The following is a 72,089-nucleotide window of genomic DNA, read 5'->3' on the forward strand; positions in this document are numbered from 1 at the left end:
TCTACTTACCAAATAGACTGTACTTGAAAAATATTTGGATTGGTTCCTATATTATGTGGGTGGTTTAGAAATATATAACCTATAAGTTCTTTTTTTTTTTTTCAAACAAATTTGGAATAAAGCACTTTTAAATAATTTCAGAAATTAATTTTTTATTGCCATCCACAGGTGTGGAAATATCACATATAGAAAATATATGCAAACATACAGACAGATTCAAGGAGAAATTTTATAGAATTCATTCTAAAATTGTAGCCACAAATTAGGCATAAATATTGTATGAGTAATTTTAGGTGTTCACTTGACAGGGTTAAGGGATACTCACATTGCTGGCAAAGGACCATATCTGGGTATATTTCTGAAGGTGTTTCTGGAAATTTCTTAAGAACCTCTAATAATTTAGTCATCATTCTTTCATTAGTATTGAGATGGAGTCTTTACTAAATTAAAATATTCTTATTTCATATATATAATTTTTAAATAAAAGTGTATCTTCTACTCTGTTTTCAGGAGTTCTATTATGTTTATATTTTCTGAAAATAATGAGTTCAAAATAGTCCTCCATGAAAGAAGTATATTTTGTGTTAATGTATTCTGATTTTCTACTGTCATATCTGGGGGTGGCATATTCTGGTCTTCTACACTGTCTTCCATAATTGTTTTACTACCATGCACTCCACCCACAATGAATACACCTTAGTATATCCTCCAGATAATTGTCATGTTTTCTTAATAGTTTATCAGTTCTAGCAAATATAGTTCAGCCATGCTATCTTCTTTACTGTAATTTTTAGTTTCTTATGATATATGTGTTTGAATATCTTTCTGTTTATTAGCCATCTTTGTAGCTTCATTGGTGAGTTATCTGCTTAGCTCTTTACTCGTTTTTAATTGAGTAATCTATTTTATTTATATTTCAAGATTTCTTTGTGTATTTTGAGTGCAAGTTGTTGCTTAGATCAGCATTTTTTAGGTATTCCTTCTCAGTCTACATCTTGTCTTCCTATTTACTGAACAACAATTTCACAGAGTGTAAATTTTTAGTATGAGAATGTCTATATTGTTAATTATTTTTCTGTTATAAATCGGCTTCGATGTCATATGTTATAACTCAGTGCCAAATCCAGGTCACATTTCACATAGCTTTCTTTCTAGTCTTTCTTGTAGAATTTTTATAATTCTGCATTTTAAGCTTCAAGATATGTTGAGGACATGTTTTTTATAAGTTGTAAAGTTTTACTCTATTCATTTTTCATTATTCCCTGTTAATGGTTTCATAATTAAAAACAAACAAAGAGATAGCAGAATAATAGGCTCCAATTCAGTTTGAATTTTCAAAATCATAATGTTGAGCCAGCTGAACTCTGGATTCTTTGGTGCTGCAGGCAAGCCAAGAAAGGGTGCCTGGCTGCAACACTGTGACTACAGGGGTCCTGCAGTTATGCCAGTCATGAGCAGAAAGATGCCAGAGACTGCCATTTCAGACCTTAGAAGTGCTTCAGTGTTAAGAGTCTGACACTTGATAGGATCAGAGCTGTTTCCCTCAGCTCAGTCAGGAGAAACCCCACCTCACTCTGGAATAGCTGGGGGTAGAGGTAAGTAAAATCCTTCCTCTGACCTTTAAGGATCAAAGGCCTAATAGAAGAGCTTGGTGTACAAAATTAAAGATAAAAAATGCTATGGTTTCCAGTGCTCCATAAGGCCTTTCTTTACACCCAATGCATGGTGGCCACAATTTAAGGTCAACACCAGGTACTCATGACACAAATACAACATTCTTCAAAAATTATGACATCTATAATACAAATATAACATTGATAAACTAATGTAACATTGTAATACAGTTTTAACATCAGTAATGTAAAATGTAACACTGATAGTACTGATCTAACATTCCCTAATAGAGCTGTAACACTGATAGTAGCAATAAAACACTCATAATATCAATGTAGCATTTGCAACAAAAATGCAACAATTATACTACTTACGTAACACCCATAATAAAACTGTAATACTCACAATACCAATATAGAATCTGCAATACTAATAAAACATCTGTAACACTGATGTAGCATCTGCAATGCTGTCCTTATACCTGTAATTCAACTGTAACACTCATAATATCAATATACCATTCATAATGCTGACATACCATCCAAAATACAACTGTAACATAATACCATAATAACAACATATCATAATAACAATATATCATCCACAATACCAATGTAACAACTATAATACTGATGGAACAACAGTAATACTGAAGTAGCACTTGAAATACTAATATAACACTCATAATATTAACACAATATTTATAATACAAATAAATCATAACACTGATATAACACTCATAATTACTAATGTAACACCTGTTTTACATATGTAATACTTGTAATAATGACTTAACATTTCTACTCTTACCAAAGCATTTGGTTTCATAGCTCCCACTGAGTTGGATTTGAGTTGGATTTGCCCTCTATAATGAAATTTTTTGCTGTTGCCTCTGCTTTAGTGACATGATATAAACATAATTATTTTATTTAAAAAAAAACTTTACTTCTCAGTAATTTCATACTTCTAGGAAACTTGCAATAGCATTTAGTATGGTTTTTCCTTTTTTCCAAATTTTCCAGTAATTATTGCTGTGCCAGATTTTCAGCTTCATGCAAAATTGCCCAGTGTGTTTTATCAAAATGGAAACAATGCCTCAGGTTATCATCATATAACTACCAAAGCGGGAAAATACACGGTTTCTACATGAAAGTCCAATCCACATACCCATTTTACTTCAACACCTGCCTCAACTGGGAGAAAAAGTCTCCTTTCATGTAGGCGCATGTTTCTTTTTCTGGAACTGTTGCTGAGACACCCTCAGTTTTCACAACCCTGATGTTTGTAAAGGGCAGTGGTAACTCCAATCTGTGTCTACTCAGAATTTTTTTCTGAAGAGATGGGGACTTTAGATTCCTGGATAGAACACCCTCGTGTGCTACTGTACTCTCCTTAGTGCAGCCCACGAGAAGGATTGCAATCCATCCTGCCACCACTAGCAAACTCACTTGGTAATAGCAAAATATTCATTTACACATGCAAATTTTATCCTGTCACTCTCCTGATTTTATTTTTAAAACTTACAAAATGGCTGGAGACCCCAAGTACTCCTGCCTGTTTTACTCTTCCATTTAGTTAACTCAACTGCCTGCAGTCGCCTCTGCTCTCACTTGTGGGGTCACGGGTTCTTGGGTGTCATAGCGATTTTAGTGTGCATTTTCTCAACTCAGTGACACAGTGCCCACTGTTAGCTGATTTTCTAAGGCCTAAAAGACACAACAGTTCTAATACTTAACTGTAGAAAACTTCATGTGTTGTGTCTAAAAATAAAAAAAATTATTGATCATTTGTTAGATCATTGAAGAGATAACAAAAATTATTAAACACAATTTCTAAATCTGGAAAATAATAGTGAATAAAATAAAAATCATCATTTGGGATAATTATTAAATAAAAAATCTTGCTTCCAAAGAAAAATGACACTGTTAATTATAGATATTACATATGAATATATTGGACAGACTATTGTCTTGCTATATTCTCTGTATGAAATTAGTTGCAAGGTATTTTAGGTTTAAAACTTTTATTTTATGTCCCGACCTGCAGGACAACAACAGGAGCTCGAAGGGAGGGAGTGGGGATGGATGGGCAGGAGATGCGAAGAATGGAGACAAGACAGGAGTCTGATCAAGTCTCGTTTATTGTTGCTGAGCTCACAGCTTAAATAGGCCAGGCAGGGAGGTGGGGCAAAGGAAGCTTGCAGTTGGGAAATTCCGGCCTTCCTAAGTTTCAAAAACTGAAACTTACCAGCAGGAAACAGAAACTGAAACATTCAGCGGAGAAACTGAAACATTCAGTGGAGAAACAGGAACTGAAACTGAAACTGAAACATTCAGCGGAGAAACAGAAACATTACTGAAACTTATCAGCGAGGAAACAAAGACTGAAACTTGTCAACAGGAAAACAGGAACTGAAACTTAACTTGTGCAAACCTCAACAGATCACAAAATGGCGGCTATTTCTGCCCACACGTCCCCCTTTTTTATTTTATTTAGAAATTAGGTTGAGTGGTAGTTATGCCCGCGGGAACCATGCCTGTCTTAGGTCAGAGGACCCCACATGAGAGAACATTGACTCCTTATCCGTCATGGGGAGGGGAAAAACGTTTTCCTCCCTATCTTAGGTGGAGTGTCCTTACTCATGCTCCTCAGTTGCCCGTCATTGGCTAACCGGTTCAGCTTGCCGGGTGACCTGAGAGAAAAGGTATCAAGCTCCATCTCTAGGTCTGCCATCTCCAGCCTGTGGTAATGGACCTGAATGGGCTGCATCTTTATGGCCTCCATTTGTGATCTTGAGAAGCTCCTGAGTTTGCTGAGTATAACAGGACCGATAGACAGTAAGACAAGGAGGGAAAGCAATCAGGATATATAATACCATGTTGTTGACTCCTAAAAAGGAAAAGATAGAAGATTCTCAGGGCTCGATGTCGTCCCTGGGTGGAGTTGGTTTTTCGGATTTTTTGGTATCTACTTGCTTTACAAGTCTCTCGGGAAGCCACCTGGCCGAATCGGCTTCCATGCCATGCGCCTGTCATGGGATCTTTCCACATTACCGATGCATAATGGCTTTTGGATTCAAAGTGCCAGTTTCGATCGGCAGCGGAGTGTCCTTCTTGATCCAGTGTTAAAAAATTTAAAATAAATAAGGAGTGTGATAAAAGGTTTTTTGGTGATCCCTTATGGGGGTACCATTCCCCCTTTTTTATTTTATTTAGAGTGGTTTTTATGGTGAGATGAGCTCTTTCTACTATGCCTTGTCCCGGGGGGTTGTACGGGATGCCTGTAACATGTTGAATGTTTAGCTGAGTACAGAATTGAGTGAAGGCTGTACTGACATAACCAGGCCCGTTGTCAGTTTTGATTTTACGTGGACACCCCAGGGATGCAAAGGCAGTTAAAAGATGAGCAATAACATGTTTTGAGGCTTCTCCAGTTTGTAAAGTGGCAAAGATATATCCACTACAAGTATCAATGCGGACATGAACGTATTTAAGATTTCCAAATTCTGGGATGTGGGTGACATCCATTTGCCAAAGGGCGTTAGGTAGGAGGCCTCGAGGGCCAACTCCAAGATGTGGCACCGGTAAGTGAGGTGCACATTGTGTGCAGGACTTTACTATTTGTCGGGCTTGTTCTCTAGTTATGTGATGGAGTAGTCTTAAGGAGTGAGCATTAAGATGATGCAAGTTGTGCGAATGTTGTGCTTGAGCTAGAGGGGTGTTAGGGAGTTGAACTAACAGAACACGGGTGGCTAGGTCTGCCTTGGCATTTCCAGAGGCCAATGGACCAGGTAAGCCTGAATGAGCATGTAAATGTCCAATGTAGAAAGGTTGTGTTCTGGAAATTAATAGCTTTTGTAGTTGAGAAAATAGTTTTGCAGCAGTTGAGGTGTGTTTTATGAATGGGGCTGTTTCTAACATTGGGACAGAGGTAGCAATGTACGCACTATCTGTATAAACATTGAGAGGATCATTGGGAAACATGGAAAATGCAGCTATAACTGCATGTAGCTCTGCTAATTGGGCAAATGAAGATTGGGATTGAAAGCTGATAGTTTAGTTTGGGGTAACAAAGGCTGCAAGCCCTGTGGATGACCCATCAGTGAAAATGGTAATTCCATTTGGAAGGGGATGAAGTCTGGTATTTTTAGGAAAAACGAAATCATGTCTGTTGGCAAAATCTAGAAGCTTATTGGGAGGATAATGATTATCCAGGTTGCCAGTATATGAGTCAAGTGCAATGGGCCATGCTTCAGTATTTTGCATGAGCCAATGGATCTGCTGTTTGGTATAAGGTTGGACAATGTTGTTAGGTTCCTGTCTGAAATAATCCTTGCCTAGGGTTCTTCCTTTGGTAATTAGACTGGCTACCATAAGGTAGTAAGGTTCAATGACTTTAGTGGTCATATTAGGAAGATGGATCCACATAAGTGAAGCAGTTTGCCAGAACACAGCTGTGGGAGATAATGAGGTATGACATATAATAAATTGGAGTGGTTTGTCAATATCGAAAAAGGTGATGGTTTGGTTATTGATAGCTTGGTTAACTAAATCGATAGCTGATTTTGCTTCAGGGGTGAGTTGTCTTAAAGAAGTAGGACTGGGATCCCCTACCAATGTATCATATAGGGGCTTGAGATCAGCTTTGTATAATTTTAGATAAGGTAACAGCCAGTTTATGTCTCCTAATAATTTTTGAAAATCATTGAGGGTTTTTAAACAGTCTAGCCTGAGTTGCACCTTTTGAGTCGATAGGTGAGTTCCACTTAACTGAAATCCTAGGTAAGTGTAGGGATCAGTAAGTTGCACCTTCTCTGGGACTATGACTAATCCACTAGCATTAAGGGCAGTTTGTAGACTTTTGAAACAAGACAAGATCACTTCCTCTTTTGCTGCTGCTAAAAGTATGTCATCCATATAATGGATGATGTATACATCCTTCCAATCTTTTCTAACTTCAGCAATGGCGATGGCCACATATGACTGACATAAGGTGGGACTGTTGGCCATGCCCTGAGGCAAAACCTTCCATTGATATCTCTTCATAGGCTCTTTAAAGTTAATTGCAGGAAGGCTGAAAGCGAAACGCTTACAATCCTCTGGATGGAGAGGAATACTAAAGAAACAGTCTTTTAGGTCTACAATAACTTTGTAGAATCCCAGAGGTATGGCTACAGGGGAAGGGAGGCCGGGTTGCACACAATTATACACCACCCTGTTCCAGGGTGCCCAGGGATATTAATTCCAGCCAAACTTGGTTATACTCTTTTTTTTATACCACAAACATATTTATAAATGAAAATGTAGCATCACCATAAACAGCTGAAGCTAGACTACCTACAGACAAAATTAGCGACAAATCTGATGCACTGTAAATTCAAGTTCTCAGGACAACAAAAATGATTAAGCAAGACCTCAAGTAACAATGTTAATGCCATTTACAAAGGAAAAAACTGATACAAAAACATTCAAAACCTGAACATCACTTGGCATGTGAGGGGAAAAAAAAAAAAAAAGCAAACTAGCTGAAAAGTTCATAAACACAAGGTCTTATATACATTACCCAAAGTTCAGGTGTTAGCCTTGAATGTAACTTTCAAAATACCTTCAAATATATCCAACTCAGATCACAGAATTCTGGTATCGAGCCGCTTCATCCTCAAGATCATCCCAATCAATCCTTCGTCCTCTGAATTATTGGCTCGACTGGCTAGCCATACAATACTCTTTCAATATTTTGAATTAGCTAATTTTTGTTTAAGGCCTGCAGCTACACGTTAAGCAAATTTCTCTAAGGAACACACAGACCCACCGCTCTCCGCGGGTTTCTGTTCCTCTTTACCAGAGTTGCTATTAAATGACATTAAGTCAGCTTCCCCTGACTTTTTCTCCTTGCCCTCTTTGGGTTCTGGTTTTTCCAAAACTAACGAATTTTCTTTAAAGCGGGGGCTTTTATTGGACAAATTTTTGCATGGGTCTCTCAGGCAAGTTTCCCCCTGGGTTATGAGATTAGCAATGACTGGATCGTCATGTTTTCGGGTAATGACCTCATTTATTAGATTTCAGTATGAGAAAGCAATTACAGGAACCTTTTGAAGCCCAAAAGCATCATAATAATCTTTTAGGGCATCCCCTACTCTTTTCCAACATCTTTGATCTATGGTTCCTTCTTGAGGGAACCAGGGACAAACGTCCTTAATATAATCAAAATATTTAATTAACCGGTTTACTTTCACCTTTACTCCTCGCGCCTTTAATGCTATGCTGAGTTCTTCTACAAACAACTCATGCTTACTAATTTCCTGACCCATAATATCGTCGTCCACTTACCAGAGAGCAAGGCCGCAGCAGGTTCCTGCTGTGACTCCTCCTCTGGATTTCTTCCTTCAATCCGGCCGGCTTCGACGACGTCCCTCACTGTGTCCCTCTTACTTCGAGCCCCATGTTGGGCGCCAGACTGTCCCGACCTGCAGGACAACAACAGGAGCTCGAAGGGAGGGAGTGGGGATGGATGGGCAGGAGACGTGAAGAATGGAGACAAGACAGGAGTCTGATCAAGTCTCATTTATTGTTGCTGAGCTCACAGCTTAAATAGGCCAGGCAGGGAGGCGGGGCAAAGGAAGCTTGCAGTTGGGAAATTCTGGCCTTCCTAAGTTTCAAAAACTGAAACTTACCAGCAGGAAACAGAAACTGAAACATTCAGCAGAGAAACAGAAACTGAAACATTCAGCGGAGAAACTGAAACATTCAGCGGAGAAACAGGAACTGAAACTGAAACATTCAGGGGAGAAACAGAAACATTACTGAAACTTATCAGCGAGGAACCAAAGACTGAAACTTGTCAACAGGAAAACAGGAACTGAAACTTAACTTGTGCAAACCTCAACAGATCACAAAATGGCGGCTATTGCTGCCCACAATTTTAAATAGTCTACCAGTACAGTTAACTGACAAAATGTTCTAGTCCACATCATGACTATATATATATATATATATATATATATATATATAATTTGTAAAATTTCCTATCTGTAGAATGAATCAATATATTTGTAAAGCTCCCTATATGTACAATAAAACAATTAAAGTTAGATATTTAAACATTTGAATTATTAGTATTTAAATGTAATGAGAAAATGTAATTATGTCACAGCTTTGTAGGGGACTTGGGGCAGGTGTATATCCATATACCTCATGAACCCAATGGCTCCCTGTGTTACTTCCTGCTGGATGGAAATTTGTAACCCATGAAGACTGAGTGGTAATGTATTACTTTTATTGGAAACTCTAGTCCGTCAGGAAACTCTTCATTTCAAATTTATTTTTTTGTCAGTTATTTTCTTTTTTATCCAAGGAAGGTGGGGCTCAACAAGACTAATTTGACCACACAGAATCATATGACTATGGGAAAAAGTATTATATAAAACACTTAGTGCAGCAAAACTTACATGTTTGTACATATTTTTAGTTGCTTGTTTTCCATTTGCATGTCTCTTTGGTGAAGTATGTGTTCAACTATTTCTACATTTTGTAATTGAATTGTTTGTCTTTTTTTTTTTTTTTTGCATGTAGTTGAGTAATGCAAGTTCTTTACATATTGTGAATAACAGACAGTTGTCACATAAAAAACATGCAAATCTGCTTTTCTCTGGCATGTCTTTTCACTTGCTTGGTAGTGTCTTTTGTTGCAGCAAAGTCTTTAATTTTGCAGAAATTATTTCTTTATTTGCCTTTGATTTTGGCATTAGATCTCAGAAACTACTGCTGAATCTAGGTTGTAAAATTTTATTCCTAAAATTTATATTGTCTTCCAGAGTTTATTATTTTCAATATGGAGGTTTTTGAACTATTTTAGTTAAATTTTTTACACGTTGTAAGGAAAGGGTACAATTTATTTGTCTGAATGTGGATAATCAGATATCTAACAGCGTTTGTTGAATTTAATGGTCTTGGCTGTATGTCAAAAATCAATGAACCAAAGAGGTGTAAATGAATCCAACGTTTAGTTTCCTTTATCTATCTATGTTTGTCCTTATGCTCATATTATGCTGTTTTGCTTACTGCTGCTTTTTAGTAATATTTGAGAAACGTTAAGTCTTTAAGTTGGTTTTATTCACAAGAATATTTTGGCTATTCAGCATCTCTTGAAATTCATATGAATCTTTTGACTGTCTTGCCTATTTCTGCAAAAGAGTTTGGTATTTCATAGGAATCACAATAAATTTACAGAATGCATTGTGTATTATTGCCACCTTACAAAATATCATCTTATAATCCAGAAACATGTAGTGTCTTTAAATATACTTAGAATTTTTTGAATTTATTTAAATAGTATTTTGTAATTTTCCATATATAAGTCTTGCACCTTGGATCAATTTATTTTTGAAAACTTTATTATTGTTATTATTATTATCATTACTACTACTACTACTAATACTGCTGCTACTACTACTACTACTACTATTACTACTACTGCTACTACTACTATTACTACTACTGCTACTACTGAGGTAGGTTCTTATTTTCTTAACCAGGTGGAAGTGTCGGGGCATATTTACAGTTCATTGCAACTTCAAACTCTGGCTTAAGCAATCCTCTCACCTGGCCTCCCAAAGTACTAAAAATTACAGACATAAGCCACCATATTTACCTACTATTTTCTTCTTACTCGTTTGAAAGTTGCCGCAAATGCTTCACTTGACAGTCAATAAAATTATACTACTTTGAATTGCCTGAAAGGTATGATGCACAAGACCTCTATGTTATATAATTTAGTCAGGGACCTCCTGGGTAGTTTAAAAATCACCTATACATTAGCATACTTGTTTATTTCTCAGTCTGTCAACATGTCCTTAGTTTGTTATATTGTGAGCAAATTATAACTCTGCTATGCAAAAAAAAAAAAAACAAACAAAAAACAAACCTTTCTCATCATTAATTTTATAGTTACATTGCATACGAGAAATGCACTATCTATGAAGAACAAAAAACAACTCAACTGCAGGACTTAAACACTGAAGAGTTAACAGTTTATTATAATTTATTTCATTATATCCATTTTTTATTTTTCTATACAATCAGTTATATTTATATACATGAGATTAAAGGCATGAACCTTCAGGCTTGGCTAATATTTTTTGTATTTTTTGTAGGGATGGGGTTTCTCCATGTGGGTCTGACTGGTCTGGAATTCCTGACCTCAGGTGATTCACCTGACTCAGCCTCCCAAATTGCTGGGATTAGTCATGAGCAACCTCACCTAGGCATATTATGTTTTCAAATAATTCCACTTTAATTCCTCAGAAACATGGTTAGTTTCTGGTTAGTCCCATTGCCACTACAGCTCAGATCCCAGTGTAGCAGCACAGTCTTTGCCACCATAGCTCAGATCCCAGTGTAGCAGCACAGTCTCCACATCAGCAATTCCCTCCACTGCCAGCTGTCTGCACCTATGGATTTCAGAGTAGTTGAAGATTAGCAGTCTGTTTTTTAATTTTTATTTTTATACACAAAATTGTTGTCTTGATTTTATTTTTAGTTTATTGCTAGTGTATGAAAATAAATTTTTGTGTTTTGATATTTTGTCCTATACATTTGCTTAATTTGTTTACTAGATTTTATAATTTTTTGTTAGTTCCATATGATTTTCTGTATATGAGATTATGAGATCTGTGTGTATATAGTTTTACTTTTTCCTTTTACATATGAATGGCTTTGTGTATATTTTTCTCTAATTGTTCTGGATAGAACTTCAAGTGCAGTGTGGAATACAGTTGTGAAAGTGCATATAATTGCTGTTTTTCTCAACTTAAAGCTTTGTTTCCCAACAGTTCAGATTATTATTATTAGGTGTTTTATAAAAAGATGTTTTATCATGTGAAAGATATTCAAACCCCAGTTTGTTGAATGTTTTATTATTAAATATGTTGGTATGTGTCTTTTGAAAGAGATAATGTTAGCATGTTTAAAAAATTCATTGACTTACTGAAAAAATAACATGTAGCAAATCCCCTGTACTATTATTCAGTTAAACATTATGTCTATAATTATTGGATGTGTTAACATTTGTTTTTTTGTTCCAGTGAATTCATATGTTTAATTCAATACTCATTTGGAATTACACAGAGATGTGGCTTGATGTTCTATTATGGGCATAAGTGGTGATAAGTTGGAATCATAGAGAATATATTTAATTTTTCTTTTCAGTAATGACGGAGTAACATTAGGAATAGGATAGAAGGCAGGGGTTAGGAATAGGAGCTTACAATTGCAGAACTAAAATTAATGTGAGATTGATGGTTAGTGCTTGAGTTGTCTTAGGGGTTATTGTTGTGATAGGATTAGGGTTAAGGTTAAAATTCGGATTAGGGTCAGGGGATAAAGTTAGGAGTAAACTTAGGATCAAAATTAGAAGTTATGTTTGGGGATGGGTTATGCTTCGATTTGGGGTAAAATAACTGTAGTTCTCTACAGTTAGAGATTAGGGGTTAGGGTAGGATTAGGTTCTGGTTTAGGGACATTGTAAGGGTTGGGGTAAGTGTTCATAGAGATAAGGCAAAAGTGAGTGTTAGGGTTAGAAAGTTACTGTGTTACTGTTAAGGTGGGCGTTTAGGGTTAGGGTTAAAATAAGGATAACAATTCAGTTTAGTGTTGAGCTCGGTTTCTGGTTAGTGTTTCCAGTGTTTAGGATTAGAGTTAGGTTTGGGTCAGATTAGGATTGGAGAAGAGATTAGGAGTAGGTTTAGTGTAAAGGTTAGGTTAGGTTTAGGGTTGAAGTTTGGGGTTAATATTAGGGTTGTGTTTATTGTGTAAGGCTTATGGTTAGGGATAATATTAGGGTTTGATTACTCTTAGGGTTTACAGTTAGGCTTAGGGTCAGAGTTTAGTGTTAGGTTTTTTATTAGGTTTTAGAGAATGGGTTAGGTTTCATGTTAGGGATTATATGGGTAATTGTTAATCTGAAGGGTTGCATTTAGCCTTAGGTTTTTGGTTAATACTATGATTAGGATTAATGTTTATGTTTATGGCAGGGTATAGCATTTATGGTTAAGTTTAGGCTTAGTTTTAGTGTTAGAAGGTTCTTGTTATTAGTTAACATTATCTTTAGTGTTTAGTGTGTATGATTATTGTTAATATTAGGCTTTAGTGTCTCCTGTTAACTTAGGGTTTACTTTTAGTTTTAGTGTTATGTGTATGATTACAACAAGATTATAATTAGGTTTAAGATATTTTTGGTTGGGGTTATGATTTTGATTAGAGAGTGTTATGTTTAGGGTTGGAGTTGGGATAGTGTTGGAAATACTATTACAGATATAATTAGCAATTAGTGTTAGGGTTAGTGTTAAGATTATATGGTTAAGGTTTAGAGTATAGTGTTAGCAATTAGGGTTGGAGTCCATGCTTATATTTTGTTGTAAGTATTAGAGTTAGGCCTAGGGTTCAGCTTTGATTACTGTTTGGGTGCAGGTCTTGCTTTGATATTAGCAGTTAGAATTTGGTATTAGAGTTCATTGTTCTGTGTTGTTCAAGCCTGTTTTAGGATTAGGGTTTTATGATTAGTTTTTATATTGGGTCTGTGATTCGTATGTTGGGGTTACATTTAGGGCCAGGATTAGGTTTAGAGCTTCGGGTGCTGTTTAGTCTTACATTTGGTTTAAGAGTTAGAATTATATTTAGGGTTAGAAATTTGTGATTATGATATGCAACTGTTGGGTGTTAGGCTTCGTTTTCAGCATTTAGTGTTATGACTGGATTTTCTCTTGAGTTTTGCTTAGAATTTTATGGTTAGGGTTAAGATTACTTTTATTGTTAAGGTTATGGAAAAGGGATAGCTTTGTGTTTGGGATTGTGTTAGGATTAGGGTAGGTTAATGGTTAGGGTAGTTTTAGGATTAGGATTTTTCTTTATGGCTAGAGTTCATATTAGGGTTTGTGGATTTGGGTTTGGTTTAGTTTTAGGGATAGTGTTATAGGGCTAGGGTTAGTGTTAGATTTAGTGTTTGTGTTAGGGGTAGAGATAGTGGTAGAGTTCATTGTTAGTATTAATGTTTTAATATTAGTGTTTAGGTTCATTTTTGGGTTTGGGTTAAGATTTGCTTAGCATCAGTGTTAGCCTCAGTTTCAGGGTCATGGGTTAGGTTTAGGTTACAATTTATGGTCTGGGTTAGTCTAGAATTATGAGTTAGGGTTGGGGTGGCAAGTCAGGACTTTGGTTGGAGTTAGGGCTATTAGTTAGTGTCAGAGGTTTAAGATTAGTGTAGGGTTAGGGTATGGTTAAATTTAGGGTTATTGGTAGAAGCTGAAGTTAACGGTATTTGTTAGGTTTACAGCATTAGGTTGATGTTTTTAGTTTTAGTCTTAGGTTTAGTGTTAGAGTTGTGTTTAGGGTTAGGTTTTAGAGTTAGGGCTAGGGTGTAGGATGAATATTTAAGATTAATATTAGGGTTAGGGCTATGTTTGGTGTTAGTGTTAGTGTTTGGGTTAAAATGATGGTTTGGGGTAGGTTTCAGATTAGGGTTAGGGGTAGGTTTAGCATTAGGTTTTGGGCTAAAGGTATGTTTCAATTTATGAGTATCATTCAGTTTTGTTTGTGTTCATGTTTAAGATTAAGGATTTAGGGTCATTGTTAGGGTTTTGGTGGTAGTTATAAAGGTTAGCTTTAGGGTTAGATGTCTTTTTCTGTACCACCTATGTTCATCAGTGGATCAGTCAGAATACTCTTTTTGCCCTTTGAAACCCATTTGCACTCCAGACATACTCAGATTTTGAAATAACCTGTCTTCAAAGTGTAGCTACCAACTGTGGCCTTCTCTTCAACGATAGTTTGACACTAATTGAAATTACATGCCTGCAGATAGATGGGCCTCCTCTCAACTAAGGAGGGTGTAAGGCACCGGGAGTTTGAACATACCCATCTCCCTCCCTGCTTGAATATTACATTATCAGAATATGCTCATCATCTAGCTCTGCCTTGGAAATCCCCTCTGCACCGGCACCTAGCCCACCTTGGAAATCCCCTCTGCACTCAGCACTTAGCCTGCTCACCAAAAATCCCACCTACCTACTAATAGCAGCTTGCCCCATCCACATCCTCTTTCTCCAAATCCAATTGAATGCATTCATTCCTGATAAAAACCCCACTCCCGAGAGGAGTCAGGCATGACTTCCCTGGCCCTTCTGTCAGGAACCACAGAACCTCACCTGGGAGCTGAATAAACTGGCATGTAATTTTCTTGAGTTGGCCTCAATTTTCTCATTTTTAACTCGACAATAAAACTACAAAGAATAAACTTTACAAGTAGTGCCACAACTCTGGAGGGAGTTGTACAACCTCTCCTGGGGGAAACTGACTCCTCCAAATGAAGCCAGACCAGGGAAGCACTTCATCACAAGGTAACAGGGAACTGCTACATTGCAAGGTAAGACTCCTGTTACCCGCAACCTCTCTTGCTGCCTGCCTCATGAACTTCCTGCTCACTATTGTGGCTGCATCAGCAACCACTTCTTGTTTCTAGTCATGGGCCTGGGGCCCCAGTCTCGTCTCACCATGTGCCCGGGGCCTCGGCCTCATCTCAAGGACCTGAGTGTAGAGGAGATGTCTCTACTCTTTTGTCTTCTCCCCATGAGGGCATTCTGGGGGTCAGAAATTTGAGGGAGATGCCTCCACCTTCTGGAACCCTCTCGTATTCTCATGGACTCCCTGCTCATATCCACGGTCATGTCAGGGACTTCTCGCTTCTCACCATGGGCCCAGGGCCCCAGTCTCATTTCACCATGGGCCTGGGGCCCCGGCCTCATCTCGAGGAATTGAATGTAGAGGAGACATCACTACTCTCTTGTCTTCTCCCTGTGAGGGGATTCTGGAGGTCAGGAATTTGAGGGAGACATCCCCATTTTTCTGAACCCTCTCCAGTGTTCGGTAGGGCAGTTTGAGATGGCTTTCGAACATCTCTGCAACAGCAGCCAAGGTTTAGCTCAGGCTTCCCAAAACTTTTTACACAGGGGGCCAGTTCACTGTCCCTCAGACCATTGGAAGGCCGACACATACTGTGCTCCTCTCACTGACCACCACTGAAAGAGGTACCGCTTCCTGAAATGTGGCATGTGGGCAGATATATGGCCTCAGAGGGCTGCATGCGGCCCACAGGCCATAGTTTGGGGATGCCTGGTTTAGGTATTCAGAAGCCCGTTTGTAAACCCAAATCCTGCCTAACAGCAGGACCAAATCTCTGACTTATGGTACTAAAACATCTATCTCAAATTCTCAGATCAGCCCTTTTGGCATATAAGGTCTCGTTAAGTAAGTAACTCTGTTTTATTTCTTTCTCTTCTTCTACTGAGGTCTCACTACTCTCTCTTTTTCTTTCTTGTTATAATTGTTACACTGTTACAGCCTGTAAGCTCTCTCAGCCACCCTCCGGGAACGGAGTACTTCTGCCTGTGTTGGGTATAAGACATTCCCATATTCCATTCTAACCCATAACTGCCCCACAAGAGTGAACCATGGGCAATCAAAAGTCCCCGCACCCAGACCCTAAATCGCCGTTAGGATGTCTAGTCCAAAATCCACCCAAACTAGGTATTTCCATTAAAAAGAAAAGACTGTTGTTTCTCTCCACCTTGGCCTGGCCATGATATCCCCTAGACAACCAATCTAAGTGGCCTCCAGAGGGCATGCTCAACTTTAATGTCCTGAAAGACCTAGACAACTTTTTCCAAAAGAACAGTAAATGGTCTGAGATCCCCTAGGTGCAGGCTTTCTGATACCTTTGCTCCCAGACAGCCCCCTGCTTCTCTTGTTCCTCCTCCCAGGTTCTGTTAGCCAAAACCCCACCCTTGCCCTCAGCCATGCCCGGCTCTGCACTCTCTGAAGACCCTTAAGACCTGTCCTGTCCTGCCCACTTTGCCAACCCCCCCCTTATACGAGGCCTCAACTCCCTCCTCTTCTCTTTCTCCTTTCCAAAGCCCTAATATAACTTCCCCTGTCAGTGCTTGTACCTGCTCTCATAACCCCCTAATCCTCTGCCCTTTGTGTGAGGTAGCCAGAGCAGAAGGCATTGTCCGAGTGAACGTTCCCTTCTCTCTCTCTGATCTGTCAGCTATTGAAAAATGCCTGGGGTCATTCTCTACCAATCCTACCACTTATGCCAAACAATTTTGTTACCTCACCCAGCATATGACCTAACCTGGCATGACACCTATGTGATCCTGTCTTCCACTCTCACTCCTGATGAGCGTGACCACATTCTTACAGCGGCCCGAGCTCACGCTGATCAGGTACATCTCAAAAACAGTCAAATGCCAGTAGGTGCAGTGGCGATCCCCGAGGCCAACCCTAATTGGGACTATCAAACCAGTCAAGATGGCCGCCACCATCAAGACCAAATGTTACAGTGCCTCCTAGCAGGCATGCAAAGCACAGCTCAAAAGGTAGTTAATTATGGCAAGTTAAGGGAAATAACTCAGGGTCCTGATGAAAACCCAGCTGCCTTCCTAGACTGATTAAGTAATGCTATGACCCTCCATACCCAGCTAGATGTGGCCTCCTTAGCAGGGGCTACAGTCCTAGCCACCCACTTCATCTCCCAGTAAGCAGCTGACAAAAGGAGGAAACTTAAAAAAGCCAAGGTAAGCCCCCAAACTCCCATACAGGACCTGGTGAACATGGCACTTAAAGTTTTCAATGGCTGAGAGGAACAGGCTTAGGCCACCCACCAGGCTGGTTTACAGCAAAAGGTGGACCTCGGCCCTGTTTTAGATGTGGCCATGAGGGACACTGGGCAGGGCAGTGTCCCTGCTCTCGTCCACCTCCTGGGCCCTGCCTATGCTGCAAACAGACTGGACACTGGAAGGTTGAGTGCCTATCCCAGGCTGCAGGCTCAACCCCTACATCTCTATGTGGAGGGCAGGCTGGTCCACAAAAGCAGTCCATTCGCTTGAAGTTCTTGACCTTCTGGATGACGAATGCAGCCCAGACTCGAGGACACCCATCACCTTCACTGAGCCCAGCATAATGCCACAGGTAATGGGTAAGTCCATTTCCTTTTCAGTGGATACAGGGGCTGCTTATTCTGTACTGCCTTCCTACTCAGGACAGCATACCTTCCCAGGTTTCAGTCTTGGGTATTGATGGAAAGCCATTCTCTCCTAAACAAACTCGTCCCTTAGCCTGTGTCCTTGAGGGACACCCCTTCTCCTTCTTCTTTCTAATCATACCCTCATGCCCAGTCCCCCTTTTAGGATGAGATATTCTCCAGACTGTAGGGACCACGCTCCAATTCACTGGCTCTCCACATGCAAGCTCATCCTCTGTCCACCTCCTACTGCTACTCCTAACCAGTATCACACCCTGCCTTAACCCCTCGCCTAAACCCCCTATCCCTCCTAATGAAATTAATCCCTCGGTATAGGACACCTCCAAACCTGTGGTGGCCAGACACCACACACCAGTTAAAATACTCCTGAAGAACTCTACCCACTTTTCCTCACTTCCTCAGTTTCCCATCTCAAAAACCTACCACCATGGCCTAAAGCCTATCATCACCCGAATTCTGTCCCAGGGACTCCTAATCCTCATCAGTTCCCTTGTAATACTCCTATCTTACCAGTCTAAAAGCCAACTGGCGACTACCACGTAGTTCAGAACCTGCAACTCATCAACGAGGCAGTGGTACCCATCCACCTGGTGGTCCCCAACACATACACTCTATTATCCAACATTCCCTCGACTACCTCTCATTTTACAGTTCTTGACCTTAAGGACGCCTTCTTTACTATTCCCCTTCACCCAGAGTCTTACTTCCTTTTGCCTTCATTTGGACCAATCCTGACAACAACCTGTCACAGCAGCTCATCTGGACAGTCCTGCCCCAAGGATTTAGGGACAGCCACCATATTTTTGGACAAAGCTTAGCAGCTGAACTTAACTCCTGCTCCCTCCAACCCAGTCTCCTTCTCCAGTATGTGGATGATCTGTTACTTCATAGACCCTCCTTCTCTCTGTCTCAACAACATACTGCCACTGTCCTTAACTTTCTTGGATCCAAGAGGTACCGGATATCTCCCTCTAAAGCACAGTTATCAGTCACCTCAGTAGTCTTACTTAGGCATTCACCTCACCCCCAAAACTAAAAGCCTAACAACCGACTGCCAGCAGACACTTCTTTCATTGCAGCACCTGAAGACTGCAGACCAGATTTTCTCCTTCTTAGGATTTGTAGAATACTTCCATCACTGGGTGCCTAATTTTGCTGCTCTAGCTAAACCTCTGTATGTGGCAGCTAAGGACATACTCACGAGACCCCTCTCTCATCCTTGAGTTGTAAAACAAGCTTTCAGAACCTCACAAACTGCTCTGTCCATGGCACCTCCACTTCATCTGCCAGACCTTAACCATCCCTTCCATTTGTTTACTGAAGAAAAACAAGGGATTGCAGTTGGAGTCCCAACCCAACCCCTAGGTCCCATGTATTGTCCTGTAGCATATTTATCAAAACAACTTGGTCCCACAGTCAGGGGATGGCAGCTTTGCCTGCAGACCCTGGGGGCAGCAAGGGAATTTACAAAGGAATCCCTAAAACTTACCTTAGGCCAGCCTATCTCAGTGTTCTCTCCTCATCGGCTGACCGACCTTCTCTCTCACAAATCTGCTCACCCAGGTGTTTGCCCTTCCATCCCCTTCCTCCTCCTCAGCGCATTGCTGCCCTGAACTAATGGATACATTTGCTAAACCTCAGGAGGGCCTGTCTGACCTCTTATCTAACTCAGACCTTACCTTTTATGTAGATGGGATTTCAATAGTGACACCTGAAGGAGTGGCAGAAAGCTGCCTATGCAGTAGTTACAGACTCAGCCACCCTCAAGGCATGCCACCTCCCCGATGGGACCACATCACAAAAAACAGAGCTCAGTGCTTTAATCCAAACTCTCAAGCTAGCAGAGGGAAAGGAAGCAAATACCTATATTGATTTAAAGTATGCTTTTCTTATTACCCACTGCCACACTCTCCTCTGGAGACAGTGGGGATTCCTTACTATGAAAGGTTCCCCCGTAATTAATGATACCCAAGTTTCTAATCTCCTGCAGTCCCTATCACTGCCCAAAGAAGTCACTGTCATTCACTGCCGAGGACGTCACACCCAGCAGGATGCTGTTTCCCAGGGCAATGCAGGGGCAGATGCAGCAGCAAAATTCTTAACCAGTACAAGGCTAGCCCCCATTCCAGTCGTGATTCTCTCCATGACCACATCACCAATTTACTCATCATCAGAGAAACACACTTTCATATTAAAAGGGAAACAGTCTGATTATGTTGGGTCTTCCTAAACAACAAAATCGCCCTTCCCCAGGAATAGGCTCTAAAAATTATTGCTGAAATACACCAATCCTTACATATAGGGCCCAAAGTGTTGCACCATTTTGTGCAGCCCCTCTTTTTCTTGCCAGGTCTGCAACAGATGATTAAGCAAGTACACAAGGCATGGGTTACCTGCTCTAAGGTCTAGCCTCAGGGAAGCTTAAGGTCACAGTTTCCTACCCACCAAATGCGTGGCCATCTGCCAGCCCAAGACTGGCAAATTAATTTTACCCATATGCCCACGCACAAAAAATTCTGCTACCTCTTAATCTTTGTAGATGCCTTTTTGGGATGGATTGAAGCCTTTCCCACCTCCAGGGAAACCACAGACACAGTGGCCTCCCTCTTAATGCAGGAGCTTATCCCTCATTTCAGCTTACCTGGAAACATTCAGTCTGACAATGGTCCAGAGTTTACAGCCCGAGTGGTCCAGCTAGTCGCCAAGTCTCTCAACATCCCCTGGAAACTACACATTCCCTGCTACCCCCAGTCATTGGGTCAAGTTGAACAGGCTCATGGCATCCTCAATAATTATTTGGCCAAACTCACCATAGAGGTAAAACTCTCCTGGCCCACACTTCTACCTCTTGCTCTAGCCTGGATCCAAGGAACCCGACAGGATTCAATGGATCTCAGTCCCTTTGAGTTGCTATACGGCAGGCCTTTTCTAGTTTCTCACAATCTCCCTGTACAACCATCTCCTCTGGTTTCCTACCTTACCTACCTCTCTCTCCTCTGCCACTCATTCAGGGAACACGTGGACCATACTCTCCCTGTAGTTCTGGGACCAGAGGACTCCTACCCAACTATACCTCTCCAGCCAGGTGACAGTGTCCTCCTCTGAGAACACAAGCGAGCGTCTCTGCAGCCCAGGTAGTCGGGACCCCATATCCTTATCCTAACTACCCCAACTGCTGCCAAACTTTTAGGCCGGAACTCTTGGAACCATATGTCATGCCTCAAACTGGCTCCCAGGAATGAGCAGTGGAGGCCCAAACCTTTGGGTCCCACTCGCCTTCGCCTCACCCATAACCCCTACCTATCAACTCCTACCCTTCCAATTCTCCTCCTAACAATCCTTCTGGTATCCCCTCTTTAAGCCAACCCTTACTATGTCTGGTGGTTCTACCTTCAGGAATCCTGGACAGAAGGCCCAACCACTAAACCCAATACCTTGTTCAAGCCGATTGCCAGCCTACAGGCTGCCAACCAGCTGTAAAATTTCTAATTCCCCAAATCCAATTCCAATACTATCAAAAGCTCCTGGAATAACTTTGGCCTCTGCTTTCTACGTGAACAAACCAAAGACTTCTGTCATTCGAGGGGTGATACCTATGGTGGATGCCCATAGTCTTCTTGTGTTATACACAGAGACATCAGAACAGACACCTCCCGAGCAAGTAAAATGCTTTTCCTCAACTGAAGTAAAGTGTCCCTTATCATCCATGATCCCTGGGATACCAGCTGCAAGGAGAGTACTGCAGGTAACATATACACTAGGTTTACAAAGAGCTGCCCCAGTGGTACCTGGCTAACATTTCGGTCCTATACACAGATCATACCCATAGAAGTAGAACAACTCAATTTGTTAAGATATTCCATCTTACAAAATGAGGATACTTTAACTAACCAACTTTTTTTTTAGTTTATTTATTTATTTATTTTATTGCATTTTAGGTTTTGGGGTACATGTGAAGAACATGCAAGATTGTTGCATAGGTACACACATGGCAGTGTGGTTTGCTGTCTTCTGTCCCCTCACCTGTATCTGTCATTTCTCCCCATGCTATCTCTCCCCACCTCCCCACCCCCCGTCCCTCCCCCATTATCCCCCAACGGACCCCAGTGTGTAGTGCTCCCCTCCCTGTGTCCATGTGTTCTCGTTGTTCAACACCCGCCTATGAGTGAGAATATACGGTGTTTGATTTTCTGCTCTTGTGTCAGTTTGCTGAGAATGATGGTTTCCAGGTTCATCCATGTCCCTACAAAGGACGTGAACTCATCATTTTTGATGGCTGTGTAATATTCCATGGTGTATATGTACCACATTTTCCCTATCCAGTCTATCATCGTTGGGCATTTGGGTTGGTTCCAGGTCTTTGCTATTGTAAACATTGCTTCAATGAACATTCATGTGCACGTGTCCTTATAGTAGAATGATTTATAATCCTTTGGATATATACCCAGTAATGGGATTGCTAGGTCAAATGGGATTTCTATTTTTAGGTCCTTGAGGAATCGCCACACTGTCTTCCACAATGGTTGAATTAATTTACATTCCCACCCACAGAGTAAAAGTGTTCCTATTTCTCCACATCCTCTCCAGCATCTGTTGTTTCCCGATTTTTTAATGATCGCCATTCTAACTGGTGTGAGATGGTAACTCAATGTGGTTTTGATTTGCATTTCTCTGATGACCAGTGATGATGAGCATTTTTTCACATGTTTGTTGGCCTCCTTTATGACTTCTTTTGTAAAGTATCTGTTCATATCCTTCACCCATTTTTGAATGGGCTTGTTTGTTTTTTTCTTGTAGATCTGTTTTAGTTATTTGTAAATTCTGGATATCAGCCCCTAGTCAGATGGGTAGGCTGCAAAAATTTTTCCCATTCTGTTGGTTGCCGATTCACTCTACTGACTGTTTCTTTTGCCGTGCAGAAGGCTGTGGAGTTTGATTAGGTCCCATTTGTCTATTTTGGCTTTTGTTGCCCTTGCTTTTGGCGTTTTGGTCATGAAATCCTTGCCTACACCTATGTCCTGAATGGTTTTGCCTAGATTTTCTTCTAGGGTTTTTATCGTGTTCGGTCTGATGTTTAAGTCTTTAATCTATCTGGAGTTAATTTTGGTGTAAGGTGTCAGGAAGGGGTCCTGTTTCTGCTTTCTGCACATGGCTAGCCAGTTTTTCCAACACCATTTATTAAACAGGGAGTGTTTTCTCCATTGCTTGTTTTTGTCAGATTTGTCGAAGATCAGATGGTTGTGGGTATGTTGTATTTCCTGTGACGCCTCTGTTCTGTTCAATTGGTCTATATCTCTGTTTTGGTACCAGTACCATGCTGTTTTGATTACTGTAACCTTGTAGTATAGTTTGAAGTCCAGTAGTGTGATGCCTCCTGCTTTGTTCTTTTTGCTTAGAATTGACTTGGCTATGCGGGCTCTCTTTTGGTTCCATATGAAGTTTAAGGTGGTTTTTTCCAGTTCTGTGAAGAAGGTCATTGGTACCTTGATGGGAATAGCATTGAATCTGTAAGTTACTTTGGGCTGTATGGCCATTTTCACGATGTTGATTCTTCCTAACCATGAACATGGAATGTTTCTCCATCTGTTTGTATCCTTTCTTATTTTGTTGAGCAATGGCTTGTAGTTCTCCTTGAAGAGATCCTTTACGTTTCTTGTTAGTTGTATTCCTAGGTATTTTATTCCCTTTGTAGCAATTGTGAATGGCAGTTCGTTCTTGATTTGGCTCTCTTGAAGTCTATTACTGGTGTATAGGAATGTTTGTGATTTTTGCACGTTGATTTTGTATCCTGAGACTTTGCTTAAGTTGTTTATCAGTTTCAGGAGACTTTGCGCTGAGATGATGGGGTCTTCCAGATATACAATCATGTCATCTGCAAATAGAGACAATTTGATTTCCTCCTTTCCAATTTGGATACCCTTTATTTCTTTTTCTTGCCTGATTGCTCTGGCTAGAACTGCCAGTACTATATTGAATAGGAGTGGTGAGAGAGGGCAACCTTGTCTAGTGCCAGATTTCAATGGGAATGCTTCCAGTTTTTGCCCATTCCGTATGATATTGGCTGTTGGTTTGTCATAAATAGCTTTTATTATTTTGAGATACGTTCCATCAATACCTAATTTATTGAGGGTTTTTAGCATAAAGAGTTGTTGAATTTTGTCAAAATCCATCTCTGCATCAATTGAGATAATCATGTGGTTTTTGTCTTTGGTTCTGTTTATGTGGTGCATTACGTTTATGGACTTGTGTATGTTGAACCAGCCTTGCATCCCCGGGATGAATCCTACTTGATCATGGTGGATGAGCTTTTTGATATGCTGTTGCAATCGGTTTGCCAGTATTTTATTGAAGATTTTTGCTTCTATGTTCATCATGGATATTGGCCTGAAATTTTCTTTTCTTGTTGAGTCTCTGCCGGGTTTTGGTATCAGGATGATGTTTGTCTCATAAAATGATTTGGGAAGGATTCCCTCTTTTTGGATTGTCTGAAATAGTTTCAGAAGGAATGGTATCAGCTCTTCTTTGTATGTCTGTTAGAATTCAGCTGTGAACCCATCTGGACCTCGGCTTTTTTTGAGTGGTAGGCTCTTTATTGCTGCCTTGACTTCAGACCATGTTATTGGTCTATTCAGGGTTTCGGCTTCTTCCAGGTTTAGGCTTGGGAGGATGCAGGTGTCCAGGAAATTATCCATTTCTTCCAGGTTTACTAGTTTATGTGCTTAGAGTTGTTTGTAATAATCTCTGATAATGGTTTGGATTTCTGTGGAATCTGTGGTGATTTTTCCTTTATCGTTTTTTATTGCATCAATTTGGTTATTCTCTCTTTTCTTTTTTATTAATCTGGCTAGTGGTCTGTTATTTTGTTGATCTTTTCCAAAAACCAGCTCCTGGATTTATTGATTTTTTGAAGAGTTTTTTGTGTCTCTATTTCCTCCATTTCTGTTCGGATCTTAGTTATTTCTTGTCTTCTGCTAAGTTTTGAGTTTTTTTGATCTTGCTCCTCTAGCTCTTTTAATTTTGATTATAGCGTGTCAATTTTAGATATCTCCTTTCTTCTCATGTGGGCACTCATTGCTATATATTTTCCTCTACAGACTGCTTTAAATGTGTCCCAGAGAATCTGGTATGTTGTGTCATCGTTCTCATTGGTTTCGAAGAACATCTTTATTTCTGCCTTCATTTCATTGTTTATCCAGTCAACATTCAAGAGCAAGTTGTTCAGTTTCCATGAAGCTGTGTGGTTCTGAGTTAGTTTCTGCATTTTCAGTTCTAACTCGATTGCACTGTGGTCTGACAGACTGTTTGTTATGATTTCCGTTCTTTTGCATTTACTGAGGAGTGATTTGTTGCCAGTTATGTGGTCAATTTTAGAGTAGGTGTGATGTGGTGCTGAGAAGAATGTATATTCTGTGGATTTGGGGTGGAGAGTTCTGTAAGTGTCTATTAGGTTTGCTTGTTCCAGGTCTGAGTTCAGGTCCTGGATATCCTTGTTGATTTTCTGTCTGGTTGATCTGTCTAATATTGACAATGGGGTGTTAAAGTCTCCCATTATTATTATTATTATTATTATTATTATTATTATTATTATTATTTTTATTTTTTTAGGATATCTCCCACTATTATTCTGTTGAAGTCTAAGTCTCTTTGTAAGTCATTAAGAACTTGCCTTATGTGTCTGGGTGCTCCTGTATTGGGTGCATATATATTTTGGATCGTTAGTTAGCTCTTCTTGTTGCAGTGATCCTTTAACCATTATGTAATGTCCTTCTTTTTCTCTTTTGATCTTTGTTGCTTTAAAGTCTATTTTATCAGAGATGAGAATTGCAACTCCTGCTTTTTTTTTTTTGCTCTCCATTTGCTTGGTAGATCTTCCTCCATCCCTTTATTTTGAGCCTTTGAGTATCCTTGCATGTAAGATGGTTTTCCTGGATACAGTACTCTGGTGGGTTTTGGCTTTTTATCCAATTTGCCAGTCTGTGTCTTTTGATTGGGGCATTTAGTCCATTGACATTTAGGGATAGTATTGTTATGTGTGAATTTGATACTGTCATTTTGATGCTACCTGGCTGTTTTGTTGGTTAGTTGATGCAGCTTCTTGATTGTGTTGATGCTCTTTTACCATTTGGTGTGTTTTTGAAGTGGCTGGTACTGGTTGTTCCTTTATATGTGTAGAGCCTCTTTCAGGAGTTCTTGTAGAGCAGGTTTGGTGGTGATGAAATCTCTGAGTGCTTGCCTGTTCACAAAGGATTTTATTTTTCCATCACTTATAAAGCTTAGTTTGGCTGGATAGGAGATTCTTGGTTGAAAGTTCTTTTCTTTAAGGATGTTGAATATTGGCCCCCAATCTCCTCTGGCTTGTAGGGTTTCTGCTGAGAGATCTGCTGTGAGTCTAATGGACTTCCCTTTGTGGGTAATCCGGCCTTTCTCTCTGGCTGCCCTTAGCATTTTCTCTTTCATTTCAACCCTGGTGAATCTGATGATTATGTGCCTTGGGGTTGCTCTGCTTGAGGAATATCTTTGTGGTGTTCTCTGTATTTCCTGGATTTGAATATTGGTCTGCCTTGCTAGGTTGAGGAAGTTTTCCTGGATAATATCCTGAAGAGTGTTTTCCAGCTTGGATTCATTCTCCTCATCACATTCAGGTACACCTATCAGACGCAGATTGGGTCTTTTCACATAGTCCCACATTTCTTGAAGAATTTTTTCATTCCTTTTTGCGCTTTTTTCTCTGTTCTTGCCTTCTCTTTTTATTTCATTGAGTTAATCTTCGACCTCTGATATCCTTTCTTCTGCTTGGTCAATTCGGCTGTTGAAGCTTGTGCATGCTTCACGAAGTTCTCGTGTTGTGTTTTTCAGCTCCATCAATTCACTTATAATCCTGTCTATGCTCTCCATTCTCGTTAGCAGTTCATCCAATCTTTTTTCAAGGTTCCTATTTTCTTTACGTTGGGTTAGAACATGTTCTTTTAGCTCACTGTAGTTTCTTACTACCCACCTTCTGAAGTCTGATTCTGTCATTTCATCACCCTCCTTCTCCATCCAGTCTGGTTCCCTTGCTGGTGAGGAGTTGTGATCACTTTTAGGAGGAGAGGTGTTCTGGTTTCGGGACTTTTCATCCTTTTTGCGCTGGTTTCTTCCCATTTTTGTGGGTTTATCCACCTGTTGTCTTTGTAATTACTGTCTTTTAGATTGGGTCTCTGAAAGGGTTGCTGCCAGTTTCCTCTTTTGCTATCTTTGTCCCAGAAGGATGCTCACCTACTGTCAGTCCGTTCTCTCCTTTATGAGGTGTGTCTTTGGATCTATGGGGGTCAGGGAGCTACTTGAGGAGACAGTCTATCTTTTATTGGGGCTTAAGTCCTGAGTTGTGAGCTCCGTTGTTCGTTCAGAGCTGCTGGGCAGGTATGTTTAGGTCTGCTGCAGCTGATCTCATAAAGCACTTTTTGTTCCCAGGTGCTCTGTCCTATGGAGTTGGAGCTTTATGAGTTTCCATTGCACTACTGCCTTTTTTGATTTTTCTTTCAAGTCTGACCCACCCAGCTAGCAGCATGCCTAGACACTGCCTGCCCGCAGGGGCTTTGCTGAGCTGCTGTGGGCTCTGCTCAGTTTCCCTGAGCTCTTTCCTGCAGTCCTGTTTATATGGGTGTAGTTAGAACTGTCTCTGCAATGTTGGCCCCGCCTCTGTTATGGGGGACTCTCTCTGTTGTGGCAGGTTGCCTCGGCAACAGCGGGTTGCCTCGGCAATGGCAGCCTGCCTCCATAGTGGTGGAGATTCTCAGTAATGGCGGAAGCCCCTGCCCCTCCGAGCCGGACCATCCAGGTTCAGCTGTGCTTGTTTTGAAGGGCTCAACCCAGAGGGTTTCCAATTACTATTTTTGTTTTCATTGTTGTTTGGGGTGGAGGGCTGGGACCAACAGAGCCTGATCACCTGGCTCCCTGACTCAGAGTCTTTTCTTTTAAGTTGAATGACCCCGCGTTCCAGTCGCTTGTTGAAAAGGCGCTGGGATCTCCCGTTCTGCTACTCACTGAGTCGGCTCGAACTGCGGTGCCAGCTCCTGGCGGATTTTTTGCCTGGGAATCTCCTGGCCTGGTTTGCTATTTCAGATGAATGGGCAACTCTGCCGTCTCAGGGCTCTGATCGCCAGCTAAGAGGGCTCCCAGACCAGTGGCTTTTGTACGGAGATCCGCAGCAACAGGACATGGTCACATCAGCAGCGCAGGTGGAATCAGCCCCATGGGGGCCGAAACAGCCACACCGGCTGGGACTGCGACGCTGGTGATCCCTCTGCCTTGGTATCTCCTGGTCTGTAGGCAATAAGAGTTCATCTGGAAATGGGGCATCCACTCACCCTCTGCACTTTCACTGGGAGCTGAAGTCCTGAGCTGTTCTTAGGTGGCCATCTTCCCAGCATTCCCCTAACTAACCAACTTAAGCCCTCAAGTCAACCCAGGCCATCAAACTATACTCCCCAGTCTTTCTCCTGGCTAACTTTAGTACAGCAAGGGGCTTACATATTAAACTTAACTAGTGCCACAGATTTCACCAACTGTTTTTTATGCACCTTCCTTAACAAATCCCCCTTAACCTCAGTTCCCCTCCAGACTGGATTAAGCCCGTCACAATCTCCCATAGGACCTGACACCACCTAGACGGGTATCCCCTTGTTCAATGTACATTCTCAAAATCTCTCTCTCTCTCTCTGCTATGGGTTAGTCAGCAGCCCCAGCCTCAGGTGCAACACCACAACAGAAGAAAAAGTTCTCCCTTTATGCACCTCCAGGAGGATACTTTTGGTGTAACAAAACCCTAACCAAAGTTATTAATGCATCCCTCTCTTTCCTTTTTGTGCCTGTCACACTAGTCCTGCAGTTAGAAGTGTAAGGACAAGCTCAGTTCCTATCCCTCATTACACTGTCCCCTAATCACCAGAGCAAATGAGCAGTCTTCCTCCCAATAATAGTTGGCCTCTCTTTAGCATCCTCTCTAGTAGCAGCTAGAATAAGGTATGGTGCCATGGGCTACAGCATCACTTCAGGCTCCAAACTGGAAGATAAGCTCCATGTGGCTATTGGAGCATCAGCCGCCTCTCTAGCTTCCTTCCAGTGACATATTACATCACTGGCTCAGGTAACTCTCCAGAAGCAACATACCCTAGACTTACTAATGGCATAAAAAGGAGGTAACTGTTTCTCCAGGAGCAGTGCTGCTTTTATATCAATGAAACAGGCCTTGTGGAAGAAAATGTCAACACTCTGTAACACCTCCAAGAGACCTCCACAGGAAGCAGAGCAAACTAGCCTCGTCTCTCAACTGATGGCAATCCCCCATGCTTACATGGTTGACTCCCATTATTGTCCAGTTATTACTGTGTATCTTCTACTAATACTAGCCCCCTTTTTCCTCAAGTTTTTACAGGCACGCATAAGAAAAGTTTCCAGGTTGGCTTTTAATCATATGATGCTTCACCCCTATATCCGACTGCCAATCGAGGAACCAGCCAACTGACTCCTTCCCCCCAATTTGCCCCTACTCAGCAGTAAGTAGTCAGAAAGAAGCGGCGTCCTATATACCATCAAAAAGGTCGGACTGTAAGACTGGTTGCCTCGCTGGGTGTTCAAACATGCCTATCTCCCTCCCTGCTTGAAAATTACATTATCAGAATATGCCCGTCATCTAGCTTCACCTTGAAAATCTCCTCTGCACTCAGCACCTTGCCCGCCTTGGAAATCCCATCTGCACTCAACACCTAACCACACCCTTGGAAATCCCCTCTGCACTCAGCACTTAGCCCGCTCACTGGAAATCTCACCTACCTACCAATAGCAGCTCTCCCTATCCACATTCTGTTTCTCCAAATCCAATAGAATGCCTTCACTCCCTATGAAACCCCACTCCTGAGAGGAGTCAGGCACGACTTCCCTGGACCGCAGAACCTCACCTGAGAGCTGAATAAATTGGCATATAATTTTCTTGTGCTGGCCTCATTTTTAACTCAGCAATAAACCTATGGAGAATAAACTTATTGAGGGCAGACATCTCAACAAGATTCCTGCAGATAGAAGCTACCCACTCTGAATCTTCTCTCCACTGAAAGCATCAGAGATGTTTTCATAATCTGCCTGCACACTGGAGCTGGTCACTCTGGGTTTTCTCTTCACTGAGTGTTTCACAGATGCAGGTGCATCCTGCTTGTGAAACTGAGTTAACCATTTTGCGTCCTCTGTGAGTTCTATCTGCACTTGTTAAGGCACCTATTTACCTTGATTATTCTCTAGTTGTCCACATATTTTTCTTGATATGAGACAAGAACTCACATAATGGTACAATTGAAAAAGTAGTAAAAGATACAGGGCTGTAACTTGGGAACCCCTACTTGCCACATTACCTTTCAGGATTAAGGAGGAAAATGCACAGAAAAGCTTCATTCCTTAAAAAAGCCCACTCCTAAACCTTCTCTAAGCCAGGACTGTGATACCATCATTGGGGCTCTGTAGTTTCAGGAATTGCTAAGCTTCTTTACGCCACTGCATTCCTGAACGCCTCTGTAGAAAACAACCTGTGGCATGCTTAATTCGAACAAACACTTCAAGGGAGCTGCCACCTGTGCTGGCACCTGGACCAGTTCACCTTATCACAGCTCATGTGCTTAACTGTATGCAGTGACTAGACTCAACATTTGCTCACTCAGTCACCTCTCTCCACTTGGTGCCTGGCTCACTCATGGCAAAAACAAAATCTGAGCCTATAGTGCAGCCTGCAAAGGTGTATGACTAAAATTAGCCCAGAAGGCACAAGAGAAACTTATGCAAAGATGCCAAAATTCACAGACTTTTTTTTGCTGGTAAAGTGACAGCCTAGTGATCCTGTGACAAAGTTAGATTGATCACCAGTGGGCATCAAATTATTCAATCATGAAGCCTCCATAAAAACCCATAATGAGAGGTTTCAGAGAGCTTCTGGATAAGGGCTTCTAAAAAATTGCAAGCACATAAATGCAGACACCAATAATGTTAATATCAAAGATAGTATATATGTGTTATTATGTTGTGTTTTGAAACAATTTCTGCATTGAATCTTTTGTCCAGAATTACAACTTATTGCATATGATATACTCTAAGCTATCCTAAAAACTACACATTGTGAAAATTAAAACTCAAATATTTCTAACTAAATGATTTTCTGATTCACTAATACCACAAGTTTTCTTTAGAGAGATAGTGGTTTCTATATGTTAACTGGTTTAGAATTAAACACTTGTAAAAAGAAAAAAAAGTCTACATCCACTGATATTTCTGCATAAAATCTAACCATATGTTCAATATAGAATTTGATGTCCCTGAGGTATTTGTTCATTTGTAAAGTCAAAGGCACCATCTCAGGTGTTTCTGTGTCTCTACTTGAGGGAGGAGAGCAGAGACTAACTTATACTCTATTGGACAGTATTATTTTGCACATACTTTAACATGGATTCTATCTCTTGTGCTGAACTCCAGATTATCTTCAGCAGCTCACATTCTCTCTTATTGGCCTGTTCAACTCCATCTTAATATTACTGTGAACAGGACCTTGTTCACAGTGTGAACACTCCTCCAGCATTACAGGATTACATGAGGCAAGCCTCTTCAATTGAATCATAGCCTCTTGGGTAAAGGACAAACACCAAAGACACCAGACATTTGGCTCATGCCTCATGTGCTGTCAGCTTTCACCCACCTATCAACATTTCATTGGCAGATGTTTCACTCATGATCTTTGGAAACATAACAGTAGAAGAGTCATCTGGACTCTGTCCCAAGGTCTTGTAAGGGATTTGAAGCCAAGTTGCTTCATTTTTAGTCCAAACCAAGTCATAAAAAGGCAGTATGGATGCACCTAGTCCAATGGTTGAGCCATTGACTGATGCAACAATAGGTTTTTTAAATTGAATGAAGTTATTCAGAAAGTTGTCAATGGTGTCCACACTTTCATTACTTCCACTGCTCCTGTCATTGTGTAAATGCTTCACAAAATACTCCAAATCAAGTTCACAGCAAAAGACACTGCCAGTTGTCTATTGCTGAACATCCTGAGCTTGCTGCTGTCTATAGCAGCCATTTCCAGAGAATCTACTATATTTTAAATTACTTCTGTATTTAGTGAATCATTTTATGTCAATCCATTAGATAGAATATCTGGGTGAATCCATCCTCTTTTTTATTACAATGTTTCTGTATCTGCTGGCACTTTCTGTTAGCCTTAAGATGAAATATGTCCTCTTCTCTTTCTCCCATCAATATCCTTTCGTTTCCTATCTCTCATTCTTGAAACAGATGTATGCATATTTTTTGTACCATCGTCTCTTAAAGGGTCCACTAGTACCAATATGGCTTCCTTGTTAGCTGAGTCTGTTGCCATGAAGCATAACCGAGCCAGACATCTGAGACATTAGTGGGTGAAACTGGGTCCTGTTTTCTATTTCAGTGAGTTCTGCACCAGAATCTGATGAAGCACTGACAGTCTTCTGTGCTGCCACCTTGAACACCACTGAGACCTGCCGATCTGCCAGAACAGAAACCAGTTACTCAGGTTTCTGAAAGCCACTGGCTGCATTTTTGCTGTTAAATGGGCCCTGAGAGACAAGGGTCTTGATAGTTGGATTCATAATCTCCATATTCTCTGGGTCAGAGAGAGGCAATGCTGTGTTTCCTAACATTGTGTCTGGCAGAAAACAACTGACTATTTTTCTATTTTTGGTGCTTGCCAGGCAGTGGCATTTTAGAAAAGTTCTTAGAAAAGTTGCTGTTGGTAGTTCTGGAAGTTTCTTTTGTGACATTGCCTGAAGAAGTTCTACTTGTTTTGGTCCATGCCCTTTTTTTTCCTGTTTTTCAGTCTGTCATCTATTAAAGTCACAAGTACATTTTTTCACTGTTTATGAGGTTCTGCTCTGGTTCCCAAGTGTCATCCTGTGTCTTACAATGTTTCACTGAACCAAATACTCTGTCTTTGCTTTTTTATCTTGTTTTTTTGTCAACCGTAGTTTCAACCTCAAATTCCTGGGTAGCTATGAAGAAAGAGATAGAATTAGGGCAGTTGTTGTGCCAGCTGTATTTCAGTTGGGTCTCCACATAGCCACTTCTTTTTTCCTCCAGTGCTTCACCATGTACTAGGTACGGATGAGCCTTTTTGACTTCATGGCCTCAGATGTAGTCTAAGTTGTGTGAAGAAGCAGCTATGCTATCTCTCTTAGCCTCTTCACACTAACTCCATGGTGGGACAGCTTGACTTTGGTCTCATGGTGCCAAGATAGTTGTCTTACTCAGGTAAGAGTAGATAAATCCTCTGCTCCTACTCTTTGGTGTAATGCAGAAAGCTTCCTACCTGCCTTTTACTCTATTTTGTCATTGCTATGATGATTACATTGAAAATTCTAATGTGGTAACATTTTCAAAGTTATCCTATCTTACCTTCAAAAACATATTAAACCCTTACTTCCATTAGCTTTGTCCCATTATTTTACTTATTGGGTTCTTAAAATTACACCTTTAAGTATTGTATATCAGAAACACATTAGTGAGAGTTAATGGTGTTAGTGTTTTATTAACTGTATTAATGTTTCAAATTACATGTAGAACAGATAGTGTAGTTGTACATTGTTAATTTTTTATCTTTTATATATGTTTATGTATTTCTCTTTATTATATTTATTTATTTATTTATACTACTATTGAGTGTCCATTCATCTTACCCTAAAGTATGAAAATGTCATAACTTCTTTCTTAATTTCATGAACATGTTTTTTTATCATAGATTTCTGTTCGAATGTTTTCTCTTATATCGTTTGAAATATGTTAATGCACCACTTTCTGGCCTCTAAGTTTTCAGATAATAAATTGCTTCTTATTTTTGAGAGTTCTTTGTCTGTGAGTAGTCAAATCTCTTGCTGCTTTCAAGATTCTCTTTGTCTTTGTTTTAAGGAGCTCAATTATCACATAAGTTTGTTTGTCTTTGAGTTTATCTTAATGTAAGCCTTTTGAGCTTTTGGGTGTTTATTTTCCCAAATGCGTGACATTCTTGACCAATTTAGAAAACAGTCTCCTGGATTCTTTGCCTCTTCCTTAGAACTTCCAAAATGATATGTATAGCTACTTGATGGTTTCCCACAGTTGTCTAGGGCTGTGTTCACATTTCTTCATTTTTTTTCTTTCTTTTCCTGACTCAATAATTTCAACTGCCCTTTCTTTAGGTTTGCTGATATTTTTGTCTTCCTTCTATTCAAATGTGCTTTTAATTGTATGTGGTGAAGTTTTATTTCAGTTGTTTTACTTTGTATCTACTCCCAGGGCTGTAAGGCTGGTCTATACATATAATGCATAACATAAACAGAACAAAAGACAAAAACTTCAGACTTATCTCAGCAGATGCAGAGAAGGCCTTCAATAAAATTCAACAGTGCTTTATCTCAACAAACTAGGTATAGATGGACCATATTATAAAATAATAAAAGCTAATTATGACAAACACACAACTAATATAATGAAGATGCAAAAAGTGGAAGAATTCCCTTTGAAATCTGGCACAAGACAAGGATGCCTTCTCTCACCACTTCTATTCAATTTAATATTAGAAGTTCTAGCCAGAGCAATCAGACAAGAAAAAGAAATAAAAGTTATTCAATTAGGAAAAGAGAAAACCAAATTTTCACTATGTGCAGATAACTTGATTCTATATTTAGAAGACCCCATCATCTCAGCCCAAATTTAACAGTCTCAGGATACAAAATCAATGTGCCGAAGTCGCAAGCATTTCTATAAGCAATAAGAAACACACAGAGAGCAAATCAAAAGTGAATACAAAGAGAATAGAATACCTAGAAATACAACTAACAAAGAATGTAAAGGACATCTTCAAGGAGAACTACAAACCACTGCTCAACTAAATAAGGACACAAATAGCTGGCAAAACATTTAATGCTCATGGCTAGGGAGAATCAATATCATGAAAATGACCATGATGCCCAAAGTGTATTCAACACTCTCCCTATCAAACTTCCAGTGACTTTCCTCACAGAACTGGAAAACACAGACACACAAACACACACACACACAAACACACACACACACACACACACACACACACACACACACACCCTTCAAACTTCATATAGAACTAAAAGAGAGTCCACATAGCTAAAACAATCCTAATCAAAATGAACAAACTGGAGGCATCATGATCCCAGAATTCAAACCATACAGCAAGGACATAGTAATCAAAACATCATGGTACTGGTACGAAAACAGAGACACAAAACAATATAACAGAACAGAGGCCTCAGAAGCAACACTACTTCTCTACAATTTTCTGGTCTTTGACAAACCTGAATAAAACAAGCAGTGGGGCAAGGATCATCTGTTTAATAAGTTGTGTTGGAAAAATTGCCTAGCAATGTTCAAAAAGCAGAAACTGGACCCTTTCTGTCACCTTACACTAAAATTAACTCCAGAGAATTAAACATCTAAACTTAAACCTAACACCATTAAAACCCTAGAAGAAAACCTGGGCAAAACTTTCAGGACATAGGCATAGGCAAGGACTTCATGGCTAAAACACTAAAAGCAATGGTGCCAAAAGCCAAAATAGACAAATGAGATCTAATTAAACTCCAGAGCTTCTGTACAGCAAGGAAAACAATCATTTGAGTTAACTGGCAACCGATAAAATGGTAAAAAAAAAAAAAATTTTTGCAATCTACCCATCTGACAAAGGGCTAATATTCAGCATTTACAAAGAACAAAAACAGATTTACAAGAAGAAAAAAAGCCCATTCAAAAGTGGTTAAAGGATATGAACAAACATTTTACAAAAGAAGACATTTATGAGGCCAAGAAACATATGAAAAAAAAATACACATCATCTCTGGTCATTAGAGAAGTGAAAATCAAAATCACATTGTGATGCCATTTCACACCAGTTAGAATAACAATCATTAAAAAACTCTGGAGACAACAGATGCTAGAGAGGATGTGGAGAAATAGGAACACTTTTAAACTGTTTGTAGAGTGAAAAGTAGTGCAATCATTATGGAAGACAGTGTGGCAATTTTTCAGGGACCTAGAAATAGAAATATCATTTGATCCAGTAGTCCCAGTACAGGGTACATACCAAAAAATTTACAAATTATTCTATTATAAATGCACATGCATATGTATGTTCATTGTGACACTGTTTACAATTGCAAGGACCTGGGACCAACCCAAATGTTCATCAGCAATTGACTGGATAAAATATATATATATATATGGCTCCTATACACCATGGAATTCTAGGTAGCCATAAAAATTATGAATTCATATCTTTCATAGGGACATGTATAAATCTGGAAACCATCATTTTCAGCAAACTGACACAACAACAGAAAATCAGAAAACTAGGACGCCTAGGGAGGGAAGAGTCAGGAATGGGGAGGGTGGGGAAGCATAATGTGGGGTGAAATTCCAAATATAGTTGACAAGGGGAGAAAGGCAGCAAACCACCTTGCCACGTATGAACTTATGCAACAGTCTTTCATGATCTGCACTTGTATCCCAGAAACTAAAGTACAATTTTTTAAAAATGAAACCCTTAAGGGTAATCTGAATGTCTATAAAAATTGTAGCCCAGTGAATTTTTTCTTCACATAGCCACTTTCCTAAACTAATATTGGTTTTAACTAAACAGAGATAAAGAGCCTTGTCCTAAGCAATTTATATAATCATGTCCATATGGGTTACGATTACCTTGTAAAAGAGTGAAATTTTCAAGAATAAGTAAATTGGTGTGCTTAAATACCAGACATTCCCAACTACGACTGAGGGATTTATAAAATACTCTCTCTATTTCTACATGGTAAAAATCTCTGTACGGTATGTACTCTCATGAATTGTATTCTTATACACTGAAACTTATTTTAGTCTGAGACTCTGAGGAACAAAATAGCTTTTATTCTGTTGCACAAAGTGGTGGCCATTTTATGAGCAAGAGTTCTGGTCTTCCTGGAAAAAGCATAATTTCGATAGTATCCAATGGCAACATCTTTACTTTTCCAGACAACCCAGATGTTTGTAAGCGTAGTAAAATTAACCCTACATTCTGGGCAGCCATATCAAGCAAGTCATGCTCCTAACGTTAAAGTATCTTTTCCACTACAGAAAACTAAATACATATATTTTAAACCTTTCTTTATATGGTGTTAAAAAGGGGTCTAGTTTCAGTTTTCTGCGTATAGCTGGTCAGGTTTTCCGACATAATTTATTAAATAGGAAATGTTTTTCCTATTGCTTACTTTTATCAAGTTTGTCAAAGGACAGACAGTTGTAGAATGGTGGTGTTATTTCTGAGGCCTCTGTTCTGTTTCATTGGCTTATATATCTTTTGAGGTACCTGTACTATGCTGCTTTGCTTACTGTAGCCTTGTAGTATAGTTTGAAGTCAGGTAGCCTGATGCCTCCAGGTTGTTTTTTCTTTTTACTTAGGATTGTCTTAGATGTGTTGGCTCTGTTTCGGTTCCACATGAAATTTAAATTTTGTTGTTGTTGTTTGTTTCTTTTGTTTGGCTTTTTTCTGATTGTGTAAAGGATGGGAAATTCTCATTAAGTATTAATCAATAGCTTACAGTAATCAAGGGTTTTGGCACTGTTATTTTATAAGCATTCCAGTACACATACTAGAAACTTATTTTTGTTTCCATTCTTCGACAAAATGACTTGGATTCCAATTAAGTTTTCAAGCAACATTGTCTTTTTTCCTGTTAGCAGAATAAAGATTCTGCTAACTCTTCACGTTATTTTTCTATTTCATCCTCATTTTTTCTCTAGATTTATTTCCCTTTATACTTTTAGGCTGGCTCTAGTAAATGTATTTTTAATCTCCAAATGTTTATTCTGACTATATTTTATGCAATAGATAGGGTTTAGTTTAGGAGTAATGTATTAATGCCAAATTTTCTGGAACATAGAGTTTGGTTTTGAAATAATTTAACATACCTCCTTGTAAAATAAAACACCTGAGTTAGGTTTTTGAGTGCTTCTATATATCTACCTGAGTGATGAGAAAATGTTACTAAAATTATCTTTATTTCTCTAAAGTCTTGCAATGAAAAGTTTTATATGGCCCCCAGGGGGTCATCTCTCTGATTTTGGGGAATTATGTTCTGTAGACACACTTGACATCACTGCCAAAAGTCCAGAGTCAATTTTACAATTATTACAGCTATCTAGGTTCTCAGGTAAAGAAAGCTTGTACATTGAAAACTCAAACGATTGGCTCTCACATCTGAAGAAAACATCTGGAAATTAGATGATATTAAAATGAATATTACTATGAAAAGACCAGGAGTGTCTGTCTTTGAACTAGTATAATTGCCATGCCCTTTGTAGTCTAATATGAGGCTTTTTATTTTTCTTTCTGAGTCTTTGGCACAAAAATATCCAGTGTTTCAGAATGCATTTGAGAGAAGTGCAGAGTGAAGGAAGTATGTTACCTATCCAGGAAATAAGAACGATAAAGACTCCCTTACTTATTTATATTTTTATTTATAATGTAATTATATATTTATAAACATATGTGTGTGTGTGTGTGTGTGTGTGTGTGTGTGTGTGTGTGTGTGTAAGTAACCTGATAAGAAGCCTTAGTGACCTTGGGTGGAAAAAAAAAATAGAAAAGATATTTCTTGTTATGTCTTAACAATACATTTTCTCTCTCCATGTAGTGAGAAACATAGGTGCTTAAATTTCATCTGTGGCTTCAGAGAAGCAGGTAATTGGAAGAACAACTAGTCCCATTTACCTGTGCAAGAACCTAATCCTCTGTGAATAATTCATTGGTTGTCTCCTAAGCCCAATCAACCCAAAAGACTTCCACATACTCTGGACACCTGGGAGAGATTATGCACTAGGTAACTTCAAGCAAGGCCCTTTTATATAATTTGTAATTCTATATGGTCACTGTTTTCCCCTACTATGACCCTAGCAAAACATGGACATCCCAGTGAATAAGACTGATTGACTCTGAAGTATAATAGTCTCTTCTTGGTTAAATACCAATAAAGCTGGATGCAGAAAATGTGCCTCTAAAAATATAAAAAAATATATTGCTTTTCGTCTTATATGAAAATATGAATGAGGCTTTAAAATTTGTCTATCAAAGTCAGCTGCTTTTGACTGTTTCAAGTGAATATTTTCTGCTTACAGATGGGACATAGTGTTATCACAATTAGAGAGACATAGGAGAAAAAGAAAATAAAAAACTAGACATTTTGGTCAAAGAGCTGGCAAGGTCCTCAAAGAAAACAATCCATTCTTACTAGGTGGGTGTGTAAAATCTGAAATGATAAACAAAAATTGATTCCAAAGCCTTTCTTTTCGAAAGTTAGAAAAAGAGTGTTAGGGTTTGATAGGATTTTTCTACAATACCTCTTCAATTAATGGAGCAGTGCTGAGTTATTTCATAAAATAATTAAAATAAAATAGAAATATGCATATTTATTCAGAGTAAAGCAACCTCCCACACAATGTTGTAAATACCCATCACTGGGGGCTCCAAAGGCTTTTATTAGATTAAAATTTAGAGTAAAATCTTGAATTTTCTTTGTTTCCTAAAAATAAAATTCCTGATTAATAAAATGCCAACTGACTTCACCCAATAAGATTGTATTCTCTGGTGGCAACATCGCATACAAAGAAGAAAGAAAAGACATAATGAGCATGAAGAAAAGCAAGAAAATGCAATGGAAGAGTCTGAACATCTTGGTGCCAACTTCTTCATAGGCTATCATGGACTGGTCTTACTCCAGAAGCCTTTAGGTAACCCTGAGATATAGCCTCAATCAGAAATGTTCAGTAGCCTCAGGACCTCTTTTAAAGCCTCATACATGGGCTAGCTCCCTTGGGAAGAAAATCTCGGTTGGAAGACAGCCAACATTTTCACCACCTGAGGATGAAGGGAGATTTTCAAAGTTCCAGCAGGTATGTTACATGATTCTCATAAGGCTGGAAACCCAGGATGGGTTTCTCAGTATGAGGCAGGTTCTGATGGTTTCATGAACTAGAAAATGAGTGGGCTTACTAGTCTTGAAGAAAGTAGTAGTTGACTTGGCTCAGAATCTTGACCCAGGTTTAATCAGCAGCCTAAGTGAAAATTTATAGTGGCTTAGCTCACAATCTAAAACATAAACATAAAAATAAGAGGAGATCATCAGAACATATTGAAGCCCTCTGAGTAAAAGAAACAGAGAATGTTTTCTGGAAGTATGTGTGCTATATAAAGAACAAATATATATTTTTTTTATTGCAGGGTCTAATTTTTTTATATCAGATTATGTGTGGGCAAGTTTCAGGCAAAAATAAATAAGTAAACAAATATATATATATATATATATATATATATATATATATATATATATATATATATCTCCAAAGATTACTTTCTTAGACTTTGTTTCTTTATATGAGTGGGTTACAAGTTTGTGTAGGTTTTTTAAAGTTGCCTGCAGCCTGATTTTTTAGTCTGTTTATTTGTTTAAACTAGTTTTACCAAAACCCACCCTAACTACCTAAGATTTTCCTCTCAATACTATCCAACAACTAGATATTTTCTGCCAGTGAGAGGCCAAATTATCTGAGGTCCCCTTTGTGCTAAACTCTTTTACCTGAGAAACAACCCAGATCTTTGTAAACACTGTAAAATTAACCATTCTCTATTAGCATATTAGACAAGTCTATAGTGGACAATTCTCAAAAGTCAGAGAAACAAACCCCCATGAATTCATCAGAAGAAATTTCCAGATGTCCCAGGTTTTCCTTTTTTCCTTATTCAGAGACTGCCCTAATCACTTTATTATCCTCAGCTCCTTTAATTCTACATACCAACCCCACTATTCCTCTGCTGCTCATAAACAAAATGCCCAATAAACATGGCATCTCTATACTTCAGGTTCCTTTTGTATTAGAAAACCTTAAACCATTAAAGTGGAATTAGAAAAGTGTTCTGACAACCCCAATAAATATATAGAGGCTTTTCAAACTCTTATTCATGTTTTTGATCTTGAATAGCAAAATGTTATGACACCCTTAAGTGAAAGCTGAACAAATGCTTAGATATCGAAAGTCCCACAGGCAACACAGTGATTTACAGCAAACAGCATGTCTTTTATAGCCAGTCCAAGAAGAAAAACATAAAAAAAAATTGAGAGAAAAAGACAAAATCTACATTTCAAATAGGAAGAGAAACAGTGCTTCTTGAAAACCCTAACATAAATCTTAGTGATTTTCTGGATTAGTGGAAAAGAAAACACTTTATGATGTGCATATTAATAAGGGCTAGCAAAGAATCAAAACTATACTTCTCAATTAATGTAAAAATGGCCATATTGAATTGAAAATGTGATTAAAAATATTTCAGACACTATGGAAAGATTGAGAAAGAATTTTATCAAACATACAACTTTATCTCCTGATTTAAATAAAAGATATTCTTAGAAAGTAACTGTATATTGCTCACCCCTTAAATCAGAAAGAAATAATAACAGCAGGTTACAAGACCAAATAGAACTTTAGAGAAGTTGTGAGGTCTCATTCCTCTTCTTCTTCCTCTTCTTCTTCTTCTTCTTCTTCTTCTTCTTCTTCTTCTTCTTCTTCTTCTTCTTCTTCTTCTTCTTCTTCTTCTTCTTCTTCTTCTTCTTCTTCTTCTTCCTCTTCTTCTTCCTCTTCTTATTCCTCTTCTTATTCTTCTTCTCCTTCTTCTCCTTCTTCTCCTTCTTATCCTTCTTCTCCTTCTTCCTCTTCTTCCTCTTCTTCCTCTTCTCCTTCTTCTCCTTCTTCTTCTTTCTTCTTTCTTTCTTCTTCTTCTTCCTCTTCCTCTTCCTCTTCCTCTTCCTCTTCCTCTCCTTCTCCTTCTCCTTCTCCTTCTCCTTCTCCTTCTTCTTCTTCTTCTTCTACTTCTTCTTCTCCTTTTTCCACAACAGTGTTAAAAAATAGGCCCAGGAAAAAGAGAGAAAGAAATATTACAGGTCTATAAAATCTAATTTTTGAACTGCACTTTCTAACTCTACCAGGGTGGCAAGTCAGTATACTTCAGAAAGAACTTCCAAGAAAACAAAAGGATGCCACCTCAACCCTGTCAAGCCTGTGGTGGTGACCATTGGAAGATGGTCTATCTGCAGACTTACAAATTTTACTCCAAAGCCAGGTTATTAGATCATCCAGCAAGACTTACCCATCCCAGGGCTCAATTTCCAGACTTCCATTGCTGCAGATTCACCAATGCGCAACAATGTAGCAATCTCTCATTGTGAGGTATCACGGAGTTATTTGTCTTGGGGCCAAAAAATTAAGAAATATCTACACAAGCTGAAGTGAGAATGAAAGTTTCAGAAGAAAAATACAATAGTTCCCAACCCAAGCAACCCGAGATAGTTGACCACTGTGATATTGTGGTTTGCAGTCTTCATGGGCTGGAAAATAAGAGAATGTGATGATTGATTTTGGAAAATGAATTACTCAGCTTGTTTGGGCCAATAAGGTGCTGAAGTGAAAGCTTGACCCACAGCCTTGTCTCAGCACTAGTAAGGGGCTAACGTGATTCATAGTGGTTCACCTTAAAGTGGAAAATTTGTTCAGAAAAGAAAATTCCCCACTGAAATTAACTGCAGGACACCATGTACTCCCCCGACCCAAAAGTGATTATTTATTGAAAGTCCATTGCTTATACAACGAACAAAGATGTGTTCATATTTGGTCTTATTTCTAAATCAGTTTGCATGAGCATATATTTAGGCACAAAGAACAAAAATATGTCTATTTGGCGCCCTGTTTCTTCATGCGATTGGGCTGAATGATTCTTTAAGTTTACTATCTGTGTCTATAGCCTGCTTTTTCTAGGATACATTTATGTTTAAAAATTCTTTGTCAAGAACCTAGCCTAACTACCTAACTTTTCTCTCTCATTGTCAACTTCAGGTGTGAAGATACTAACTGCTGTTAGGGAGACTGGACACTAATTTCTTTAGCTACTTTCTGCTAAGGAGGGTAATTATATAAGTAAATACAAAAGCTGGAGCCCTGCCTCAGGTAAGAGTAGGGATTCCCAAAACATTGTGCATTCATAAGTGGTTGTATTTGCAGTATTGGAATTGTATTGCCTCTATGTAAGAGGAAACAATTTTCATTATCAAAATTTATGTGCTAAAATGAGATAAGGGGAAGAAAAGGATAGCTTAATAATTCCAAAGCTGCTGACATGTCCTGATAACTGAGGGCTATAGTTACACCTGATAAGATTTGGGTCCATTAGTACTTGGTTTTTCTGAACTTTCTTGTTTTTTTTCTACCCAAACACAAATAGATCCTTGATTACGAGTCCAGCATGTACTCTCATTATCTGGCAAGATTTATCGAATAATTGCCCACAACAAGGATATCGTTGCATATCTTACATATCATTAGAATGGTATCTTTTTATATTTTCTACTTAAATATCTGGCTGGCTCACAGGAATCAACAGGGATAGCCTGAATTACAGGCAAATACTGAAGATAATGGAAAATGAATAAGATTTGAAACATGTACTCCAGGCAAGATGGCTTACACCTGAAATCTCAACTCTTTGGATAGCTAAGGCATGCACATCACCTGAGGTCAGGAGTTCAAGACTAGCACGACCAACCTGGAGTTCAAGACTAGTGACCAACATGGAGAAACCCCTTCTGTACCAAAAATACAAAATTAGCCAGATGTGGTGAGGCATACCTGCAAGCCAAGCTACTTGGGAGGCTGAGTCAGAATTGCTTAAACCTAGGAGTCTGAGTTTGTGGTGAGCCAAGATAATAATATTGCACTATAGTCTGAACAATAAGACAGAAACTCCAACTCGAAAGAAAAAAAAAATTGAAACATTTTTATTTAGTTCTCATTTCTGTAAAAAGCAACTTAGGTAAGGCCTGAAGTAGTATCAAACTAAATTATAATTTTAGATTTTAGCTAATTATTTGCATAATGTACAGCAAAAATAATTACTCCTAAATACTTTCTTAATTAGCTTTTATGAAACTATTTTACAAAAGGAAACTCTGATAGAAACAATGGGTTTCTGCTACTTTCTACAAAAGAAAAATGAAATTAGCATAGCTCTATTCTGATAACATTTAATGGGAGACAGGAATTTTACTCCTTTTTAGCAGGTGGCATGGAAATAGATGATCAGAAAAAAAAAAAAAATACTTCGCACCAGTATAAATGCTATAGTTTTTGTTTGTTTTGTTCTGCTTTGTTTGATTGTCCTTAGGAGGATGAGTAACTCAGCATTTATGCCTGGAGACAGAGAAACATTTTCAGTAATGTTATTCAAATTCACTATTGCACACACTGCCTTTGATGTTTTTTTGTTTGTTTGTTTGTTTGTTTGTTTGTTTGTTTTCTGAAAGAGCCCCTATCTGCAGATAATCAATTCTAGGTTTTTTAAGGTAGTTTCTTTGAGGTCCTCTCAGGATTCACAAATTTTCATGACTCTCTGTTTACAATCTTGATCAGGTTTCTGAGCTGCTTCTGTGAAAAAAGTGGCTGAGTTCAGGCAAAGTCAGGTTTCTAATCGAATTGCAAATTCTTCAGTAGAAAAGCTTGATATTTCAGAAAAAGCTTGTTATCCAGAAACTTTCTTTTGAGTATGGCTGTTCTGTTACATCATGTTGGGTGTGAAAAGTTAAATTATTTTCCATGATCAACTTTGTGGCTTTAAACACCAGCTCAGCCTCATGGCAACTGATTGGAGGCCGACTGTTTATTCTTCAAGCAGCCAGTCAAAGTCCTTGCTTAGGTAACTTACTGCCTGCTTTACTAAACAATGGACCTGAGCTGACATCTTCACAGCTATTTATTTCATTTATGAAACATAAACATTAAATTTTTAGTTAATGGTAAGACTGAGGGAAGTTGCTTCAAGTAAGGCTTGTTTTGCTAGTTAAAGGTATTTGATCTTTAGTTGCCCAGATCACAAAGTGAGCCACAGTTGCTTGAGTTTATTTTATAAGGTGATATAAAGGTTTAGCCATTTACCATACCTGAGTATTCACAATCTGCAAAAGCCAGTAATGCCCAAAATTCTCCTAGCTGATTTAGAAGTTGGAGAAAGAAAAAGAAGAAATGGGCTCAATATTCTCCCCAACTAATGTTCTGGTTTCTTTTGATGAAACTGAGCTCAATTACTTTACTGAGGTCTGACAAGACTGAGACTTATAAAGACTTTGAGACTTTATAATATCTGCTTGCTAGAAAATGAATAAGCCCACTCAATTGAGGAAAGAGAAAAACGTCTTCAACATATTATAAAATTTAACCTGAAAATGAGAGAATTCAGGGAGGTCTTTTGATAACGTCTATTAAAACAGGCAGAGGCTTTTTTAAAACCCCTATGGCAGTACGTTTCTTGTTAACTGTGTAGCCTGATTGAAGAGATCCTCAAAGGCAATTGTAATTCTCATTCTCAGATATTAGAAGCCAGAGTGCAATGATATAAATAAAAAGGCATCCTTCAGATCCAAAATTGTAAACCAGCATTCCCCTTGGTAATTTGAGTTAGCAAAGTACAGAAATTAACAAGAATCAGATAGATTTTAACTTCCTCATTAATGAGAAAAACTTTCTTAACTAAACTCTGTTTATCATTTTGTTTATTTACTCTTAATATTTGGGGTTTCATAAAGGCTGTGGCAGGGTTTAAAGAAGTGCTTCTACTATAGTTAGTTATTTATGATGGCTGCTAGCCCTTTTCTACCCTCTGGCTTTGGGAAATAGGGCCTCTGTCTAAAAACGATAGTAAAATCCTTAATGTAAATATAAATTTGTATGGTATCTGTAGCCCAGCAATATATATATATATATTTTTGACATCTCACACATCATAGATAGTATTGGCTTTCACTAAAGTGAGACAAAGGGTAGCCATTAAGATGGTGGCTTTTATATGAGCCAAAATATCTTTATCTTGTTATAAATATATTGTGGTCACTAGGGTCTCTTTTTTTCATCATATTCTCTTTTTCTGCTACATCTTTTACTGTTTCTTATTGTAAAAGCCTAAAGTAGCCAGATTTTATGTTTGAGAGAAAAAAGCTACCTTGACTTATGGAGACAGCAAGAAAAGTGTTCCTGAAAAATCCTCAGCCTACAGGTCAGTGCCTCATTTACACATAACCTGAAAAACAAGCAGTCTCAAAAAGAAATCAGGATGCAGATCCTAGTAAGATAACTAACACAGGGAGTTTTAACAGAGACACATCCGTGCCTCTACAGAACCTTCAGATCATTCAGATAAAAATCTTGCACAAACCTCTGGCTCACTAAGACAAGAAAGCAAGACCTGGCAAAATACCCTTGTCTTTTATTTAATTAGTGGGCTCTGAGAAACTAGTTTTCTGTCTGTTCAGGGCATAAAAACAGTGGACTCTGGTAGGTTGTGCTTGACACTTTTTATTTTCTTTTTGGAATGTGAGATCAGCTTTTATAAATTATTAGTTAATTTCTGATTAGGCCTGGACAAAACTCTTGGCAAAAGCTTTGATGTCAGCTCCTGCTAGGTTATGGGACAGTCTCAGCAGACACTATAAATTTTGGATTCAGCTCCTGATTATTATGGAAAAGAATCCTAGGCTAAGTTATCTGATTAATCTCAGGCCAAGACCCTGGGACAAGTTGACTTACATGTTCTTCAAAAAAGCCTACTGACTGTTGGGAATAGGTACTTATCTTTCAATATCACACGGAAGAATCACCATTCAGATGAAAGATTTCTCAACAAGACTTTCTGTTGCTTTCTGCTGAAAGGGCACTGCTTTCCAGCAGTCTTGCCATAAGAGTGCAATTAAAAAATAAATAAATATATAATTAATTAATTTAAAAAAGCAGACATATTTATGCCTAATGCATCAAGATTTATATTGCTTTGTCCAGATTCCAGTGCCTGAAACTGAACCTAGTATTCTACAGTATAACCAATTGGCTAACAATTTAAAACTTTCAGAAGAGCTAAGGGCAATGGAGAATAAAAGAAAAGAGAAAGTAGCTAACAGAATGCTGAAGAGGTAAAAATACTTATAATAAGAAAAGAGGAGCATGCTATAACCTAAGGCTTGCCCAGGCTTGTCCAGATATGTCAGGGAAGATATCTAGGGTACAATGTAAGAACTAAGAACACAAAATATGCTGATTTCTTCATTTTAGCTAACTGATGTATAAAGGCCTTTGAGTAGATTAACTAGATTAAACAGGCAAATGAGTAGGAAAGGAGACTACTGCCTATTTTTAATAGGCTGAAATAATTTGAAAAGGGACTTTTATTTATTTTATTTTCTACACGACTAAGTACATTTCTTTCTCTTACTGGTTTATAAGGATTCTGAAATTGAACCTCCTATATTTTTTTCACTGGAAGAGTGCTTTCATCTTTTACTTATTTCTTTGGCTTTAATCTTGCATTTCTGCATGAGTCTCTTAAATCTTTTTTATTTATTTATTTTTGGATGTAAGACAAAGGTCATTGGGTATAATCTGAGACAAAAGAATACTGTTACATACATCTTAGTGCATCGGCACAACTACACTATATATTGGTGCAGGGGCTGAGAATAAAATAATTCAGGAAGATAAGAGTGGATTTTTAAACTTCCAAATTTATTTTGAAAGTATCTTGCTTGTTTTATTTTAGTATTCTTTCATAAAGAGCTGGACAATGACATGGGATTTAAAGGAGAACCTAGGGAAACTGAAAGTTTCTGGTCGAGGACGCACCTTGGTGTTACCTTATTTCCATTAGACTAAATCTGGTCCCTAAGAGCTCATCAGGCCATTGGCACAAGGACTTACAGGTTTTTTTCAATAAAATATACAATTTTCCTTTTCACAGCTATTATGTCTCTATAAATATTTTATATACAATGTTGTGGGCATTTTTACCATTTAGGCATAAATTTTGCTGGGTAGAGCCACTTGATGACTTAATAATCAGAAAAGAAATTCCAATAAGTTTGTTTTTGTAATTTCCCTGAACTAAGTGAAATTTAAGATTTAAGTATAAATGTTACTTACCTATAAGGTCATTTTGTCTTTCAATAATAGACATTCATGGCATTGTATGGGAGAATATTTTGTCCCAAGTGAATATTGTTTTCTATATTTGTGGGTTTTTTTTTTTTCAAAAATAAGCTATTATTTTCTTCCATGTAATAACTGTATTATGAGACCAGTTAATTTTTGCCTGTTGGAAGGCATAGAGTGGAGGCAATCTATCAAACCCCAAATCACTGTTTTTAATTTACTGAAAGGAATTTGGAGTTGGATTTTCTTTTCATTTTATTTATTTATTTATTTATTTACTTACTTACTTATTTTTGAGATGGTGTTTTTCTCCTGGTATCAAGGTTGGAGGAGTGCACTTGTGCAGAATTAGCTTTCTGCATCCTCCACCTCCTGGGTTAAAGTGATTCTCCTGCCTCAACCTCCCAAGTAGCAGCAATTATAGGTGCCTTTCACCCCACCTGGCTAGTTTTTGTATTTTTAGTTGAGATGGGGTTTCACCACCTTAGCCAGTCTTATGATAAGCGCCTGGAAAAATGAGATATACATTTTTACTGAAAATGTTGCCACCTCATTGTCCAAAACAGCATTATCCTGTTAATCTTTTATTTACATTTTTCTATCAGTGATTAGGTCCCAAATGTTATCTGCAAACCGGCAGCCTTCACTTTTATTCTTGGGAAGAAGACATTGTTAAAAAACAAATTTTAGCCTACTTTCTCTTCCCATCTAATAAAGGACAATTCAGTTTCTACACTCTTCTTAGGCACAAGTTACTACATTCTTAGGCATCTGTTTTGCATTCCACTAATGTGGGTCTTAAAATGTTTGACAGTCAATTTATCTCATTCTCTGAGATTTTGATGTTTTTTGGGAACATAGATACGGAGACAAAAGTTAGTATGAGGACATTTACTCCATTAAAATTTCTGGCACAAATTTTATGACTAAATGACAGTAGAACTGGGTATGCTCACAGAGGATACTTTGAATTCTTTTGTCCTCAATGAGTTCAGTAAAAAGGCAGGGGAGGAAGCTTTGTGAGCATGCCTAGTTATGCTGACTAGCTCAATCCATGAGTAAATATTAGGCTTGCATTTATATGCAGAACATATGACAGTTTCTGGGACCAAGATGAGACAGAGAATGGAATAGAATAATGCTTTAACATTTCCTATTTATCCTAAATGACACCAAGAAAAAAGAGAAGAGGTCTGAAGGATGCCTTGTCTTATCTCTGTTTCTAAACAGTAACAAAGTATCCGTAGGCTGCATTCTCCTCAAATGCATTTGGAGATCTTTAGGGGGAGACTTTTTCAAAAATAGCTGAAAAGGTACAGCTCCAGAGCACAGTTCCCAGTGAGAGCAAGGCAGAAGTTGAGTGATCTCCATATTTCACCTGATGTACTGGGTTCATCTTTATGGGGTGATGCCTCACACAGGAAGTCCAAAAAGCTAGAGGACCACCCTCCCAACAAACAGAGGACATTGCGGACTGTTCCAGCCACTCCAGCACTCTGAATCAAAGGTCTTTACAGCCCACAAACCAGGAAATTCCCACCAGAGCCAACAAGTACCATGGTTTTTAGTACAAAACTGGACAGCCATTTTGTCCAATTCCTGGAATGCCTGCAAGACAAAGCCATCCACTTCCCTAAGGTGGGGAGTGTTGAAGGCAGGAAGTGAAGTGATCCATCTCAGCAGATTCCACTCCCACTAAGAACAGCAAACTGAAACTCGTTGGCTTGAGATATTCACAGCCAGCACAGCAGTTTGAGCTCAACCTGGGATGGTTGAGCTAAATGGAGGATGGGTGTCTGTCATTCCCAGGGCAGTCTGCCATTACTGAGACAATCCTAACCTTGCGTGTGTAAACAAAATTACCAAGAAGTTTACATTAGCAACTGTACGGGGAGCTTGGCAACTCAGCAACACTTTTGCAAGCAAACTATGACTAGACTCCATCTTTGCTGAGCAGGGTATCTCTGAAAAAATGCAGCAGCCAGACAGGGACTTATAAATAAAGCCCCAACTTTCTGGGACAGAGCATCTAGGAAAAGGAGTGGTTGTGAGTTCCACTGTCACACACTTAAACATTCCTGCCCAGCAGCTCCCACATCTCTGCCCAGCAGCTCTGAAAGGAAAGACAGACCTCCCAAAACAGCAGCACACTTGAGTTTGATGATGGACATATGATCCTCAAGTGGCTCCCTGACCCCTGCATATCCATAGAGACACCTCATACAAGAGAGCTCTGGTTGACATCTGGCATGTACCATTCTTGGGCAAAGCTACCAGAGGAAGAAACAGGAAGCGTTGCTGTTCACTCCAGACCCTGATTGCCTGGGAATCACCCGTGGCAGCTGCTGTTCTGCAGTGGACTTCCAGCAGTCCTGCAGCAGAGGGGCCTGTTAGAAGGAAAGCTAAAAAGCAGAAAGAAATAGCTTCAACATTAACAGAAAGAATATCCACTTAGGGATGTCATCTGAAAGTTACCAACTTCAAAGACAAATAATAGTTAAATCTACAAAGATTAAAAACAAAAACAAAAACAAAAACAAACAAACAACCAAAAAAATCTCACAAAAGGCCGAAATCATCAAAAACCCAAATGCCACTCCTACTCTAAGGAACACTACTTCACATCAGCAAGTTAACAAAACGGAATGGAGAATGAGTTTGACAAATTGACAGATGTAGGCTTCATTAGATGGGTAATAACCAACTTCTTTGAGCTACAGGAACATGTTCTAATGCAATGCACAGAAACTAAGAACCTTGAAAAAAGGGTAGTTAAAATGCTAAGTGGAATAACCAGCTTAGAGCAGAACATAAACAACCTGATGGAGCTGAAAAACACAGCACAAGAAATTTGTGAAGCATACATAAGCTTCAATGGCTGAAATAACCAAGCAAAAGAAAGTATATCAGAGTTTGAAGATCAACTCAATGAAATAAAATGACAATGCAAGAGTAGGGGAAAAAAAAAAAAAGAGTGAAAAGAAATGAACAAAGCCTCCAGGACATAGGGGATTATGGGAAAGACCTAATCTACATTTGATACGTGTTTCTGAATGTGATGAGGAGAACTAATCTAAGGTGGAAAACACTCTTCGGTATATTATCAAGAAGAATATTTCCCAATGTAGCAATGCAGGCCAACATTTAAATCCAGGAAATAGGAAAAAAAAAAAAATCACAAAATTATCCCTCAGGAAGAGCTACCACAAGGCAGATAATCGTCTGATTTGCCAACATTGAAATGAACTTAAAAATGTTAAGAGCAGCCAGAGAGAAAAGTCAGATTAGCCACGAAGAGAAGCTCATCAGACTCCTAACATATTTCTCCACAAAAATCCTGAAAACCAGAAAAGAGTAGGGGCCAATATTCATCATTTTTAAAGAAAAGAACTTTCACCCAAAATATCATATCCAGGGAAAATAAGTCTCATAAATGAAGGAGAAATAAAATTCTTTACAGATAAGCAATTGCTGAAAGATTTTGTCACCACCAAGCCTGCCTTAAAAGAGCTCTGAATGAAGCACTCAGTATGGAAAGGAACAACCAGTACTAGGCACTACAAAATCCTGCCAAATGGTACAGACTATTGACAGAATGAAGAAACTTGCTCAACTAACTGGCAGCACAATCAGATAGTTTCAAAATGGTGGGATGAAATTCTACACATAGCAATAGTAACCTTAAATGTAAAGGAGCTATATGACCCAATCAAAAGACATAGCCAAATTAGATAAAAAGTGAAGACACATTCGTATGCTGTATACAGGAGAACTATCTCATGTACAAAGATATACATATACTCAAAATAAAGAGATGGAGAAAAATTTACCTAGGAAATCAAGAGCAAGCAAGCAAGAAAAAGCAGGGTTTATAATTCTAGTCTCTTACAACATGGACAAAGAAAGCATTACATAACACTAAACGAATCAATGAAACAAGAAGAGCTAACTATCATAAATATATATACACACGATACAGGATAACCCAGGTTCATAAAGCAAATTCTTACCTACCTACAAACAGATTTGGATTCCCACACAATAATAGTGGGAAACTTTAAACCACCACTGTCAATATAGACAGATAAATGAGAAAAAAAAAAAATTAACAAGGATATTGAGGACTTGAAATCAGATCTGGAACAAGTGGACCTAATAGACATTTTCAGAACTCTCCACCACAGATCCACAGAATGTACATTTTTTCTCATCACAACATCACACTTACTCAAAAAGTAACCACGTAATTGGAAGTAAATCACTCCTCACCAAATGCAAAAGAATTGAAATTATAACAAAAGAGTCTCTCAGATCACACTGCAATCAAATTAGAATGCAGGATTAAGAAACCGACTCAAAACCACAAAATTAGAAAAAAAACTGAACAACCTGCTCCTGAATAACTACTGGATAAATAATGAAATGAAAGCAGAAATAAAGATGTTATTCGAAGTCAATGAGAACAAAGACACAATATACCAGAATGTCTGGGACACATTTAAAGCAGTGTCTAGAGGGAAATTTGTAGCAATAAATGCCCACATTAGAAGCAAGGAAAGATCTAAATTTGACACTCAATGTCACAATTAAAAGAAACAGAGGAGCAAGATTAGACAAATTCAAAATCTAGCAGAAGACAAGAAATAACTAAAAACAGACCAGAACTGAGAGATATAGAGACAGAAGAAACCCTTTAAAAAATTAATAAATCCAGTAGCCAGTTTTCTGAAAAGATCAACAAAAAAGATAGACCACTAGCCAGACTAACAAAAAACAAAAGAGAGAAGCATCTCATAGATTCAAGAAAAAAAGAAAAAAGGCATATCACAATGGATTCCACAGAAATCCAAACTACCATCAGAAATTACTTCAAACAACTGTAGGCACATAAATCCATAAATCTAAAAGAAACAGATAAATTACTGGACACTCACACTCTCTCAAGACTAATCCAGGAAGAAGTTGAATCCCTGAATAGACCAATAACAGTGTGTGAAATTGAGGCAGCAATTAGTAGCCTAACAAAACTCAGGTTCAGATGGGTTCACAACTGAATTCTACCAGACATACAAAGAGGAGCTAAAATCATTTATTTTGAAATTATTTCAAACAATACAGAAATAAGAAATCCTCTCTAACATATTTTAAGGCACAAAATTATCCTGATGCCAAAACCTGACAGACACACAGTTTAAAAAGAAAATTTCAGGCCAATATCAATGGTGAACACACATGCAAAAGTCTTCAATAAAATATTTGAAAACCAAATGAAACAGCACATCAAGAATATTATTTATTGCAATCAAGTAGTTTCAACCCAGGGATATAAGACTGGTTCGATATATAAAAATCTATAAAAATTATCCCTCACATAAACAGAACCAAATACAAAAAACACATGATTATCTCAATAGCTGCAGAGAAGGGCCTTGGGCAAGATTGAACAGCCCTGTGGGCTAAAATCTCTCAATAAACTAGATATTGATGAAGCAGATCTCAATATAATAAAGCTATTTATCAAAAACACATAGCCAATATCATACTGAACAGGCAAAAACTGGAAGCATTCCCTTTGAAAACTGGCTCTAGAACAGGTTACCTTTTCTCACCATTTCTATTTGACGTAGTACTGGATGTTCTGGTCAAAGCAGTCAGTCAAGAACAAGAAATAAATGGTATTTGATTAGGAAATGAGGAAGTCAAATTGTCTCTAATTGCAGAAGACATGATTGAATATTTAGAAGACCTCATGATCTCAGCCTCAAGTCTCCTTTAGATGATAAGCAACTTCAGCAGAGTCTCAGGATACAAAATCAATGTTCAAAAATTACAAGCATTTTTTAATCTACACCAATAACAGAAAGAAAACTAAATCATGGGTGAACTCTCATTCACAATTGCTACAAAGAGAATAAAATAACGATAACAACTAACAAAGGACTTGAAGGACCTCTTCAAGAAGAACTACAAAACACTGCTCAAGAAAAAGGAGAGGACACAAACAGATAGAAAAATATTCTATGCTCAAAGTTAGAAAGAATGTATATTGTAAATATGGCCATACTGCCTCAAATAATTTCTAGATTCAGTGCTCTCCCCATCAATGTACCACTGACTTTCTGCAAAGAATTAGAAAAAATCACCTGAAATTTCATATGGAACCAAAAGAGAGCCTGCATAGCAAATACAACACGAAGCAAAAAGAACAAAGCTGTAGGCATCACGGTACCTGACTTCAAACTATACCACAAGGCTAAAATAATGAAAACAGTATAGTAATGGTACCAAAACAGAGATATAGATGAATGGAACAGAATAATGGCCATGGAAGTAATGTCGCACATTTACAACAACCTGATCTTTGACAGCCCTGACAAAAGCAATGGGAAAAGAATCCCCTTTTTAAATAAATGGCGTTGGGAAACCTGGGTATCCATGTGCAGAAAGTTGAAACTAGACCCCATCTTTACACCTTATAAAACATTAAACGCACATGAGTTACAGGTTTAAACATAATGCCTACACCCTAAAAACTCTAGAAGAAAATATAGGCAATACCATTCAGGACAGAGGCATAGACAAGGACTTCATGACTAAAACACCAAAAGCAATGGCAACAAAAACTAAAATAGACAAATGAGATCTAATTAAACTTAAAGGTTTCTGCACAGACAAAGAAACAATCATTGGAGTGAATGGACAACCAACAGAATAGGAAAGTTTCTATAAGGTACTCTTCCGACAAAGGTCTAATATCTAAAGTCTATAAAGAAGTAAACCAAATTTGAAAGAAAAAAAAATCACATTAAAAAGTGTGCAAAGCATATGAACAGACAATTTTCAAAAGAAGACATTTATCCATCCAACGAACATTAAAAAAAAATGCTCATGATCATTGGTCATTAGGTAAATGTAAATCAAAACCATATTGAGATACCATTTCATACCAGTTAGAATAATAATCATGAAAAAATCTGGAAACAACAAGTGCTGGAGAGCCTGTGGAGAAAGAAGAATGCTTTTACAGCATTGGGGGAGGTGTAAATTAGTTCAACCACTATGAAAGACATTGTGTCAGTTCCTGAAGGATCTAGACACAGAAAATACCATTTGACCCAGAAATTCTATTATAGAGTATATACCCAAATAATTACAATTTTGTTTTCCATTATAAAGCCTCACGTATGTTCTTTGTGACAGTTTTCAATGGCAACGACTTGGAACAAACCCAAATGCCCATCACTGACAGACTGGATAAAGAAAACGTGTCACATATACACCATGGAATACTATGCAGTCATATAAAAGCGTAGCTTCATATCCTTTGCAGGGACATGAATCAAACTGGAAACTATCATTCTCAGCTCACTAACACAAGAACAAAAAACCAAACACTGCATATTCTCACTAATAATTGGGTATTGAAAAATGAGAAATCATGGACAGAGGAAGAAGAACATCACACACTGGGATTTGTTCGGTAATTGGGGAGGGGATGGTAAGGGAGAGATAGCACATGTTGGGGAGATTGGTGAGGAAAATTGTTAGGAGATATATTTAATGTAGTTGAAGGGGGGATATATGCAGCAAACCATCATGGCAGATGTATACATATACAAAATCCTTCCCAATCTGCACATGTAACCTAGAAGTTAAAGTATAATAAATAAATATATACATATACATATGTACACACATATATATACCCATATATATGTGTGTGTGTGTATACATATATCATTCACACATTATACATAGAAAATATACACACATTCATTATATGTATAAAATATATATATACACATTTATTATACAGACACACACACACACACACATACACATACACATATATGTTAGACGATAGACTTCCACCAAGATGGTCAAATAAAAACAGGTCCTGAATGTGGCTTTCAGCAAAAGAGAAGCAGAAGACCAGTAAACTCCATATTTCCAACTGAGATGCCAGGTTACTTTCAATGGGATTGGTTGGACAGTGGGTGTAGCCAAGAGAAGGGAACACAGGCAGGGACTGGTGGATGCCCCACCCGGGAAATGTGACTGATTGGAGGATTAGAGAATTTACCTCCTCAGCACTCCCATTCAAATAGTGTGCTTCTTCCCTTTCCTTTGCAACCCACAGTTTGGGAGAATGCATCCAAGCTGAGAAGTGCAGTGAGTTGCCAGTACAGATCTGAGCAATAGCTCCAGCCAATTCAGCACTGAGTTCTCAGCACAGAACTGGTTGAAGGTTTTGGCTAACATTGAGAGTACCAGCAGAACAGATAACCTGCTCCCTAGAAAGAGGGAAAGCTAAAAGCAGGGAAACAGGTGATACAGTTTGACAGGTCCCACACCCACAAACACCAACAGACTGAAGCCTTCTCACTTGACAGTTGCCCAGCTAGCACATCAGTTCAAGCTTGACATAGGACAATTGAGCTCAATGGGGGAATAGGCATCCACCATAGTGAAGGTGGGTTTAATCTCAGCTGCATAAACCAAAGCCAGAGGAATCCTATACACAGCAGGTAGGCTGAGTACAAAGTCCTAGCAGTGTCTCTGCTGGCACACAAGGGACAGACTGTGTGCTGTCTAGTAGGACAGCTTCCTCTAGTAGCTCCCTGACACCTGCATAGCAACAACAACCAAAAATCCTCATACACTGGAGGGTTCTGACTCTTAGAAGAAAAACCAAAAAAAAAAAAAACAAAAAAAAAAAAAACAGAAATAAATAGCTTCAACATCAACAAAATAATTTCTACTCAAAGATACCATCAAAACTCATCAACTTGAAAGGTCAAAGGTAGATAAACCCATGAAGATGGGAAGAAAACAGTACAAATACAATGAAATCATCAAAGACCAGAATGTCTCTCTTCCTCCAAGGGATCATAACTAGACACCAGCAAGGCAAAAAACAAACAAACAAACAAACAAACAAACAAACAAAACAGAATAGACAATGGGTATGACAAATTGACAAAAGCAGGCTTCAAAAGGTGGATAATAACCAAATTCTCTGAGTTAAAGAAACATGTTCTAACTCAGTGAAAAGAAACAAAAAAATCTTGAAAAACATTAGACACAATGCTAATCAGCTTGGAGAACATAACTGACTTGACAGAGGTGAAAACACACTATGAGGGCATTGCAAATCATACACAATTTTCTGTAGCCAAATGGGTCAATCAGAAGACAGAATATCAGAAATTAAAGATCAACTCAATGAAATAAAATGAGAAGACAAGATTAGAGAAAAAAGATGACTGATCACTAACAGCTCGGGATTGTAGCTCCCACTGAAAGCGCAAAGAATGAGAGGATGCCACACCTTCACAGGACTTCTTGTTGCTCACGCACCAGGAGAGTCCCAGCGGAGGAGCCCCACGGGTCGCCAGCGCGACTCTAGTGACCGGCGAGGAGGTTTTGCCGGCTCCTTGGAGCGACGGTTCTTGGTGCAGAGTCGGAAAAGCACCATCAATCTTAACGCCGCTGATTTGGTCGGTGCAGTGGGTTGCTCAGATTTTGGCGCTGAGAATCAGTAAGTTGGACGTCCACTCAGATATCTAATTACAAAGATGGTGAATTTAAAGACCACAGATGGATAAATTTATAACGAAGGGAGGAAAACGGCCAAAAAAGGCTGAGAATGCCCAAGATCAGAATGCCTCTCCCTCAGCGGGGGATCACAGTTCCTCATCAGCAAGGGAACAAAACTTGATGGAGAACGAGTGTGTTCCAATTACAGAAGCAGGCTTCAAAATGTGGATAATGAGTAACTTTTGTGAATTAAAAGAACTTGTTTTAACCCAATCTAAAGCAACTAAGAACTTTGAAAAAAGATTTGATGAAATGTTAACAAGAATACACAATTTAGAGAGGAATATAAGTGAATTGATGGAGCTGAAAAACACAATAGGAGAACTTCGTGAAGTATGCACAAGTTTTAACAGCCAAATTGATCAAGCAGAAGAAAGGATATCAGAGGTCGAAGACCAACTCAATGAAATAAAACAAGAAGACAAGATTAGAGAAAAAAGGATACAAAGGAACGAGCAAAATCTCCAAGAAATATGGGACTATGTGAAAAGACCTAATCTACGCTTGATAGGTGTACCTGAATGTGACGAAGAGAATGAATCCAAGCTGGAAAATATGCTTCAGGACATTATTCAGGAAATTTTTCCCAGCCTAGTAAGGCAGGATAATATTCAACTCCAGGTAATACAGAGAACACCACAGAGATATTCCTCAAGAAGAGCAACTCCAAGGCACATAATCGTCAGATTCACCAGGGTTGAAATGAAGGAGAAATTACTAAGGGCAGCCAGAGAGAAAGGTCAGGTTACCCACAAAGGGAAGCCTATCAGACTTACAGCAGATCTCTCAACAGAAACCCTACAAGCCAGAAGAGAGTGGGGGCCAATATTCAACATCCTTAAAGAAAAGAACTTTCAACCCAGAATTTCACATCCAGCCAAACTAAGCTTCACAAGTGAAGGTAAAATAAAGTTTTTTTGTGAATAAGCAAGCACTCAGAGATTTCATCACCACCAGGCCTGCTTTACAAGAGCTTCTGAAAGAACCACTACATATATGAAAGGAACAAAGAATATCAGCCTTTCTAAAAAAATTATCAAAAAGCATCAATATAATGAAGAATTTACATCAACTAATGGACAAAATAGCCAGCTAATGGTAGTATTAAACTCACATATATTATTATTAATTCTAAATTTAAATTGACTAAATCCCCCAATCCAAAGACAGGCAATTTGAATAAAAAACTAAAACTCATCAGTATGCTGCATCCAGATCCATCACACATTCAAGGATACACAAAGACTCCAAACAAGGGATGGAGAAAGATTTACCAACTAAACAGAGAGCTAAAATAAATAAATAAAAAGCAGAAGTTACAATTAAGCAACAAAGATCAAAAGAAGCAAAGAAGGACATTATATAATGATAAAAGGATCAATGCAACAACAAGAAGAGCTAAAGATCCTAAATATATACGCACCCAATAGAGGAATATGCAGACATACAAGACTTATACAGAGACTTAGACTCCCACATAATAATAGTGGGAGACTTCAACATTAACATTAGACAGATCAATGAGACAGAAAATTAACGATATTCAGAACTTGAACTCAGATCTGGAACAAGTAAATGTAATTAACATTTATAGAACTCCCCACTTTAAATATACAAAATATACACTATTATCAGTACCACGTCATATCAACTTAGAAGTTTAAAAGAAATCTTGGTTGGCTTCTTGTTTGCTATTCTCTTCCCTCATTTTCTTTCATGTCTCCATTATTAAGGACAATTATAGGCATACCCATATTTAGACTGCATTCTAGCCTGGGCAATAAAGCAATACCCCCATCCTCTCTCCCTCTTCCTCTTTCTCTTTCTTCCTTTTCTTTATTCTTAAAAAAAAGAAAAGAAAAGAAAAGAGTAAAAAGAACAAAGCATCCAAGAAATATAGGATTATATGAAAAAATTTATTCTACACTTGATCAGTGTAACTGAGGGTGATGAGGAGGCTGAATCCAAGCGGGAAAACACTCTTAAGAATATTATTCTGAAAGGCTTCTCCAATCTAGCAATTCAGCCAAACTTTCTAAGCCAGGAAATACAGAGAACAACAGAAAGATATCCATACAGAAGAGCAACCCCAAGGCACGTAATTGTCAGATTCATCAGCAATGAAATGAATTTAAAAATGCCAAGTGCAGCCAGAGAGAAAGGTTGCATCACCCACAAAGGGAAGCCCATCAGACCCACAGTGGATCTCTTGGCAGAAACTCTACAAGCCAGAAAAGAGTAGGGGCCAATATTCAACATCCTTAAAGAAAACAGCTTTCAACACAGAATATGATAAATGGAAGAGTAATAAAATTCTTTATGGACAAGCAATTACTGAGAGATTTCATCACCACCACACCTGCCTTACAAGAGCTCCTGAAAGAAGCACCAAACATGGAAAAAAACAACCATTACCAGCCACTGCAAAAACGTATCAAATAGTAAAGCCCAACCATGCAATGAATAAGCTGTGTCAACTAACGTGCAAAACAACCAACCAGTAACAAAATGGCAAGATCAAATTGCCATCACATATAATAATATTAATGTTAAATGTAAATGACGTAAATGCCCCAATCAAAAGACACAGACTGGCAAACGATAAAAAGTTAAGATCCATCAGTGTGCTGTATTCAGAAAATCCAACTCACAAGCAAACACACACATGGACTAAAAATAAAGGGATAGAGAGAGATTTGCAAAGCAAATGGAGAGGAAAAAAAAAACAAAGTTTACCATTCTAGTCTCTGAAAAAATATACTTTAAATCAACAAATATCAAAAGAGACAAAGAAGGGCATTACATGATGGTAAAAAGATTAATGCAACAAGAAGAGCTAACTACCCCAATTATATATACACCCAAAACAAGAGCACCCAGAAACATAAAACAACTTCTAAAGACCAGCAAACGCTTAGATTCCCACACGATAATAGTGGCCAGACTTTAACATTGCACTGTCAATATAGACAGATTAACAACACAGAAAATTAGCAAAAATATCCCGGACTTGAATGCAGATGTGGACCAAGTGGACCAAATAGACATCTCCAGAACTCTCCACTCCAAATCTGCAGATCACACATTATTTTCAACACCACATCACACTTACTCTAAAATTCACCACGTAATTGGAAGTAAACCTCTCATCAGCAAATGCAAAAGAATAGAAATTATAAAAAGCAGAATCTCAGACCACAGTGCAATTGAAATTAGAACTCAGGGTTATAAACTCACTCAAAACAGTACCACTAAATGGAAAATGAACAACTGGCTCCTGTGTAACTACTGAATAAACAATGAAATTAAGGCAGAAATAAAGATGTTCTTCAAAACCAATAAGAACAATGTAGCAGAATGTTTGAAACACATTTAAAGCAGCGTCTAGAGGGAAATTTATAGCAATAAATGCCCACATGAGAAGTGAGAAAAGATCTAAAATTGACACTGTATTGTCAAAATTGAAAGACCTAGATGAACAATATCAAAAAAGAAAAGAAAAGAAAACTCATAAGCTAGCAGAAGACAGGAAATAACTAAGATCAGAGCAGAACTGAAGGAGCCTAAAACAGAAAAGCTCTTCAAAAAATTAATAAATACAGGATCTTTCTTTATTGTAAAAATCAACAAAATAGATAGACTACTAGCCAGACTAACAAAAAAAAGAAAAGAGAGAAGAATCAAATAGATGTAATAAAAATTGATAATGGGAAACCACTACTGATTCCATGGAAATACAAATTACAATCACAGATTACTACAACAACTCTATGCACATAAACCAGTAAACCTCAAAGAAATGGATTAATTTCTGGACACTTGCACCCTCCAAAGACTAAATAGAAAGAAGTTTAAACCCCAAGTAGATTAATAATAAGCTGGAGTTGAGAGAGAAATTAATACTCTACTCTACCAACCAAATATGTATATATATTCATTTAGGAAAACAGGAAGTTAAATTGTCTCTATTTGCAGATGATATGATTGTATATTTAGAAGACCCCATTGTCTCAGCCCAAAATATTCTTAAACTGATAAGCATCCTCATCCAAGACTCAGGATACAAAATCACTGTACAGAAAACACAATCATTTCTATATATCTATAACAGGATAACAGATATCCAAATCAAGAGTATTCCTTTATTCACAATTGCTACAAAGAGAATAAAATACCTAAGAATACAACTAACAAAGGTAGTAAAGGATCTCAACAAGAAGAACTACAAACCGCTGCTGAAGAAAATAAGAGGACACTAACAGTTTAAAAAACATTTTATTCTCAGCTTTAGAAAGTATCAGTATCATGAAAATGACCATACTGCCCAGAGTAATTTATAGAAACGATGCTATCCCTATCAAACTATCGACCTTCTTCATATAACAGGTTAAAAAAAAAAAAAAAAAAAAAAAAAAAAAAACACTTCGAACTTTATAAGAAAACAAAAAAGAGGCTGCAAAGCCAGGACAATCCTTAGCAAAAGGAACAAAGCTGGAGGCATCATGCTACCTGACTTCAGACTATGATACAAGGCTACTGTAATCAAAACATCATGATACTGGTACCAAGTCAGAGACATACACAAATGAAACAGAACAGAGGCACTGGAAGTAATGCCACACATTTACAAAACTGGAGAAAACAAAACAAAACAAAACAAAACAAAATCGACAAAAATAAGCAATGGGGAAAGGATTCCATATTTAATAAACGGTGTTGGGAAAACTGGCTAGCCATGTGCAGAAAGCTGAATCTGGACTCCTTCTTTACACATTACACTAAAATTAACTCCAGAAAAATTAAAGATTTAAACATAAACATAACACAATAAAAACTCTAGAATAAAACCTATGCAAAAACACTCCATCCATAGGCATCAGTAAAGACTTCATGAATAAAACACCCAAAAGCAATGGCAACAGAAGCCAAAACAGACAAATTTGATCTAAGTAAACTGGAGAGTTTCTGCACAGCAGAAGAATATATCATTAGAGTAAACTGGGATCCAATAGCATGGAAAAAATTTTGTAATATATCTGTCTGACAAAGGGTACTATGAAGAATCTACAAAGAAATAAAGCAGATTTACAAGAAAAAAAATGCTCTTTATTACTGGTCATTAGATTTATGTAAATCGAAACCATGCCAGTTAGAATGACTATCATTAAAAATTCTGGAGACAACAGATGCTAGAGACGATGTGGAGAAATAGAAACATTTTAACACGTTGGTGGGTGTGTAAATTAGTTCAACCATTGTGGAAGACAGTGTGGCAATTCCTCAAGGACCTAGAATTAGAAATGCCATATGACCAAGCAATCCCATTACTGGCTATATAACCAAAGGATTTTACATTGTTCTCTTATAAAGATCCATTCATTTGTATGTTCATTGTGGCACTGTTTACAATAGCAAAGATCTGGAACCAATCCAAATGCTCATCAATGATAGACTGGACAAATAAATGTGCAAATATACATCATAGAATACTATGCAACCTTAAAAAATGAGGAGTTCATATCCTTTATAGTGACACGGATATATCTGGAAACCATTCTCAGCTAACTGACACAGGAACAGAAAACAAAACACTGCCTATTCTCACTCCTAGATGGGTGTCAAACAATGAGAATACATGGGCACATGTAGGGGAACATCTAACACTGAGATCTTTTGGGGGTTGGAGCAGTGAGGTACAGTGATGGGCAGGGACCGTGGGGATGGATAACAATGGGAGAAATGCCTGATATAGGTGATGTGAAAATTGATGCAGCAAACCACCATGGCATGTTTGTACCTATGCAAGAGTCCCACAATATCTGCTCATGTACCCCAGTATTTAACGTAGAGTAACAGAGATAAATAAATAAATAATTTAAAAAACGAATATGGAAACATTGGAATTTTATTGACCTTGAGACTCTGAATATAAACAAGCAACAAGAACACTAACAAACAAAAAACAGTTTGGATTGGGCACGGTGAGACATGCCTGTAATCTCAGCACTTTGAGAGGCTGAGGAAGTGAATTTCTGATGTCAGGAGATTGAGACAAGATTGGCCAGCATAGTGAAACTTCATTGCTACTAAAAGTACAAAAATTAGTCAGGCGTGGTGGCAGGTACTTGTAATCTTAGCTACTTGGGAAGTTGAGGCATGAGAATCTCTAGAATCAGGGAGGCAGAGTTTGCAGTGAACCAAGATTGTGTCAGTGCACTCCAGCACGGGCAATAGAGCAACAATCAATTTCAAAAACATAAATAAAAAATGAAACATCAGCTTATATGCTATTGACAACAAAATCATCATTTTACAAACAGGATGACTTCTCTTCTAAATAATTTACTTAAATATGTTTTTAAGTATAAAATGTCTTTTTTGAATAAATAAGTAGTCCATAGAAAATTTAATGTAAAAATTCAAGTTTATTTAATAAAATTATTTTTTTTCATAGATCAGCTGGTTTGCTTTGCCATTTTATTTGAATATACCATATGTATGGTTTTCCAAACATATTAGTGTAATAAGTATATGCATATAATTTAATTTTGCAAGATTTGTGTGTTTTTCCATAAAGTGACTAGTTATTCTGAATTTTCTAAATTTTCTTTATTTACTTACTAATCAAATTAGCTAATATAATTTTTACATAATCATGATTTGGAAAATTATGAAATTATGTTTTCAACCAAAATAAAACACAATTTTAAAATTATTTTAACATATTCTATAATATTTCTGCTTAATTATATAACTTCCAAGAGTCTTAGTAATTTTAAAATAGATTAATAGTAAATCAACTAATTAATGGATAATTTTGGGATACTTGGATAATTTTTAAGTAAGATAAAATGCTGCAACAATTATCACTATACATATATATGAATGTATATAGTTACAATGTATGTATGTATATTGCAAGTCTCTAAAAATGCTTGTTTATAGACAGATAATTATTAATCACCTACCTCTCACATTTTTCCTATAAAAATTAAAGAAAGCCAAAATAGTTAATAGTTACAGTATTATCGGTGATTGACAATATTCTAACAGAGATATCAGGGGGAAAGTAAGATTATGTTTGAAAAGTGATGAAATCTTCTTTAGTTTATCAAGGAAAGCAATAGTTGTTTTACTCTAAACTAAAATATCTGATGTTTTCAGAATACAACAAAGAATAGGGAAAGAAAACCTTGTTTCTATTGATATCACCATCATAATTTCTGAGAAACACAGACATGACAGATTAAGAGTATTTGACTGTGGAACATGAGAAAAGAGCCTGCCTTAGTCAGTTATTGAGTATTCAGCTGGTAGAGCTTGGAAACATAGTTGTAGCATAATTTTTTGAAAAAATTATTTTAAATGAACTGGAACACCTTACTATTGAGCTGTGTTCTATACATAACCAGTGATGACAGGGTTAAGAGTGCTATTTTAAAACATATCTGTGCCAATTTTCAGTTCATGAGAGTTATAAACATATACTGTGGAACATGTTGAAAAGACAAATTGCAAAGACTAAAGTTTACCTATTAATTTTCTCCAGAAATGGTACAATCAATAAATACCACACCAATCTAAAATATGAAACCTCGGGGTGCTTGAGTACTAAAAGGTAGTTTTTTTTTCAATGCAAAAATATCAACTCACAGGTAACAGAGTGTCAGAAACAACATTAGCAATTAGAGATTCCTGATGTAATAAAACAGTTCTATGAGAGCTAATACTTGCTTCTTAGAATGATCAGATAGTCCAAGGAAAAAAACTAACAAGCAAACAAACAAAATTTATTGCTTTCAGACAGATACTATAAGAATATGAAAGAAAATTGAAAAGATCAACAAACAGATATACTACTAGCCAGACTAATTAAAAAGAAAAGAGAAAATTCAAATTGATGCAATAAAAAATAATAAATGATACATCATCACCAATTCCACAGAAATACAAACTACCATCAGAGGTTACTGTAAACACCTCTATGCAAACAAACCAGTGAATCTAGAAGAAATGGGTACATTCCTGGACACTTACCTCCTCCCAAGACTAAACGAGGAAGCAGCTGAATACCCAAAGAGACCGATAATAAGATCTGAAGTTGAGGCAGCAATTAATAGCCTACCACCACACCAACAACAACAACAAAAAACTCCAGGATCAGACTGCTTCACAGACAAATTCTACAAGAGGTACAAAAAAAAAAAAAAAAAAAAAAAAAAAAAAGTTGGAGCCATTCCTTCTGAAACTATTCCAAACAATACAAAAAGAGGGAATCTCCCTAACTCACTTTATGAGACATTTTCCAAGTGGATAAAGTAAATCACATTTCAAATTATCATTTGAACATCACAGCAAACACATAATGTGTCATTTAAAGGGATGAGATATAAAGAACACTCTTGAAAATAGAGAGGAGCACAATATAGTACCCATTTCTACCTATGAGTAATATACCTGCTAGAAAATATAGGTATCAGGTGCAGATGATGTAATTACTTAACTAGAGGTGTCATCAAAGCTTGTTTCCAAAATCATGTACCACTAGGAATAAAATGTTAAGAAATGAAAGATGTTGCTTTTAAAGACAATTGTTAAATACCTAGTAAACAGACTAAGTAAGTAGGAGCAGAAAGAAAACAAAGTAAGTACAGCTACCAGATACCCACAGAAAAGAAGGGAAGATTTAATCAAAAGAATGAATGGAGGGAGGCAATAGAAATGGGTGAAAAAAAAGTGTGGGAATGAGGCAAGATGGTAGAGAGAAATATTACAAAACTAGGTAAGGTGTATAAAGGAAATAATGAAAAAATAACGACAGATGCATATAAGTTACAGGGTTTGGTGATTCAAGAAAAATACATCCAACATTATAAGAAATATAACCCACTCTCTCCTCAGCAATTCACACATTGAATATAACATTAAAGCAGATTGCACTTTTCTGCCCCTCCCAACCACTCACTTCTCTAGACTCACAGGATGACCTTTACAGTTTATTTTTGGAAAACACTCATGAAAATATCTACATAGAAAAGAGTCTCAGACTTTAGAATCAGGACTTCCAGAGTGTGTAATTCATGGTAGAAAGTGAAAGTAAAGTCAAGAGTCACTGAACGATAGACTTTAAGAATGTGTTAGTGATTAAGTGAACTTGTTTCTCATACTCACATGGAGTATGCCTCACTGATCTGAGTAACAAAGGACATGCAAGATTTATAACCCTTTGGGACTCCACTTGAACATGAAGCACTTTCTCCTGATATTTAACTGATGCTGAAATTTGTAATATATGAATAACAATTAACCATTGTCATACCCCATTGCTAAGTAACCGCTTTGCTTCTTTTAAAATCAGGATTAAGGGAGGGAGTTTCTAGTTACATGAGAAAAGCGACACTTGGAGTCAATAAATTCATATTAAGACTCCCCACTGAGACAGTCAGAGAGCAAGGTAGGTTGAAGTAGCTGATTCTAGAAGATAAAGGGTTGCCCCTACATAACTTTTATATTTGCCACCTTCATTGATTTAAAACTTGTTCAAACATTAATGCTGTCATTCATCACTTTAACAGCAGCAATTCTGGTCTCATTTTCTACACGAACTTCTTTGTAATTCATCATTTCCAAGGTACACATCCACTTCTCCAAAGCTTTTGTTTAGTTTTGTTTTAGAGGTAGTTTCACTCTTGTTCCCAGCTAAAGGACAATAGCACAATCTCGGCTTGGTGGAACTCCTACTTACTGGGTTTAAGTGATTCTGCTGCCTCAGCTTCTGAGTAGCTGAAATTAGAGGCACATGCGACCACTCCTGATTTTTTAAATTTTATTTTATTTTAGTACTACAGGATTTCACCATGTTAGGCAGCCTGGTTTTCAACTCCTGATATCGTGTCATCTACCTGTATCAGCCTCCCAAAATGCTTCAACTACTGTCATCAGCTACCATGCCTGGCTTGTTTCCCCTGCTATTTTTCCTCAGATCCACTCAGGTTTCTCAATGAAAAAAATATAATCAAAACTAAAATCTACTCCCAACACAGATAACATCTACACAAAGAAGAGAGAAAATGAAAATAAATTTACTGTAAAATTATGTATACATTTAACAAGAGCATAATGTGTACCACAGGCTGCCACTTTACTCTTTTACATAGCATGAAGCCTCTTGTATTTATGTAGTTCAGAAAAAACTGCTTATTTTCTCCACTCTTTATGATGAAAGGTGGGCTCAATGTTTGAAGTCAAGTGACAGCTTTAGCTGGGCCATTTCCCACTGAAAACAGCAAGGTCTTCTTCCTCTGTACATAGTCACTCATCATAGCTTCTTCAAATGCTCCACCACAATTTCAGTTAGGTTGTTTTACATTTAATGTAATTTCTTCATCTCATGCTGCCAGTAACTCCATATTTTCTTCACACCCTTACTCTATCTTTTGCTGCTGTTAGTAATCAATCATCCCCTCCCATTGCAAAAGAAGCCTGGACTCCCTTCACACAGGCCACATGTTAATTCCCCAGAAAAAAAAATAATATAAATATATTATTTTTATTTTTTAATTGAAAAACTCTCAAATTGAGTATCCACATCTGAGGGGAGCATATGTTTCTTCTTCAAAAGAAGTTTACTGATGTGGACTTTTAAAATAAACTGTTAATACGTAAAACTCTGAATTAAAGAATCAAAAAGTATTCCCTAAGCCTAAACTATATTAAACCAAGACAACCTTCTAACAATAATACCACTTTACAGTATGAGAGACTGTATTTTACAATACAGTTGTATTGTAATCAAAAATAATTATTTCTTTCTTCTATATTTATTCAACATTTACCAATGCCAAGGACTTAGAATTTTAATATACCACCTTTCAAACATGAACATATAAAAATTCTTACTGTTAAAGAAGTATAGTTATTTTTCAAAGAGATGAAATATTCAATACAAAGATTAATTCACAGATTCAAGTTCTATTTTATAATGATATTATTATGTTGTAGGGCACAAAGATTATTCCTTTAAATATTTATTTTTAATAATTATTTGGCCCTTTGAGAAAAATTTAAAAAAAGTCACTCATAGCGGAGTATTCAACAATGAGAACACATGGATACATGAAGGGGGGCATCACACATTGGAATCTGTTGGGGGTGCAAAGGGAGGGACAGTGAGGGGTGGGGAGGTTAGGGAAGGATAACATAGGGAAAATGCCAAATATAGGTGAGAGTGGGGATGGAGGCAGCGAACCACCTTGACATATATTTACCTATGCAACAATCCTGAATGTTACACATTTACCCCAGAACCTAAAGTACAATTTTTAAAAATTTTGCTTAGACACATGTATACATTTCCCTAAAATACTTTCTTATAATTATTATTACTTCTTTTAATCTCTCATTCTTTGGGATCTCTTTACAAGAAGATCACATGTGTTTAAAATCTTTTACAGCATTTACATTTGTCAGATATTAGAAACATAATAAAATTATTATAATTCTAATGATAAGACAAAAAATTTGAATAGATACTCACATAAAGAACTTTTAACTCTGAAATCTGATCAGTTGGTTTTATTTACATTTGTATTCATCTTAATTTTCTGAGGTAAGTTTCACATGATATCAAATTACTTTAGAGTGCACATTTCAATGGAATTTGTTTATGATGTTATACAATCATCTTTTCTCTTTAGTTCATAAACATTTCTATTGTCCAACAGGATGTCTCATATGTTCTAAACAGTTCTTTCTATTTCCCCACCCCTGACCACCTGTAACCTCACTTTTATTTCTATAATTGTGTCTTTGGACCACATATGTTTTGCACAGGATTAGTTGTTATTCCAATATGCCAATGTGACGGAGCTTTTAAAAATGGCCTATTTTTTTTTTTTTCATTTTTTAATTACCAGGCCCTACACATCTGGAACCAATGTAGTTAGAATGTGTGTATCAGGGAGAAAATTATATTCATTTCAGAGAATGAGGACTTTTTTTTAAACGTATTTAAAAGATTCTGAAGGGATGAGATTTTAGCAGAAAATTATTCTGTGTAAGTAATCAGTCTATATTTTATTTTTACTGGATACATGTATCAGGTTAGGAAGAAAACACTCTTGGCCATATTTTCAGGTTTGTTGCTAGAAGACCAAAGTCCTCTTGCGATGTTGTGGCTACTCAAGAACCATCGTGAAGATCTAGATTACTTACCTGGGTAGGCCTACTAAAGCAGTATTTGAAAGTGCAGTGTTGAAAAATATGCAGGCAGGAAAAGTAGGCAAAACAATGTTTATTTGGGATGGCATATGTTTCACTCAAGATGTTTCTCCTAAAGATGAATCAACTGGCTTGGAAGCCTCCACTAGGTCTCAGTAGAATTAATACACATTCCCTGGGAAATCACATTTAAGGTCAATGATTGAAGAAAATGCTCTTCAGGTTTTGTCACAAGAATAATTGATAAAAAGCTCACTTTATGCAGTCTGTGTCTCTGAGCCAGATAAGAATAATAATTTTCTTTCTTTAAATTTTCCCAGGAAACTTTGAAAAGTAGTTGAAAGTGACAAGTTCAAGTCTATTTGATGGGATGAGAGTGGAACGTGTGTAGTGATTAATGAAGAACTCTTCAAGAAAGAAATTTTGAAAAAAAAAATTATTGCAGAATATTTAAAACTCACAGTATAAAAAGCAGAGTTCAACAGCTCAATTTTATGGGTTTAGTAAAATTCAACAGAATTTTCAAAGATAAGCTTTCCTAGCTGACTTTCTGGCAGAAGAAAAGGAAGTCTCTTTTATGCAAGGTATTTGAAATACTCCAGTTACAACTTTATCTAGAGTATATATGTAATTTTATTTTGTATATCAGTAAAGAAGTTAAGACTTGCAATTAAGACTGGATTTTGAAAATTGTATAAAATATTAAGGTAAGAGTTCTTTAATTACTTGAAATTATTAAAGACAGCTTAAGCATTAAACTTTCAGGGCTGTAAAAATTTTTCTAACAACTTTCAAACTTACCCATGAACCCGAAATAAAGATAACAAAACCACTAATGAAATGTTACAATGTGTAACATGTTTTTACTTTAATGTTTAACAACTTTACTCCTTTTTTCCCCCCAAAAAAAGCACATTTTCCAATACAGTAAACAATATCCATGCATTGTTTGATGACATTAACTTTGTGTAATAAAAAGAAATCTGAAATTTTCTGTGTTGCATTTGTTGTTGTCAATTGTCTTGGTTTAAAATGGCACTGAATTGCCTTCTCCTTTGGATTTAGTTAAAGTGCTATTATAACAGAACTTTTAAATGTGGCTAAGCACAACTTTTAGAAAGAATAAAAAGAAGAATTGGGATGAAAATGATTCTCTTGTATCTAACTTATTCACTGAAGATTTCAACAAGAAGCACTTTAGAGCAGGAGCTAACATGGATAATCATTATTCTGCCTTAATTGCTGATACTAGTGGAGAAAGTTCATTTTCAACCTATACCAATTTGAATATACCTGTAACAAAAATATTCTTTGTTAACCAGAGAATTGGTAACCTAATTAGAAGTGGGTTTCCTCCTTCACAATATTCAACCTCAGTTGTGCCATCACAACAAATTGCAGTAGATCAAATTTCTATTTTAATTGAGGTGGCCAATATTCATATATCCTCTCAGAGCACCTAATGGCTACATTTTGAATTATGTTACAACTGCACATTCTCAATATCACATCATATCTTCCTTACAACACCATTTGTTCATGCTGATAGTGGAACCATAAACTTTTGTAACCAGATATCTTGAGGTGTCAGTTAATGAGTTTTCTTATCTTAACCTGCTCCAAGATTGCTAATACATCAGCTGCTTCTCATTACAAGCCAGCTCTTAAATCATTTTCACGAGGCAAATATCACTCTAATTACAACTGATCTTCCACAAATCAAACACCAGATTATGCATGAAAACAGGGACTGAAATTTATTCTGACAAAAAAAAAACATTTCTTCAGTTAACCTATTGAATAATAAAATTACGTGGTTACATTTACATTTCCTTTTCCTTTATTTCTAAATATAGGGTTAAAAGTGTTCTGTTTTGTTTCCAAAAATAGTTTCAAAAATACAAATATATATATATAGACCTGTGTGTGTGTGTGTGTGTGTGTGTGTATGTATGGATATACATATGAATATAAACATATTTAAAAATACTATATATGTCTGTGGGTATATACATATGTATGTATATATGTATATATATATACACATATATACATATACATAAATACATATATATAAATAAATACATATTATATATACATACACACATATATATGTGTATATATATACACACCCATATATACGCATATATATGTATACAGGTATATACACATATACATGTATATATATATATATATATATGTGTATATATGGGTGTTTATATATATATCTATATGTGCATATATATATGTACATATATATCTATATGTGTATATATGGGTGTGTATATATATACACACATATATGCATATATGTTTTGTGCACATGTGTGTATATATGTATATATGTATGAATATGTATATGTACATATATGTATGTATATACATATATATCTGTAAGTATGCATGTATATACACATATACATGTATGTATATACATATACAAATATACATATATACATATATACGTATAT

Source organism: Saimiri boliviensis, chromosome Y, assembly GCF_048565385.1.
Source record: "Saimiri boliviensis isolate mSaiBol1 chromosome Y, mSaiBol1.pri, whole genome shotgun sequence".
In the NCBI taxonomy this organism is placed as follows: Eukaryota; Metazoa; Chordata; class Mammalia; order Primates; family Cebidae; genus Saimiri; species Saimiri boliviensis.